The sequence below is a fragment of the Sapajus apella genome, unplaced genomic scaffold, assembly GCF_009761245.1.
Source record: "Sapajus apella isolate SASKATOON/1434 unplaced genomic scaffold, GSC_monkey_1.0 scaffold4, whole genome shotgun sequence".
In the NCBI taxonomy this organism is placed as follows: Eukaryota; Metazoa; Chordata; class Mammalia; order Primates; family Cebidae; genus Sapajus; species Sapajus apella.
This window is the reverse complement of record NW_022436944.1, coordinates 10,990,090-11,062,178: the sequence shown is the minus strand read 5'-3', so window position 1 is coordinate 11,062,178 and position 72,089 is coordinate 10,990,090. Positions and strand designations below refer to the sequence as shown.

Genomic DNA, 72,089 nt, shown 5'->3' with positions numbered 1-72,089 from the left:
ACATGTATGTTTCTTTTAAACCCTGCACCCTGTCCCCTAGCCTACCCTGAAAAGATACTGGTGAACTTTTAAATACTTTTATTTTGAACAACAACAAAAAAAAATTAGCTGGGTGTGATGGGTGCCTGTAATACCAGCTACTCAGGAGGCTGAGGCAGGAGAATAGCTTAAACTTGGGAGGTGGAGGTTATAGTGAGCTGAGAGAGTGCCATTGCACTCCAGCCTGGGTGTCAAGAGCAGAACTGTGTCTCAAAAACAAAACAAACCCCACCTTTCATTTTGAGATGATTCCAAATTTAAAGAAAATTACAAGATTGGTATAAGGAACTCCTATAAATCTTTTACATATCTTCACCAAGTGTTATCTTTTTGCTCCATTACATTATTCTCCCTCCCTCTTTATCTGCTCCCCACACACATACACACACTCTTCTATAATTGTTTTCCTTAACCATATGAAAGGAAGTTGTGTACAATTCTCCTTGTCCCCAAATACTTTAACGTATATGACTTGAAAAGAAGAATATTCTTTTACATGACCACAGTACTATAAATTCCATTTAACATTGACACAATACTACTATGTAAATTTAGCCCATATTCAAATTTTATTAACCCTACTGTTATGGACTGAATTGTGTCTGCTCAAAATTCATAAATTGAAGGCTTATCCCCCAGTGTAAGAGTATTTAGCAATGGCCTTTGAGAGGCCATGAGGATAGCAGGGTCCTGGTCTGACGGGCTTAGTGCCCTTATAAGAGGAGACACAAGAGAGCTTTCTCTGTCTCTTCCTGCCATGTGAAGACACAGCCAAAAGGTGCAAGTCAGAAAGAGAACCTTCACCAGACACGACCTGCTGGTACCCTGATCTTGGGTTTCCAGACTCCAGAACTGTGAGAAAATAAAATTTCTGTTGTTTAAGCAACCCAGACTATGGTATTTTATTCTGGCAGCCAAAGCTGACTAATACATGTTCCAATAATGTCCTTTATGATATTTTTTCCAGTCCTATCAAGATCCAGTCATGAATCATGCATTACATTTACTTGTCATGTCTCTTGAGTCTCCTTTAATCTGGAACAGGTCCTCAGTCTTTTACTATGTTGTCTTTTATGACATTGGCATCTTCGAAGACCTCAGGTCAGTTATTTTGTATATTATCCCTCAATTTGGGTTTGTCTGATGTTTCTCATGATTAGGTTTGGGTTGTACATTTTGAGCAGGAATTCTACACAAGTAGAATTATGTCCATCTCAATGCATCATATCAGGAGACACGTGATGTCAGTTTGTCTCATTTTCAGCAGTGAAAACACAGTGTCTCATTTTAGCAGTAAGCTAAGCTTTTGATAAAAGTTTCTAAACTCACTTTTTAAAAAGCTATCAGTATAGTTGGCTAGTATGCAGTGTTGAAGACCTTGAATACCAGCTCTGAGGATTAAAGAGTAATTAGCAACATGTGATTTTGGGTCTGACACTTGATATTGACCAAATATGCCTAAAAGTGATTTCCTCTGCTCCTAACAGCAGCACAAATCCAATAGCTCACAAATTAGAACATTTTGAGTGTGACTGATGGCTTAGGAACATTTCACTTTTCACTTTCTCTTTCACCTTTCTCTCCATTCACATGCACTGAGAATTATTGTTATTTTTAAACTTGATCTTTATCTTCCTTATCTGTAAAGCAAAGAGGTTGGTCTTGATGATTCATAAAGTTCTCCCCAGTATCTACTGTTCTTAATAATACAGGCAGAGCACCTGGAATTTGTGAAATATATAGCCGGGAATTTAGGAAATAGAAAAATATACTTGCAAAAAAAGAAATGCTGGGGAAGAGCTTTGCCTCAATGTTCAGCAGCGAGGAAGGGAAGATTTCAAATCAAATTTGTTGCCTCAATGCAGTTTAGAACCATTCTTACATGTTTCTCTGCTTTTTTGGCCACCAGAATATTTCATGAGAGATGGATCTTATGCTTAGGATGGCACAGAAGTTCTCACTTTATGAAATTTTTTTAACGTTGCTACTTCTGGAACATAAACAATTTTTTAAAATCTAAGTTATTTTTTACGTTCTTATTGGAGTTGACCTGAAATGCCCTCTATGTCTTCTACTTGGAGAAATATTTGATGTTTGATTTTTGCTTGTTCATTTGGTATGCTAATATTTCTCCTTGATATAAAACTTTGGTTTATTCATTTTAAATTGAACCTGAACCGCTACCCAACGTTCATGCCAGAGTTTCTAGGTGTTTGCTGGCAAATTGTGGGCTGTTTCCAAATGACTGCCTGGTTTGCAGATAAAGAAGAATCCTACTTAATTTTAGAATAGTCTCACTTCAGAGTCAAGAGGAGGGATAAGGAAGAACTACTTGAATCAGAAGACATTCTGAACAAACTTCAGTGTGTCACTGAAAATGGAGTAGAGAGACAATTTTGGGCATTTGTGCAAATGCATTGCCTCTGTAGGACTTTAAAAACAGACCTTCCATATAATCTCATTACAGATAAGTAAACTGAAGTCCAAGGAGTTGTCTTGCCCAATATCAAACAGCTAATAAGAATATTAGCTACCATTTTCTGTGCACCTACTATGTGCCTTGCACTTTACGTACATTCTCACAGCACCCTTTGATGAATTATGACTCTTATTTAGATGTTAAAAATCAGAATGAGCAAAGTTAATTAAGTTTCCCCTGCTTACTTGGCTAGCAGGTCGCAGACCCTGGTCTCAAACCCAGGCCTGTCAGATATTGAACTCCCTGCACGTTCTTGCACTGCATCATTGGCAAGGAGAGGCTAGCCAGAGTGCCTGTGCATTCTTCCCTCCTATCTCTTACTGTCCTCGGAGTGATACGTGGAACTTGTGTGGATGGATGCTATTAGAATTCTTCAAATGAATTTGCCCTGTCAGAGCACTTATTATGTATTGGTTTTATTTATTTAATTTCCTGTCTTCCCTCTTTCTGACTATAAGTCCCCCAAGGCAAGAGTCCTGGCTTTTGTCCACAGTTATACCTCATGCACCAGCACAGTGCCTAGAACATAGAAGGTTTTCAATAAGTGCTCATTGGGAAGAAAGAAAGAAGGAAAAGAGGGAGAGAAGGAGAATAACACAGAGAGAGAGAGAGAATGGGAGGAGGAAATAAAGGAAAAAAGCTGCAGACAAAACAAGCAGAGCTCTCACTTTATTAGATTATTAAGGCTTACCTGCTTGTTGCAAATCTCAGAGGAACCTAATTTAGTGATTTCTCAACACACACATACGCACACAAGGTATTACATTTTGGTTTTATCTGCAGCCAAGAAAATTGTAGACAACCAAATTATTCAGAAATTGGTGAATGAGTAAGTAAATTAGGTACATCTAGTCAATGAAAGAATATGCAAATGTTAAAAATAATTGTTACAAAGACAGAAGGAACACAGGAAAATGTATTGGTTAGGATAGGTTTACTGGTTTAAAAGGAAACAGAATACTAAAATGTAGAGATAGATGAATAAAGACAAAGATTGTATATATAGATAAGAGTTTTATCTTATACGTCTTCAAATCCATAGGGCCAAATATAATGTCAGGCACACCATTAAGGTAAAACATAAAAATAATCATGATTTATTGAGCATTTATGCTGATTTCCAACATGGAGTAAAAGGAACTAGATTTATCCTACTGCTTTAAACCACTAATGAAACAAACAAAATATATGGAAAAATGATTTTCAGAGAACAAGAAACAGGCTGCACGGTGTAACAATCCCTGAGAGCAGGGAAACAAACAAGGTGAACCCTGTAACTGCCCCAGGTTACTGCCTGGAGAGAGTTTTCAGGCCACTCTGCAGGGAGAGGGAATCTGAAAACAGAACCTTGAGGTCTCTCTGAGTTGAGGGGGTGAGTTGAGAATTAAGGAAGACCAAAGCAACTCTGATTGGACAGAGTTACTAAGAGGAGAAAGCTGCGCACACAAGGGACATCTAGAGGTCTGCAGGTATTCCCCTTTGAGTCTCCCAGTGAGTGCTGATCAGTGCATGCAAGTGAAGAAACTATCACAGGCAGGGAAAGAACAACTGGAAAGGAACAGACCAGGATTAATTCATGCTCTCACTAGCCACAGTGGAAAGACCTTGCAAGGATTTTATTTTATTTTTTGAAAAGCATAACAAATTTATTTAACAAATTTGGGAGGATTTGTTTGTTCGTTTTCAGTAGAGACAGGGCTTTGCCATTTTGGCCAGGGTGGTTATGAACACCTGGCCTCAAGCGATCTGCCTGCCTTGGCCTCCCAAAGTGCTGAGATTACAGGCATGAGCCACTGTGACCGGCCTATTTAATGAAGTTTTATGTGACATGGGAGGCTTCAGAAATGAAGACCCACAGACACCCAGGAAAAAAGTGTACTTTTATGCTAAGTTTGACAAAAGAAGTGGATTGCTGTGGAGAAATGTGATTGGACAAAAGGAGGATGGTCTAATAGTAATCAATTGAAGGGAACTGAGCAAGGCCTGTCTGTTCAGATTTTACTTGGCCTCTCTATGTAACATTCCTTCCCCTGGCTATGGGAAGAACCCTCTGGAATGAGGGTCTTGTGATTTACTTTTAGGAGAAGTAAGTCAGAGTGTGATCTTTCTAAGTTTTATGGCTTGCTCTGGAGGAGACGAGTTCTAGTTTCAGTGACCTACCTTGGGAGAGAGGAATTCTGGTTTCTATGAAATGCCTTGTGGGAGAAAGACAGTGGAAGACAAGAGGGCCAGAGAAGGTCAGAGAGACCTGAAACAGGGATTTTTAAACAATTATAACTAGAACCCCTAAGTTGAAAGAAATAGAGAAAAGCATAAGCAAGTTAAGTAGAGGAAAGTAATATATATATATATATATAATTTGAACAACTAGAGATGAAAATTGCAATGTCTTGTAGGGAAAATACACTTAACAGAATCAACATTGGACTAGACACTAGTAAGGTAAAGATTCGAGAACTTGAGGACATAGAAATAGAAACTCACCAAAATAAGACATAGAGAGATAAAAGACTAAACTAAAATTAATATAGCACTAGCAAACAGTGAGACAACTTCAAGGAAACTGGAAAACATGTAATTGGAGTTTTAGAAGATGGGGTAGAAGTAAAGAGTATTTGATAAAATAATGAATGAAAATTTTCTAAATTATAAACTATAAACTGGCAGATCCAAGAAGCTTAGTTAACTTTCAAACCCAAGATATTTGAAGAAGGCTTCACCAAGTCACCTAATAATCAAACTGCTTTAAAATAGTGATAAAGAGAGAATATTCAAAGCAGCCAGAGGAAAAAAAAAGACATATTTTAACTGTGTTTTTTTACACAGTAAAAAAACTGTGTTTTAAACACAGTATACAAGGCAATGAAGATAAGAATGACAGAAAATTTTCCATCAGAAATAATGCAGACCAGAAGACAGTGGATCGCATCAATCAGGACCAAGAGATAAAACAGTCTATCTAGAATCCTATGCCCTGAAATAATATCTTTTATAAATGAAGATGAAATAAAGGCTTTTTCAGACATACAGAAGCTGATGGAGTTCATTACGAGGCGATCTGCTCTATTAAAAATATCAAAGGTAATTTTTCAGGCAGAAGGAAATCAAACATATCAGATGAAAATTTACATGTACAAAAATGAATAAACAGCACAGAAATTCATTGATATGTGGGCAAAAAAGCATAAAGTGTTTTTTTTCTTTCTTTTTTCCTGAGAATTTACTGTGTACCAGACACTCTGGTAGTTGTTTTTCATACAAAACTCATCTTTACATTAACCCTGGAAAGTGAGACTAAATGAGCTGAAGGCTACACATCCTAATTAGTCTTAAAGTTAGGATTGGTAGCCAAGAATGATTCCAAAACACACGGCAGATTCAACAAACAGATGTTTGAGAATGTGAATGAACGCCTTAGCAAAAATCAAACTTGAAAGATTTGACTTTCAAATCCAAGACTATAGAATCTGAGAGCCTCCAAGAAAAGCTCTGAATATTTTTTTTAAGTTTCTGAATAGTATTTCTCAGGGAAGTAAGAGTATCCATAAAAGTAACTAAAATTAACACTCGTTTATTGTTTATAGAACAAGATGGTGGACTGAGCATTCACTGCAACACATGCCTTCCCCCTCCCACACACCTGGCCAAAAGCAGCTAAAGAGTATCAGTTGACCCTTATAGATAAACTAATAGTATATCTATGAAAAAATATAAAGGTTAGGTAGCAATGCAATGCAAGAAGCTGCCATATTGGTAAGAAATCTATTGCAAAAAAAATTGGTGCACAGCCAAGAAGCATCAGTATTTGAGGTAAGTCAGTGTCACGAAGAAAAGAGAGAGGACAGACGCAAAAATTAAGTAAAAAAAAAAAAACAACCACATAGAAAGAAACACAGTTAAAGCAGTCAGAAGAGAAATGTAAAATAATTAGATTAAAAGTCTCCAGTGAGATAAAGAAAGAATTGCATCTCTGAAACAAGAAGAAGAGATTATAAAACAAGAATAGGATGTTATGAGGAAGAATAAATTAGCTATCTTGGAAAGAAAACTCCTAATTTATGGGGAGGCAAAGCTGTTCAGGTGTCAAAGGGTCGTAATCTCAATTTTTCAATGGGCAAAACCGACCGCTGTAGTAGCTATGGAAAATCTTATGAAAGATATGAAAACTATAATGTAAAAACAGTAAAGTTTCATTAGATTTCTACAGAGGTTTCTTTGTTAACCATTTTTTTCCCCACTTTTATTCAGTGTAGGGGGAAAAGGCTGTCACATGTGTGACAGATTTTCCAGAGTGTAGCGTTCTCTTTAATAACTGACATTAAATATGGCAGGAGAGACACATGGACTGTTGGTCAATGGCATCACAGGCCCACATAGCTGATTTGTTCTGTGCAGCAGCAACGGTTAGGAGTGAAATGCTGTGTGAAATAGTTCCATGTTCTCCTTAACCCTCTTGTTAAGTTGGACCATGCAAATTACTGCCTGTGAAGGAACAAGCAAATGAAAGACTTCCTAGAATTTTAATGAAACCTCAAATGAAGGCTTTTGAAGAGGTCATTTTAACTCTTATAAATTAGCAAGAAGAAAAACAAACACTGGTGAAAAGCACTAAAGATTCAGATTAAGCAGCTGGATTTAAACACCCTGAGACATAAGACAGTCAGGACTTTGAATTGCTATTGGCTCTGAGGCAAGAGCTTTCTCTCATCTGTGCTGAACAAACAACACCCAGGACGTGGAGAGCTGGAGTCAGTTGTGTGATCGTGGAAATAAACTTAGAATGCTAATGGCAACCTGACAGTAAGGGTGGGCAATGAGGCATGTGTAACCCAGGATACAGCACTTCTGCACACTGACGTGGCCCAGAATCTCCAAGGTTTATTGAACCTCACTTCCTGCCTGCTGTTCTTGAAAGGATTTTGACGAAATTTCAGCAACTTGATAAAGTATTATCCAAAAACCTGGGAAAGCTTTCTTTATATTTAAGTCAGATTGGATCACTTTTTTAATTAAATAAAACAATTTTTTTAAATTGTACTTTAGGTTCTGGGGTACAGGATAAAACAAATGTTTTGAAGAACTATTGATAGATAATTTTAGAAATCTATAAACAAGTCTTGTCTATGTAGTCTTTCTTTTTTTTAATTTAATTTTATTTTTTTATTGCATTTTAGGTTTTGGGGTACATGTGAAGAACATGCAAGATTGTTGCATAGGCACACACATGGCAGTGTGATTTGCTGCCTTCCTCCCTGTCACCTACATCTGGCATTTCTAAGTGATGATATTTACAATGTCATCATGACTGCGTAACGATCATCATTCCAACTATTCTAAATAACAGGAGTAAGGAATAACAAGAAATGGGCAAAATTCATTTTGTTTAATATGACTTGCGAAAATACTGTTTCCTGTAAAATGCTCAAAGGACAAAAGAGTTTTGGAAACCAATAATTGGTCAATGCTATATGTCTTTCTTGGAAATTCAAAATTCACATTCAAATATTAAGAACGCTTCCTGAGAAGGCCTACAGTAAGTAAATTGTAAACTTTGTTAAGCCTAGAACTTCTGAAGCTTGTTTGTTCATGCATCTATTTGTCTGACTATGCATTCATCCATCCATCCATCCATCCATTCATATTTATACATGATTATATTTCATGGAACTAATGTTCCACAGAGTACACTTTGGACAACATGGCATGGTACTCTAGACATACTTTAAATCACTTTTTCTCATTTCTCTGAAACTGTCCTCAACCAGAATGACCCGCACAGTTCTCTGCATTCCAATAGGATTTTCCACAAATCACTTATAGGATGCATAATGAGATTAAATGAAAGTGTGAGGAATGACTTTGATGACGATAATAGCTAACAGAATATGTGGGCCTTCTCAGACTACACATTCCTCTAGGTATGAAATATTTTCTTATTCATTTTATATTCTGAGCACATAAATTGTTAAATATTTGATTGTTAAATATTTGTTCAATCATGTGGCCTTGTAGGTGAGCCAGGCATAGCTACCTACATATTGGAGATACCCTATTAACTTATCAGATAAGGAAATAAAAATACTTTTCTCATTTCTTTATAATAGTTTTGTAGAGAAACAGGTTGGTATGTTTTGCTTAAGCCCATCCTTACTTGTCTGAAACAGAGGATACAGGCGACAGGCAGAAGGAAGGCTGAGAAAGGTAAATGTTGAAACCCCAGTTAATTCTCTCACTGCAGCAGAGGTGACAGTATCTCTTCTCCACTAGACATTTTAACAAAGGTACTATGGTTACAAGCAACAGCAACTGGTTAAAGGGAGCTTCAGTTTTTAAAAAAGAGCTATGGAAATGATATAGTTTGAGAGGAATTGTACAGAGTTTAAGTTACAAGTTTAGCTGGACTGTTAAGTCTTTAGGTTACAGCTCTTGCTTCTTTCTTGGGCTACACAGTCTCTAATTTTCATCTTTTCCTGAAGAAGATCCATTCTCTTGCCGACTGTCTTTGTCTGCAGGGCTTATAATTTCTGCTTACTCTTGACTTCAGTTCACACTTAGGCTGGAGTCAACTTTGGCCCTGACTCTGTGACTTTTGAGATCCCAGGCACACCACTCTTGGATTACTGTATCTGTGTCTGTTCATTCAAATTGTAAGGAAAAATCTGGCTGAACCCAACTAATGTTTTGGTTGCCCTTAAGTTAGCCGCCTACCCTTGGTCTGATCAGCTGTGGCTTGGTCATGTAGTATGAAGGAGTGATTCTCGACATGTGTGAACAGAGAAGTCTGAGTGAGAAGTGAGGTCAAGCACGCCTGGGAAATTGACATGTCAACCCCATTTCACCAGCACACATGTGCTTTACCTGCCAGGCACACTCACTATAGAGATGCTCATGAGTATCAGCGTGGATTCATTTAGTCTCTTTTAAGATTTATACCCTTACTTCTCAGGAAGAAGTGAAATGGTGAAGTGTTATAGTACTTAAAAGGCAACAGCCAAGATAAGGTTTGAGGAAAGCAAGAACCATTGATATTCATCAAATGAAATAATTAGCCATTAAGTAACAAAAGTTAGCATGGTATAAGAAAGTACTATTTAACACAGATTTTTGTTTTTTCAACATCCACTCTAGTTGCTTAAGATGAGTTGACAAAAGAATTTTGGCTAAAACAGAATGCTTTTTCCACATACCTAGGATTCTCTGAGTGGTCTGTCTGAAACAATGCACAGTGAAGTTCAAGTTCCTAAAAAGTTACCTCCCATAATCCCATAAATTGGTTTTGAGCACTTTCAAAGTATACATATTGGTTAAAACAAAATTCTGTACTTTTTCTTTAATATTGATTCCTTTTTGACACTGACAAAAATTTTTAAAAGCCCTTTATGCTATGAGTTTTTAAATGACAGAATGTTTGTTTTTTAGTGTTATAAGTATCTTAGAACTATCTAATTCAGCAGTCCCAACCACCAGTTTCCATTACCTAATTTTAAAGCCAATCATGGAATCTACAAGCTATTTTTAGTGGTTTTTTTTTTTTTTTAAAGCTTAACAACAATCAACATTTATCCCTAATAAAACTCAGGAGTTAACACACCAGTTTTTCTTGGTTTAGGCTTAAACATTGTTTGTTCAATGATAACACTGGCAATTTTACATTAATCAGAGATTCTGATGGGTAAGGATTATCACAAGAGCCCATTCTTTTCCTTCTTCTTGCACTCTCCCAGTAGTCCTCAGAAAAAATTTCTGCTAATTTCAGCTCTCCTACAGAAAGCTGTGGAGGCAGCTTCCACCCCTCCTTCCATTCCTTACTTACCCCTCTTCACAGAAAGAGATGAGAGAGAGAAATCTGCTTGATGAGGGTGGCCTGATGTTCCCAGACCTCATCTCTTGGTCGAGCAGGGTTAGTGCATTAAATGTTGTCTCATTGAAGGCTGGATCTCTTGTCACAGCTTCCTTCTGGAGCTGCCTATGCTTATTCAAAGAGATACATTGAGCAGTCCCATTGTCCTTTGGCTTCCCTGACTGTCACTGGCTGAGGCTGGAGTGACAGTGGAGGTGGCAAGTGAGGATGGCCCCACCATTCCCAGCACCCAGTGAGCCTCTCAGCTGTGTTTTCCAAGACAGATAAAGGATAACATTTGACGCCCATTCAATAGTACTTTGCATTTACACAGGATTAGTCAAAATGTGGAGAAGAAAAGTAATCTGTAGAAGGATTTAAGCACCAGTTCCCTTCTTTAAACTTCTGACAGTATCTTCAGTTTATTTAATTGGAGGGGCAGATGTTAATTAACACAAATGAAATTTGTTAGATGCAGTTTTCTAAAAAACATTCATTTAGGAAGAAGGGTGTGTTAGGACATTACTGGATTGCCATAAAGAAATACTGGAGACTGGGTAAGTTATTAAAAAAAGAGATTTAATTGCCTCATGGTTCTGTAGACTATACAGAAAGCATAGCAGTATCTGCTTCTGCAAAGACCTCAGGAAGCTTACAATCATGTCAGAAGGCAAAGGGGGAGCAGGCACATCACATGGTGAAAACAAGAACAAGAGAGAGAGGGGAGGTGCCACACTTTTAAATACCCAGGTCTCATGAGAACTTGCTCACTATTGAGAGGACAGCACCAAGGGGATGATACTAAACCATTCATGAGAAATCCACCCCCATGATCTAATTACCCTCCACTAGGCCCTGCCTCTAACAACAGAGATTACAATTCAACATGAGGTTTGAGTGGGGACACACCTCCAAACTATATCAAGGGGGCTTAAAAGGTAGTCATTGATAATAAAAGTTTGGAAAACACTGATCTAGTCTAATTCCTTCATTTTTCAGGCCAGAAAGCTGAGATCCAGAGCATTTAAGTCTAAAGAAGTCGCATTTCTGGGGAGCAATAGAAGAGAGCCCTATCTGGAGCCCAGATCTCTTGACCATCTCTGTGAGGTCTCTTTCCACCCCACAACCCTGTATCAAATCCAACTGATGAATTAGGTCAGAAGGATCTTGGGATTTAACATTGTTTGAGCTGATGATTCTGATCACTACTTATAAGAGGAAATGTGGGGATGGGACTCTCTTGAATGCAGCAGTTTGTAACCTTGCCAGTATATAAGATCCCCTTGCCAAACTTTGAAAAATTCCAATGTCCAGGCCACATCCCAGACCAATTAAATGAGAACGCAGGAGGTGGCACTCAGGCACTATTATTTTTAAAAGCTCGCCAGGTGATTTTAATGTGCAGTCAAGTAGAGAATAACTGCCCTTACATTTTTCTCAGTAAAGACAGATGCAGAGGTTTTAATTAAGGATTATCTTAACCTCGGCCACAGAGAGGGCAATTAGGAAGCACTTAAAATTAACTCGGCCCCCGCTAGTACAATGCCTTATGCATAGAGGTGATCAATAAGTATTTGTTGCTGTAGGAAGATGTGACACTTAAGGATCAGCTTTGACTTAAATAAGCCACCCAAAATAAGAGAGACTCTTTACTGAAATTTTAAGAGAATTTGGGTTGGTGAGGCATACTGGAGCCTGTCCTCTTAAACATAACCTTTATGTAGAACAAAAAAACCTCATTCACTCTGTGGGAGCCCAGAATTTGTACCTGAAATCTACAAAGACCAGACAGGAACTAAATTTGGGTGATTCTCTCTTTCTGCTCTTTAAATGGTCTCTTTTCAAAACAGAGAAGACATTTTGGCTAACTGCCCCCCTTAATCCCAAAGAAAGAGGATGATGGGTGTCACTGTATCTCCCCCTAAGAGTGGTCATGGTGAGCAGATAAAAAGCTGACACCAAGACAGCTTTGTGTAAAGAGGAATAATTATTTTCTGTTTTCTCTAGGATTGGGTTCAAGCATAGGATGGAAAAGAACCCAGAACTGGGTACCAGAAAGTAAAAGCTTCCATTTTTTCTTTGCTACTAAATAGCTCTGTAATCTTATAAGTAAAATTCTCTCTGACGTCAATTCTCTCATTTACAAAACGGTGATCCTCCTTTATTTTACCTAGTTGTATGTGAAAATCAAATTAAGCAGTAAATGGGAAGGTTGCGTGAGAAGTATAATGTTCCACAAAGATGTAACCAATCTAGACCTGGCAAAAACTGTTATTCAATCTAGATTCAAGAAAGCAAAATCTACACATCTGTATTTCTATTAAACAAAACTAAGGAATGTCCAGTTCTGAGTTCTGATCTAGAAACTGTTGATACAAGGGTGAATTAGGTAGATGTGCTCTCTGACCTCAGGCTGTTTACTGTACCAAAGAATAAAAAAGATTACACAGGGCAGTCAGCCTTCACTGGGTTATTGGGTATCCTGCAGTAACAACCCCCAAATCTCAGGTGTCTTACGTCTGCAACTGCTTTTCATTCATTCATGTTTTACAGTGCTGGTTGTGACTTTGCCCACGTCTTTTCACTCTGAAATCCAGGCTGATGAAGAAATCTTTACATGGGATATACTGCTCCCATGGCCAAGGAGAAGCAAATGATCTGGTGAAAACGCACCAAGGCTTATAAGACTTCTATCAATTCTAAGGCATATTGCATTCCCTTCTATTGGCTGCAGTGTCATATGGCCAAGCCTATCATCACTGGGGCAGGCAAGGGTACTCCATGAAGCCTTGCAAGGTGCAAGACAACAGGCAGTGATATATAATCCTTACAGGGAATGAAGTGATTAACTGAGCAGGATTATAGAATCTGTTCCACAGCAGGTAATCTCAAGGTGGTGTGACAAGCTGAGGTAAGGACAATTTAGGGTACCAGGGAAGGCCAAAGAAGGAGGACCTGACCCTGATAGAATTGGGGATATAGGCAGATTTTCCAGAGTAGGTGATTTCTGGAGATGAGCAGGAATTAGCCAAGTGATTGGAGTTGGAGGAGGAAAAATGTTTTAGGCAGGAAAAAATTCATGCAGTGGTTCTCCAGCAAGAGAAAATACGGAAAATTCACAGATCTCAAAGTGGTTTGCATGGCTGGATTCTTGCCTGAGACCCATTGTACATGAATTTTTTCCTGTACTTCCGTAAGTAAGTACTTCCAGAAGTTGCTTACTCTGGGAAACCTTTCTCCATCCCCAATTCTATCAGGGTCAGGTCCTCGTTGTTTGGCCTTCCTTGGTACCCTAAACTTTCTTTACCGCAGCTTGTCACACCACCTTGAAATTGCCTGCTGTGGCACAGATGCTACTAATCTGGAGCACAGAATAGAAAGGTGAAGTAGGGAAAACTAAGGGTAGATAATTTGGGGCCTTATAAGTAGGTGCCCACAGAATTTATATTCTATCATATATAGCTTCCAAATCTAAACACTTCTGAGAGTGAAAGGATATGCTATTAATAAGTATACTGGGACGACAGGCATGAATCAGACTATTCTGATTCATGCCTGTCATATCCAGGCAAACCAGTGTTCAGGTCATCTGACTGACAAGTCCTAAAGCTTGGACTTTAGCCTGAGACAAGACTTTGAAGGGCGCTAAGCAAGGAAGAGGCAGGTACAAAGATTTACATTTTAGGACGCTTATTCTGACTACAGTGTGAAGGATAGATTTGCAGGGGAAGAACAGAGTCAAGGACACCCTAGACTATAGTGATAAGCCAGGTGAGAGAAGATGGACGGCTGGGCACTCACATACATGCACACATACTACTACACACAAGCACATACATATACACACACTCATGCTGCTATATATAAAAAAATGGGGTTCATTTCAGCCAAATTAAATATTCCTGGCCTACAAAAGTCTTATAAAGTCATATGTTTGTTCTCAAGGAGTGATCAGGAAAAAACTAACAAATTCAATTCATAATATACAGGGTAAGGAATATTTAATAATAACTGGAGTTCTTCCGTTGAACAAACATATAAAGAAGTCTCAAAAACATGTAAACCTTTATACATGACTCTCAGTTCCAAGAGAATGGCTTTCCTTGAGGATTTCTAATGTGAAATGCAATTGGCATGTACATCCAGCAGAAATACCCACTGTGCTTTGTGCCCAAGACAGCTCAGAAATTGGGTAGATTCTAATTGTCTGGATTGGTAGCAGTAGTGATTTGTGTCTGGGATCTTTTGAGTGTTTATGCTGAGAGCCCCAAAGTGAAAGGGGCCAGCGTTATTATCTGGATTCTTTCCCCTGGGGCAAGAGGCCTTTGCTGGACCATCTTTAAGATGAACACACTTGCTGCTCTGTGGTTGGAGGGGATAAGCTAAGATTGGAAAAGATCCATCTGTGGTGTTGCCTTGCATCCTGTGTGAGAACCTGGAGGTGAGGCAGCATCTCTCAGTGAGCAATTCCAATCAGGGAGCATTAACCCTAACTATTGCAGCACAGAACACCCACAAACAGTGATGCTCAGGCTCCAGGCGACCTTTCCATCCTGCTAATGCCAAGACTCATGCCTTTCATGTCACACTTGGCCTCCTTTCTCTCTTGGTCTGTGTCTTGTTTTTGTGTTTTTTTCTTTCCTGTTTTATTTTAGCACACATTTCATTCTAACAAAGAGGTACAGAGCTCTTTGATATAAAAGTATAGCAAAAATATTCATGAATTTGTCCCAAGTTCGGACTGAATAGACATAGACAATCACATTTGTCTATGATCCTATCCCCATCAAACCCTTAATCATAAGTGTATGCTGTCTTTTTCTTATTTTGCAGTTTTGTAGCACAGTCTAACATGCTCACAATGCAAATCCCTCTCTTGCCTTTACTATTCTGCTCCCTCATTTCCTCCCAGGGCCTTCCAAGTCAGATTTTATAGCTGTTCCAGTCTCATGGGGTTTTCTAATTCACATTTCCAGCCCCCTTGTCTTCTTGCCAACAGCAGTTCCATTGCTGACTTTTTTGTTCCTTTTCCTTTTTCCATCAGCCAGCCTTATACAATTCTCCAAATATTTTAAAAAACAAATGCTTTTGAATAATAGTGGTAGCTAACACTTCCTGACAGCTTCCAATGTGACAGGATGAGCAATGGCCCTTTGCATGGACTGCTTATTTCACCCTCACCTCCATCAGTGAGGCAGGTGTTTTTGTTAGCCATATTGGACAGAATTGGACACCAAAGTCAAGTACACAGTCACAAAGTGTAGAACTTGGTAAGAAAAAGCCCCAAGTGCCTGATACAGAGTATGCGTATGAGTTAGAATTGTGTTTGGCTGCAAGCAATAGAAAGAAAAAAAACCCAATTCCAATTTTTTTTAAAAAGTTTTATTTTATTTTTAATTACAAATAATTGTATATATTTATGGGGTACCAACTCCAATATTTTAAGTGGGGATATACTTTTATCACATTGCAAGAAATCCAGAGGGAGGCAGATTCCTGGATTGGCTCAGCAGCTCGACTGTGCTAGGACTGATATCTTCGGAGATGGCTGTACGACTCTAGTGCCATATCTGCCTTCACAGCCAGAAGAAATAGGACCTCCTTCTTAACAGTTTTGTTTATTAAGGAAGGAAACTACCCCCTACCCCACCACCACAAGAAAATTTCTCTTACTCCTCGTTGGCCAGAACTAGGCAACACCCTCCCCTCCCCCAGTAGATCAGTTATTATCCAGTGGTAAGGAGTTTCCCGTGACTGATTTACACCCCACCTGCTTCATTCCTTGGAGTTGTGATGGAGACCTCCAAGCATTAAGCTATCTTTAATTCAATAACGGAACAGACTGGGATTATGTTGCAGGGAAGAAGGAATGGAGATGGTTGTTGGAGAGGCAATTTATAGTATCTACCCACACTTATGGATGCCAGTCCCCATCCCTACTTCCTTTAGAATAGAGAATACTTTATTCCAGGTCATACTCTTTCAAGTTGAATTTTCACTATGGTAGCTAAATTCAGGTGGATAGTCCTTGTGGATGGCACAAGGTAACTATAGATCCTAGAGTCAGTCGAATTTTCAGAAAACAGCTAAAGTTTGCTGCCATTCCTGCAAATATCTGAAGTGTCTGTTTTAAAGAGCACTTATCAACATATTTGAAGAACTCTAAGTATTTTGTGGGACTCAGTGTAAATTGATTCCACAGTAATTTGAAGCACCAAAGACAGAATATTATTCTCCTAACTCATTTTAATCTCTGATCATCTGATGTTTATTTAAAAGTAATTGGTCATCTTGTCAGCTGATGGACAACCATCTTTCTTGGGAGGTAAAGTGCCCAACCATATAACTCAGTTTTCTAGCCTTCATTTGAGGCTGGCAGAATGTGTATGTGAATCCTGGAGATGCAGCAGCCATCTTGCAACCATGATATAGCAAGCATGAAGAAGCAGCCAGTACTGAGGCAGGCAGAGCAAAGTACTAGGAGACTGAGAGGTGTTGACATTACATAGCTATTGAACACACCTGCACCATCTACCCTCAGACTTCCTGATAGCTGAAAAAACAGTATTTAAAGCCCTGTATGTGGGTTTCTGTTACCAGCAGCCCAATAAAATTGCAACTGATGCCATTCCAATTGTGTTGCACTTAAGACAATTTCTATGTAGATGGAAGTAGGGTTTCAGAATATTTTGGGATAAAAGAAACCTTGATCCTCATCTGAATAAGTAATTTTCATTTAAAATTATTAACTAGCCCAGAGTAGAAGTGGCCAATCCTAAATGTCCTTTAGGCTCATTCCTCCTTCACTTGCCTCTCTTCCTAAATAGATAACCACTGAAAATCCCTTAGCTTGGTATCTGACCTGTAGTGAGTACCCCAAAAATATTATAGGTTATTACATTTTAAAGGCTACTTCAGTTTCACTTTCACCATCTTTGAAGTAATGGCAATAATATTCTGCTGAATTGTCAAGATTAACAGAAGTGATGCATGTGAAGCAGCCAGAACATTCAATCAACAAACATTAATTGAGCACCCACTGTGTGCCAGCCACTGTTCTAGGCACTGAGGATATAGAAGCAAGCAAGATAGAGAGCCTGCCCTCATCCTCTAGGGGCAGACAGATCTATAGACATATTAGCCAACTAGGTTTTCTGCTGGTGATTGTGCTGCTAAGAGACCAAAACAGGTGCTGGGATAGAGATGTGTGGCCAGGGCTTTATTTTAGTCTGGGTCAGGGAAGGCCTCAGTGAGGTGATCTCTAAGCTGAGAGTGAATGATGAGAGAGTGCAAAGGGAGACAACTCAAAAGATAGTCCCACTACTACTTATTTATATTGTTTTGTCACTTAAGCTTTGTAACAACTTTATTATATTAACCTCATTGCAAATATTGAAGTCTAGTAAGGTTAAGTAACTCACTTGAGATTACAACACAAATAAGGGCAGAGCCAACATCTGAACCACCATTTAGCCTGAAATGAGACCTGAACTCCAGTACTGTTTAAGGGATAGCCTCTCTGCCAAGACTTGTTTATGCTGCTCCAAGTATGAGCATAAGAGAGAGCCTCTCAACAGGTGGGCTTCAGCAAGAGTTTAGACCAAGCCTTGGAAATAACTGAGTTAGAGCTGCCAGAGCAGACAGTTCTTGCCTGCTCATCCAGGTGTCTTGTGCCTGGCTGCCTGATGAACAGAACTGGGAACTCAGTGTGACTTCAAAACATCACCAAGATGGCCTGCGTTTGAGAGTCTAGATAGTCTGGAAAGATAAGACGTTGGTTCTCTTCCAATAGCCAATGTCATTCCAGAGCCATCTTTGCCCTATCAACTGGTATAATACATTGGTGACTTAAGTCTCAATTTTGCCTGATAATAATAAGGAAGAAAAATTTTGAGAAGGAAATTTTCACTGCACTCCTTAAAACTCTAACATTGTTTTCTTCATATAAAAAGTAACTCTTAAGCACCTACTATGTGCCAAATACGTGAAAAGGACAGACAGCTTCACTGTTTTCATCAGGCTTTCATCAAGAGTAATGGAGGAAGACACACAAAAAGTAAAACAAACAAGAGTATCTCAGGAACACAGTGATGGGAGGAAAATAAAATTGTGGAAAGACAGGGACAGGGTAGGAAGGCTACTTCAGAGAGGCTGGCCAGGGAAGACAGGTGAACTGAGGCCTGGGATGGGATGACAAGGAAGAGCCAGCCCTGAGAACATCTGGGCATAGTGTTCCACGGTCCCACGCAGCAGCACCACCTGAGAAAGAAGAAACTTTGTTGCATTCAAGGAACAGAAAAAAAGGCCAGTGGAGCAGAACATGGCAAGGCAGTGGAGGAAGGAGTGGGATGAAATGGGAGAGACAGACAGGGGCCACATCACATGGGACCTTCCTGGCCACAATGAAAAACTGGAGTTGCCTATCAGTTCAGTGAAAGTCACCTGGGTGCCACTGTGGTGAGCAGACACGTGCTCTTTTATGCATGGAGAGCTTGGGGACCCAACCCCATCCCCACTCACCACTGAGGAGCCTCTATGAGAGCCTGGTGTCTACCTTTGCCTTCGTCCCTTCCTGAATTTCTGGAAAGAAAACTGGAATACGAATGCAGCTCTCTGGATGGTGTGGAGCACCATCTTCCTATCCTGTGCAAGCATCTTTAAATGACATCTATTAAAATGTAAATGATCTTAGGGAAGGGTAATGCTATTAACTACCTGATTATTAATGAAGAATTTAGGATGAGAGCAGACTCTCTATCTTGTTTGCTTCTAGAACAGTGGCTGGCACATAGTGGGTGCTCAATTACATCAGCATTCCTCAAATGCTGACAGATACTCCAGGAGGCTAGAAGCCAAGTGAAAAACATTCCTGTTTGTCTTTCTCCACTTTGGCATACACATATTTCAAGAAACAAGCCCTTTCCTCACCAACCTGTTCCACAACCACCATGAACTTCTCTGGTGTAAATGGAGATGGTCATTTCATGCTAAACTCTTGGAATACACTGACTACTAATGAAGCAGGTCCTGGGTCCAGCCCCGTGAAGTCATTTATTGGAAGTAATTTTGAGTAGAAAATGTCCTTCTCAGGATTTTTAGCTTTTACATGAAGTTATTCCAGTGCTACCCTCAAGAACCCAGAAAGGTCAGATATTTTAGTTCAAGCCCATCTCTAATTAATTGTAGTATTTATGTTTAAATAGATCAATAGCTGAGTTTGACCTCAATGTACAATCTGAGCTATTACAATATCATTGCAATATGAAGGAAGCTGTGATGTGTGGGCCAGGCAGACCACTTATATCGAACCCTGCAATATGGACAAGAAGCTTTTGTTCTAATGAACACTGTATTTCAATGTTAAAAATGGGAAAGCCACACGTGGGTTCCATCCACAGCTGAGCTCTGAACCTGAAAGGAACAGGAGGATCCTGGGGGAAAAAATTATAGTCTCCTTTTAGCAGTAAGACAAACCCAGCTGGCTGGAAACCACAGCCACAGCTCCAAGTCAGTTTGTCTTCTTGAAGAGGAAAAATAGAGAAAAATGAACAATTTCATCATAACTTACACACATTATTCTTTTTTATTCAACAATTATTTTAAGAATTATTCTTAAATGAGCCATACGTGGGGGAAAGTGAAATTGTGACAATAGGAGATGGGGCCAAATTTGATTGAGAAGATATGTTAACATCTTTTCAAGAATGTTCATTTAGTGAATATTTGCCTGATCTCCTGATTTTACAAATGAGAAAACTGAGGCTGGAGAACACATGTAATTTGCTCCAATCAGAAAATTCAATTATCTGGACGCCTAGTCCAGAGCTATTCAGGGCGTGCATATACACTACACTTGGACCCACACACCCATAGAGAGACATGTCCACAAACACCAACACCTGTAGACTCCTGCATATACATACGTGTGGTCCCAAGGACAAAAAAAAAAAAGCCTCCTCAATGAAGCAACTTGAAGGACATTGGGCCAGCACTCAATCTCTGACTCTCTGTCTGAAATTACACCATTAAAATTCTTTATTTTAGGCCTTCACTTTTATTTTCTGGAGACATCTATTAAAATGCAAATGTTCTTAGGGAAGGGTAGTGCTATTAACTACCTGATTATTAATGAAGAATTTAGGCAGAAAATATGGCTTCATATGAAAGTGGGGCACTTCATGTGTACATGCCCATGTATGTCTGTGTTTGTGCTTGTGTGTATCTTTGTGAGTGTGTGACTGTATGCAGGTGTGTACGCATGTGTGTGTATATGTGGGAGTCCATCCATGTCAGTGTGTGTCTCTATTGAGTGTGTCCATGTGTAGTATTTATGTATGTTCTGAATAGCTCTGGATTAGGAGTCCACATAACAGAATTTCCTAATTGGAGTAAATCACCTGCATTCTCTGACCTCAGTTTTCTTACCTATAAAGTCAAGAGATCAGATAGAATGTGTTTCAGGTTTCCTCATCCTCAAATAATTTTGCCCAGAACCAGCCCTTTCTGGCCTGTGTAGTAAATGTAATTGTCTGATTGTAAATTAGATAATTACTTTTACTTCTCACCAACAATAACTGTGAAAATAACTTATTCAATAACTGTGAAAAAAAAACCTGGAAAATACCAATTTTTTAAAAGGCAGGGACCAAAATGAGCAATGTTTCCCTATCATTTTAAATATCTCTGTTGTACTTTCTGGAAGATTTGTTGAGTATCTTTGGAAGAATAGATGCTAAGCTATCTCCCTGCCCATTCTGTGGTATCCTTCCAAGAAATAAATGGTGTGTCAGAGCTCAGAGTGGACCTCTGCTGGTGAAGGTGCTGAACAAGCAAAGAACTCAGCTTGTGCAAAATGGCCCTTTCTTGAGGAAAAGGGAAGGAGGAATGATTGGAAATAATCATAGCTCCCTTCCCTACATATTACAAAAACCAGGATATTAATAAATCACACTTATCCCAGGCTAGTCTATTCTTCACCTTTCATTTTATTTATCTTATTATCTATATGGTCCCCAGAGATGCCATTTATTAGCTGCATGAACTTGGGCAAGGTTGCTAACCTTTCTGCGCCTCAATTTCTTCAAATGTAAAGTGGGGATAATAATAGTAACTAACTCATAGGGTTGGTGTAAAGTCTAGATGGGTTATTGTATATAAAGCCTTTAGAATAGTTCCTGGCGCTTACTAAGCATTACATATGTATTAGTTATGGTGTTTACTTTTGTTATTCAAAATATGAGCATTTTCATGCTAGTGAAGTGCACTATTGAAAAGGGTAAACCTGAAAACCAGCAGCTAGAAAATTCCAGGGCTTCCTCCACTTGGCTTTTACATCAATAAATTCTAATCTCATATTTGCATTTCCACATGCTTAATACCAGTTGGGAGCCAAGTGCCAGTAAATCTGGCAACTGTATTGCTGTCTTGGTCAGCTCAGGCTGCTATAATAGAATAGCATACACTGACTGGGTGGTGTAAACAACAGGCATTTATTTCTTATATGTCTGGAGGTTGGGAAATTCAAGATGAAGGTGCTGGAAGACACGGCGTCTGGTAAGGGTCCATTTCCTGGTCCATAGATAGCCATATCACTGTGTCTCACATAGTGGAAAGAGGACAAGAGAGCTCTCTAGGGTCTTTTTAGAAGGTCACTAATTCCATTCATCAGGGCTCCACCCTCATGAACTAACTATCTCCCAAATTCCCCACTTACTAGTGCCATCACACTGGGGATTAGGATTAGGATTCCACATACAAATTTTGAGAAGACACACACATTCACACATTCAGTCCATTGCAATGGTGTTTTCTGGGATACTAAAAATAGATTTTCATGCCCTGACACTGAAAGCAGGGAAAGCTTAGAGCCTCCTGTTATCTTTACTGCCTCCCTTGTATCATAATAATGTGATATAACTTAAAATAACAGTTTGCTGCAGCTTTTGAGCAGATAATGCACTTAATTTTGTAGTGTGGAAACATGAATCTCTTTTTAATGCCATATATTTGATTTTCAGTAGCCAGAGAAAGCATTTTCCTCTAGGATGTATCTGTTCTATGTTGAACCAGGTTGTCTTGGGTGAAGGACCTCTCTCCCGCACCAGCTACAGTCCACTTTCTGAACTGTACTCACCCACCCTCTTTAACCAACAAAATTATTTCAGTAGCAGGCTAAAAAATACAGTCTTAACATAGATGTACCTAACAAAATAATCTTTGTTTCTCTATGAATTAATTCAGTGTAGCTCTTTTTTTTTTTTTTTTTTTTTTTTTAGACAGAATCTCGCTCTGTTGCCCAGGCTGGAGTGCAGTGGCACAATCTCAGCTCACTGCAACCTCTGCCTCCCAGTTCAAGCAATTCTCCTGTCTCAGCCTCCTAAGTAGCTGGGATTACAGGCACCTGCTATCATGCCTGGCTAATTTTCTTGTACTTTTTTAGTAGAGACGGGGTTTCACCATGTTGGCCAGGCTTGTCTTGAACTCCTGACGTCATGTGATCCTCCCAGCTTGGCCTTCCAAAGTGCCGGGATTACAGGCATGAGCCACTGCACCCAGTTTTAGTATAGCTCTTAAAGCCACATTTTTACATGCAGCTGAAAACTTTTTTTAAACACATTTATTTTAGCTTTGGGTATACATGCAAAGGTTTGTTACACAGGTAAACTCATGTCATGCATGTTTGTTGTACAGATTATTTCATCACCCAGGAATTAAGCCTAGTACCTAATAGTTATCTTTTCTGCTTCTATCCCTCCTTTTATCCTCCACCCTCAAGTAGAGCCCAGTGTCTGTTGTTTTCTTCTTTGTGTTCATAAGTTCTCATCATTTGGCTCCCACTTGTGAGAACATGTGGTATTTGTCCACATGCATTCATTTTGTCCATTCCTGCATTCATTTACTGAGGTTGATAGCCCCCAGCTCCATCCATGTTTCCACAAAAGACATGATTTCGTTCTTTTGTATGGTTGCATAGCATTCCATGGTGTATATGTACCACATTAAAACAACAACAACAACAACATTCTGTCAATGATGGGCATTCAAACTGATTTCATGTCTTTGCAATTGTGAATAGTGCGGCAGTGAACATTCATATACATGTGTCCTTATGGTAGAATGATTTATAATCCTCTGGGCATATATCCAGTAATGGAATTGCTGGGTCAAATGGTAGTTCTGCTTTTAGCTCTTTGAGGAATCACCACAGTGCTTTCCACAGTGGTTGAACTAATTTACACTCCCACAACCGCACCAGCATCTGTTATTTTTTGACTTTTTAGTAATAGCCATTCTGACTGGTGTGAGATGGTATCTTGTGATTTTGATTTGCATTTCTCTAATGATCATCGATATTGAGCTTTTTCTTGCATGCTTATTGGCTGCATGTATGTCTTCTTTTGAGAAATGTCTGTTTATGTCCTTTGCGCACTTTTTAATGGGGTTGTTTTTCTCCTGTAAATTTAAGTTCCTTATAAAGCCTGGATATTAGATCTTTGTTGGATGCATAGTTTGCAAGTATTTTCGCCCATTCTGTAGGTTGTCTGTTTACTCTGTTGATAATGTATTTTGCTGTTCAGAAGCTCCTAAGTTTAATTAGATCCCACTTGTCAATTTTTGTTTTTGTTGCAATTGCTTTTGGTGTTTTTGTCATGAAATCTTTGCCCATTCCTTTGTCTAGGATGGTATTGCCTAGGTTGTCTTCCAGGCTTTTTATAGTTTTGGGTTTTACATATAATTCTTGATTCTATCTTGAGTTGATTCTCAAGATAGATAATCAACTCAAGACATGGTGTATATGGTGTAAGGGAAAAGTCCAGCTTCAGTCTGTTGCATATGGCTAGCCAGTTATCCCAGAACCATTTATTGAATATGGAGAAAACTCTTAATTATCAAATAATTCAGTTCCTTCTAATTGCACCCTTGGGAGTAGATAATAGATCTAACTCAAATTTCCTCCCCAACCCATTTAGAGGATGAATGCCAAACTGCAAATCGTTGCTCTGACTTTGGAGTGAGACATTTTATCCTTAAGCCCTCCTCAGTCACCTCCACTGCCACTGAGGTAGGGATTATGTCTCTTGTTCCATCTTGTTTTCAAGGCCAGTCTTAACTTCTGGAGCAGATGTTTCTAGCTGATCTAACTTGGGACCTGCTGTCACAGAACTGTCAACATAGGAAGATTTTTCTGTCACTGAATTGTCACAGGCAGAAAGAGGGATACCCAGGCGGATCAGTGCCATGAAACCCACCCTGCCTTCTATCTGCCTCCCATATCTTTGATGTGGCCCTTTGGAGCTGCCAGTCTTCCGAGGCTCAGCCAAGCCTAGCGTTAGGTCTGTCGCACATGGGGAACATGCAGAGCCTAGGACACAGCAATATCAACCTTGGCTCGCCCCCATCAGAGTTGAGCATATGGCTCTCAACCTCAACTGCCTTCCGAGACTGTCTCCAGTGGTTCTAGGAACTTTTTGGATGTTCTCAAGAGCTACAGAATTTGGAAAGTCTTGAGGGGATAGAAGGGTGTAGGCACATCACTATCTCAGGAATTGAAAAACAATACTGTACAGACAAAATAAATTGAACAGAGTTATTTGAGCAATAAAGGAATCAGGTAGCACTCAAAACCAGAAGAGGTTCAGGGAGTTCTGCTTTAACAGCCTGAGCAATGGGCTTTGGTAGGCTAAACACTGTAGTAAAATAATTACAGTCAGCCATTTGTATGCATGGGCTTCACATAGCAGATTCAATCAACTACTGATATCCAGGAAAAGAAAATTGCACAAAGTTCCAAAAAGTGAAGCTTGAATTTGTTATGCATTGAGTATTACATTGAATCTAATCAAATGAAGTGATGTGTATATATTGTATTAGGTATTTAAGTAATCTACTGATAATTTGAATATATGGGAGGATATGCATAAGTCATGTGCAAATAAATTATGCAAGGTAATTGGGCATCCTTAGATTTTTATATTAGTGGGGGTCCTAACACCAATCTCCCACAAATAAGGAGAGACTGTAGTACTTAATCAGCTACAACTAGGCATTTGACTAATTTGGGTATAATCTGGTGGAAAGTCCCTAGTTAGCTGTCAGTTTCTGATTGGTAAAGTCTCTAGTTGGAGGTTTCTGACTGGTTAAGATCAAATTTATTTTGCTATTTCTGTTGAGATGAGTTTTGGTTTGCTTATGTAGGAACCCAAGGCACTGGAGTTGTCTCAGCCTATTGGCTAATTCTTTTAACACAGACTACATCACAGCCTCTTTATCCAAACACACCAAGCACCCATTTTTGTTTTAAGGTATGTGCGGAACAAGCTGTGCTCTGTCAGGTAAAACTGAAAGCAACTTTATTCTTTCCTCATAACTGCCTTACCTATCCAGTGTGTAGGATAGTTATTTGCCCTGTCACCTTCTTAGATGAAAATCAAGTAGGTTCATGCCTTTTCTGCTCACTCTTGACTAACACATCTCTGGTCACTTTAGTCCTCAAAAAGTCTCAGGCCAATAATAAATGTCTAGCCCTATCTAATAATCAAAACTCTAAACTTCGTTTCAGGTTATGTCTTCTGTCTTCATGTAGATGGATCTTGTAAGCCTGTGATGGGACTGGGGGCTGTGGTCCAATTCTCTATTTCCCCCTAGGCTTGGTCTGGTGACCTAGCAGGAAAGGGGTTACTTGACTGACTTCTATAATGGTACTGGTTCATTCTGCTAGGACAGATGGTTGAAGCCATCCTCCATCTTCCATTTCCCTGCATTGTCTGTGACGGGTCACTTACAATGCTTTCTGCAGTCCCTGGACACTGGTGGTACACCTCCAGGATCTTTCAGTCAAGATCCTCTAACTTCTGTGGAGGGTCTTGTTGGATAGTGTTATGGGTGGAAGCGTGTCTGCTCTGAAAAAAGATATATTGAATTCTTAACCTTCAATACCCCAGTATGTGACCTTGTTTGGAAATAGGGTATTTGCAGATACAATGAATTTGAGAAAAAGTCATACTACATTAGGGTGGTTCCTAAATACAATGATCAGTGTCCTCATAAGAAGAGGAAAATTTGGATGCAAACACATGCAGTGAAGAAGGCTATGTGATGACAGAGGCAGAGACTGGGGTTGTACTGCTACAAGCCAAGATATGCAAGGACTGTCAGCAACCATCAGGATCTAGAAGAATACATTTTCCTGTGAGCCCCCAAGAATAAACCAGGCCTACTCACACCTTGATTTAGGACTTCTAGCCTCCAGAACTGTGTGTGAATACATTTCTATTTTTTGAGCCACAAAATTTATGCTGTTTTCTTACAGTAGCACTAGGAAACTAATATACATAAACTCTCTAGACCAAGCCCTTGAGGTTCAAGGATTATACATAACTCATTGTGTATCTCCTCACCCCTATGCAGCATAATGTCTAGTATAGAAGTCATTTCATTAAATGTTGAGTGAGTGAATGAGATCCACATGTTTGGAGAAAACACTCAGAAGTTTGGTAGTGATTGGATGGCTGATTTAACAGTTTGCTTTTCATTTTTCAATTTGGTCTTATACAAAAAAGCCATTCATTTATAAAACTTTTTTAAAGATAAAAAGATGCGTCATCATATATAATTAAAATGTACTCTTGTTAACTAACTTTATTAATTAACCTATACAATAATTCAATCATATTTTGTTTCTTATATGTTGCCATGTGTAAAGAAATTTCCCTTTAAAAGCTGTAATACATTAAAGCATGGTTTACTGAATTTCAAATGCCTTTTTAAAAAAGAGAAACATCATGGATGCCACTAGTAGCTAGAAAAGCAGTGTTATTCACAGAAATGTTACTTCCTTGCTTGCCTTCTTTTGTTTGTTTTTTTTTAAATTGTTTTCAAATTAAAGCCATCGTGTAAATTTTAAGCAGTATCAAAGCCCTGCCCTGCCTGACTCTTCTGAAAAATCCACACATCTCTGCAAAATGATCATTACTATTGCAAGGACAGACTCGGCAGGGTGTCTTCTTCTTTTCTTGTTCCTTTGACCTCTTTTCTTGCTTCTCTCCAGCTTAAATACCTTAATGTTATCAGATGCAAGAACATTGAAATCATGTGGGCACAGCTATCCAGATAGCATCATAAAAGGAGGGGTAACTGAGGTCTGCCTTTTTTTTTCTGAATTAGTCACCACCCAGCTTAGTAGGCTGAAATGAGTAGGACAGACAAATCGGGCAGGCATACCTTCAGTGCTTTCCTCACCCAAACTCCTCAAATAGTGTGATTAAAAAGTAATAACCCCAAAGGCAAAAGCTTCAATTACCCAGAGATGTTCAAGACCCTGGGCAATCTGTTCTTTAACTTGACAGCATGGAATGCAGAAGTAAATCATCCTTGTGATACCCCAGAGCTAATAGGATAGAAGATGCAAACAGAGAAAGTGATCTAATTGGTAGGGGAGAAAGAGGCTGGGTGGATTTCAGTTTCTCCACCAGGAAGGTGGGTCATCAATGTAACATACTTTTAATTAAGGGAGTTTGAGAGGCTTCTTTATCACATGGGTAAACAATTCTTAGAGTAATAGAGAGGTTGTCGATGATTCTTTTATGTTCAAAAAACCCTATATTGTGCTGTAGGTCAATGAGAAGCTGTGGAAGGTGAGATCTGTTCAATACTCATGGCCTAAGGTCTGCAGAAATTTCCATAATATAAGGAAGGATCCTACAGGGACAAGAATGCTAAACTGCAGAGTTTTTTTTTTTTTTTTTTCTCTTGGCTATCTCAGCTTCTTTGCCTCATCTTCCATAAATATCCAGAACAACTGTCTTATGAAACTGCCTTCTTTTAAATAAACCTGAGAATTAAAATTAAAACTTTGACCATAAATCTATCTTATTAAAATAAAAATCATATCAACAAAAGCATGCATCAGACAGTAGGGGGAAAATTTGTGTGCATAGAATGAGATTTTAAAATGCAATTGTGGAAGAGGCAGCTGTTTTTTTTATTATGTCCTATCTTGGAATCTTGGACTTGAGCTCTATAAATGCCTGGTAAGCTATCTGGTCCTTTTACCCATTGCTCGTATTTTTCTTTACCCTGTGCTGATTTTTTATCCCACTGTTGTTCCAAACCAATTGTTGTTGGGGTTCTTATGGTCAAATGAATATTCCAAAAGGAATCACAGTTTCAGTTTCTTTCAAACCATGGCTGCAAATCCAAGTCTTTAGTCTTCTGGGCCCATCAAAAAGAACATGTTGTTCTCAGTAAGTGAAGACAGAAACACAAAATAGGACATTTCACTCAACTTAAAATCTAATCAAGGCCAGCTTAAAAAAAAAAAAGAATTCAACATGAGAGCAACATATTTTATGCAGCTAAGTTTGCCGCAGTATTGGGGGAAAGCATAGTACTGGGGGAAAAGATGTCTTCTTGCATTCACTCTTACCAGTGGTAATTCATTCTTTTCTCCAAGGAAGGCCAGGATGCTGGGTTACCTGTTTAGCTCAAGGGAAGGGCCTGACATGCTTCTGTAGGTGTGATTGGGAGGTTGAGGGTATTGGAGGTCCCATTCCTGGCAATGCTGATTTGAGGGAGCTTTTGTCTTTTTATAAAAATTCTGTACCTATGCAACAATCTTGCATGTTCTTCACATGTACCCCAAAACCTAAAATGCAATAAAATAAGTACATGGGAAAAAAAATTCTGTGCAGTGCTTCATGCACTTGGGGACTTCCATGCCTTTGAATTTCAGAAACAGGTAGAGCCCACCCCAACTACAAAAGTGGAAACTGCCATATTTTTGGTTTCCCAGCTTCTCTGGTGGAGATGCCATGATCTCATGACCTGGTCTTCAAGAATCAAACTCAACCACGGCAGGCAGAATCAGAAGCCAAAGAAGCAGAGAAGCAGACATTATGTAGGCGCTTTCTCAGGGTCTGATATTACTTGATAGTCGCAGGTGACCAAGTTCCAAATGCTGCAGTGGTTGCGGCTTAAGTGGCATCATCTCCTGATTTGGTGAATGTAGTGAGGGTTTTTCTCATCAGACCTGCTCTTGTCATGATTGTGACTATTGTCTCTGGCTGCTGAGCCTGAAGTCTCTTTCTCCAGCCCTCATTGTAATCTGTAAAATATCCAATATTCTTTTCATACATGATGCTTCTCTGCTGAAATCAGCCAGAGTTCTGCTGCTTACAACTATGAGCACTGATGTTCATAAATAAATATCAGCACCTCCTTTGCTCTAACTGCTATGTAGAGTGTGGAAAATTTTTCTTTTATATTCTCTAAGGGAATGTTGTTACTGAATGTTGATTGCTCTTCTTTAGTCTAAATTAATTAAATGACACAGTATCTATTGTAGAAAACAAACAAAGATCATTTTACACAGTATACTGTGAATAGTGACTATAATATGTGATCTTTCCAGAGAAATAAAATGAAACAATGTGTTCATTGAGACAGCTTCTGTTGGAAATTACAAGGCTGTCCTATATATTGTAATCCATTTCCTCCTTAGCTCTAATGTAGCAAACTCCACAGTGATTTAATAATGAAGTGACAGCAGTAAAATCCAGTATGGGGATAGAGATGGAAATAAAGTAAGTGGCTAAATTTTGCTATATGGAAAACATGTGGAAGACACAAGAATTTCTCTAGGAAAGATAGAAAACCAAGGAACCAAGCTGTCGTCTCTAATTTGTGGAACACGAAAGACTGTTCTTGAAGTTTGATTCCATCTTCTTGGGACTGTCTAGAAGCCAGAGACCCAGGATGCAGAGTGAACCTGTTTTTAAAGCAATACCATGCACTGAGACTTTGCTTTTCTTTAAAGCTGACCTGGCAAGAGAGACTCTTCATAAGTTTATCCAGTGGAACAGAAGCCTCCTGAACACTGCCATAGAGAGCACCTCGTCCCATCTCAGTCAGCATCATCTGTGTTTAACTCACTTTGGATGTGTGCTCAAATGCTATTCAGCATCTATAGGCTCCCCCACTGTGGCCCTGTCTCATAAATAAATGCATATCAAGGGCAAACTTCGTTCTCAGCGAAGACAAAGAATTGGCCCTCAATATGCAAAGTTAAGGGCCCTTAATATGCATTTATTTATTAACAAATCAGAAGAGGTCATGGATATGTATTCAGATTGTTTCTGAACTTTTGAGAAACAGACATAATAAATAAATCTCCCACCCACGTGAAGGAGATTTGGATGTAGAGCCATGCAAAAGAAGAAGCCACCAGTGATAAGAGTGTTGGGTGTGTGGGCACAAATACAGGCTCTGGGAGAAGCGGGCAAAAGCCAGGTTTTTAAGCAGTTAGCTAGTTAGCTGGACGGTTAGTTTCTTTGCCTGTTGTTTTGGTTTGCTCTCTCACACAAAGTACCCGAGCTGACAGTTCAAGTACAGGATATCATTATTGTCATCAGCATTTTCCATCAATGGGCAGGGCATAAGACCTGACTTATCAACGTTATTATACATTTATTGAGTGCCTATTAAGCTCAATGCACTTCAGTTTATGTTAATTTATGTAATCGTCATGACCTCATATGGGGAGATAAGAAACTAGATAAGAAAACTGAGGCTCAGGATGTCAACCACTGCCTGACCGTCCATGGCTAGAAGATAGCAGTGAAGGGATCCAAGTCCTAGGCCTTTGAAAACCATTCTGAGGTTTTGTTCAATAACTCATCAAATTCCTTTTTGAACACAAAAATGTGTTATATCAAAGAGTGATGAGAGCTTTTATTCACATGTATATTGGTAATACACTTCCCATACGGGAATATCCAGGCTTTAATGCCTGGGAAATGTGTGACATAGTAGGCAACTCAAAATGGAAGATGGTGAATTGAGCTACTTAATTGTGAAAATCCCAGGGGTAGATTTAGTTCTCTGCCTCTTTCCCAGAACATGTTCATCCTCCAAGAAGGTAATACCTCTCTCATGGCTTCATCCTAACCTAGATGATTTCTGAATGACCATCTCCAGGCCAGCTCTTGTGTCCCCTAGATTTTGGTCCAGCTAGTGCCATGGGCATAGCCTTCCTAGGGAGAAAGCACTGAATGGTTTTACAGCCCCTCCGCCCCCCATCCCCACCCCCGAGAACTGGATCCTATCCTGGACACACACCTCCACCCAGATGCTCTCAGGGGTTTCATTATTTTGGTTTTATCTGCACCCACATTTTGGAAGCTGCTGATAACTTTTAATATCATTCTAAAAGACAATTGAGTTTCCCTGTACTCAGCTTGCCCTGAAATACAGAAAATATCAAAATGAGTTCTAAGCAGGTTGTAGCAATAGTGGTCCAGGTAGTAGCTGAGAAACCCAGTTGGAAAACTAGTTGGGCAAATTTTCTGTGTGCGTAGTAACTTAGTTAATCCTGAAACCTAAAAGAACAGAAACAATGTTTATTATTTATTCAAAAATAGTTATGCACTAGGCAATTTACATGAACTATCTTGTTTGAGCCTCATAGTGTCCCTGGGTTATTATGATGTTATTATTATTCCCATACTTAAGGATGAAGAAAATCAGGCTCATAGGAATTATGTGCTCCAGAGCACTTAGTTAGTGAGCAGTGGTTTCAGGATTAGACCCAGGTATGGCCAGCATGGAGCCATGCACACTTCTCCTCCCCCTATTCCTCCATGCCATGGCCATGGTCCGCGTAATCTGTTCAATCAGAAATGAGCATTTACATTTGCTTTTCAAAAGTCAATGTCGATATCTGCCAATGATTTATCACCCGAAATTTAATTATTAAACACATTCATGTTTTCCTACTTGATATCATGTAGGTATGAGCTACACTTAAGGTTATTGTAGCAAACCTCTTCTCACTGAACTACGTGTTCCAGTGCTCAAGCTCCAGCAGCTCTATGTAAGTGAGGAAGAATGAAGGACTGACACAGAACAGGTTACAGGATGTCTTGGCAGAGGGTCACATTGAATTATTGGCTTTAACTGGTATTTCTACATTTGCACCGTAAATAGGGATTTGATTTGCGTTAATCTGGCTACTAAGGGGGCACTGGATGTTTCAATTATGTATACTGTCCAAATGTTTGAGTTAGGAGGTCAGGCTACACATGGTCTTTAAAAGAAACCAGTAAGATTCTAAAACACACAAAAAATCCAAAAATGAAAAACCAAAAACCCCAGCAGCATCTCCTTATAGAAGGAAAGCAAATACATTAAACTTAACAAACACTATTTTTTCTTTGGAAATGAGAAAACAATAAAACCAATATCCACATCTCTGAGTTACGTGTTGGAGGGATTGCTAGTACAACCCTAAGCAATTTAATGAAGTGCAAAACTTGCTGGAGACAGATGATAAAACTGCAGTATAGATCTCTCACCTCCTCCCTCCCCAAACGAGTAAATGTGGTTACATTTAAGAAATCAAGAAGTATCTCTTAAGTAACATTAAAATCATTTTTCTGCTTTCCTTTTGTGTTCCCTACATCCCATCACCTATTTTCTAAAATTCTAAACTTTATGCATATGGTAATAATTATTATTCTACAAAGCAGATATGCCTGATGTTGACAAAAATCAACATGTAGTAATAAGGAAAATGTACTAAATAATAAATACTATCAAATTTATTGGGTTTCCAGGGACCATGACTACATGTTGAATCCTGTGTCAAAGTTTAATCAATGTCCATTTCAACTTTTCCATTTATTCTCTCTTCCAAATCATCTTTTCTGTAATCTGTTCTCAGTGTGCAAGAACCCTTTACAAAGATCTCGGCGGGGCACAATGGCTCACGCCTGTAATCCCAACACTTTGGGAGGCCGAAGTGGGATCGCCTGAGGTCAGGAGTTCAAGACCAGCTTGGCCAACATGGTGAAACCCTGTCTTTACTAAATATACAAAAATTAGCCAGGCATATTGGTGCATGCCTGTAGTTCCAGCTACTTGGGGGGTTGAGGCAGGAGAATCATTTGAACCCGGGAAGCGGAGGTTGCAGTGAGCCGAGATTGTGCCACTGTGCTCTAGCCTACGCAACAGAGTGAGACTCCCTCTCAAAAAACAAAAACAAAGATCTCAAGCATCTTTTTCTCCATTGTTTCATAAGGAGGGTGGGGGGATGTATTAAAAGCAAAATACATGCCATATTTTCTTTTTCTCAAATCAGTGAGAATAGGATATGTCTATATTTGAGCAAAGTACAAGCATTACATGTGCAGCTTATACACATATGCTATGTCCATGTGGTCGCATTTCTTTCTGTGTTTCATCTCCTTTCATTGCATTTATAAAATATCTCCATAAAACAATGTGTCTTTATTTTACAGTTTTATAATTATAAATACACATGGTTTCCAACTTACAATAATTCAACTTATGATTTTTTTCCCATAGCATTCTGTATGCTCCTTGACTTATGATGAGACAATGTCTGGATAAGCCCATCATGTGTTGAACATGTCCTAAGTCAAAAGTGCATTTTTGACTTAGGATATTTTCAGCATCAGATGAAGTAGCCCTATCTTATGTTGAGGAGTATCTGTAATGCATAGACAATTGTAACAATAACAGACATTTCCAAATAAGAAAATCCTGTAACATCACTCATAATTCTACTTCTCAAAAGTGCATGTATAATATTTTACATAGCTATAATTCTTTTCTCTGATAAATGTTGCCAATTCACATATTACCTAATATTAAGTGATATCTTTTCAAAGACAGTATGAGGCTGACCATATTCAAATAAACCTTGCCTATCCCAACTCTGACACTTTAAGAGACAATTGTTTAATTATTCTCAAAACGCTGCCATTGTTCAACAACTTTTGAGCTCCCACTTGGTGCATTGCTTATGATGGTTAATTTCATGTGTCAACTTGACTAGGCCATGGGGTATCCAGATTAAACGTTATTTCTGAGTGTGTCTATGAAGGTGTTTCTGGATGAGACCAGCATTTGAATCAGTGGACTCTGTGAAACAGATTGGCCTTCCAAAGAGTGTGTATGTGTGGTGTGTGTGTATGTGTAAGAGGGGAGCATTGTCCAATCTGTGGAGGGCCTAAACAGAATAAAAAGATGGAGGAAGGAAGAATTTGCTCCTTTTTTTTCCCCACCACTTGAGCTGGAACATCTCCTCTCATCTTCCCTTGCCTTCTGACTGGGATTTACACCATCAGCTCCCCAGGTCTCAGACCTTAGAACTTGGACTAAATTATATCACCAACTTTTCTGAATCTGTAGTGTGCAGACAGCAGATTGCGGTACCTCTCAGCCTCTGTAATCACATAAGCCAATTTCTCACTTTATATCTCATATTGGTTCTGTTTTCTGGAGAACTGTAACTAATATACTACTTTTGAGCTTGCTGTTATGTTTTTGATACATTTCAAGTGTGATAAATCTTTGTATTCTGAGAGTGGTTTTGATATTTGGACTCTATCATATTTTGTATCAAGTCAAGTTTGATAAACGATATAAAAGTTGGCTAGAAAATCAAGCAAAAGTAAAAACAATACAGCTGATGAGTAACCTCTTGAGACACTGAGTTTTTTCTGACACATAGATTGGCTCCAAAGATCATCTCTAAGGAGAAGTTCAAAAGTGACCTGAGCAATAGCGGAATCAGTTGGTCTCCCATACAGCCACACAGAAAGAAGGGCACAATGCTTGTTTGGAGATCGCAATCCTGGTGGGTGGTTTGTAAAGACAGTTTCATTCATCTATAACTTGACACGTACACCCACATGCTGCTGACAGCCACCATGTGCTTGGCTCTGCTGGGTCAGCTGCTGTAGAGGCTCTGGGGTCTGAGGAGCTCACACCCCACAGTCCTCTCAACCCTGAGCTTCAAACATCTGCCGTTAGAGAAGCCAGGCTTTTCCCAGATTTGCTACATTCAGGAAGAGCTTCCCAAAGGAGAGTATCTGATATTTTTTGAAACTCATTTTTAGTCTTGGAAAGCCTGGTGATTAAAATGTAAAAAGCTTCCATGTTTGAGAATCCAAAGGCCAGATCCCAGTCCTAGCCCTACACCAATTAGCCTTTGGGAATCATTTCTCGTCTCTGGCTGCAGCTTCTGCGCTGGTGATTCTCTGTTGATCTTTCACCAGCTTTATTCTCCTCCCTGCTCTGCCCTGCTCTGAACCTAGGAACTGATCTTTGTGGTACCTTCCTTATTCTTTTGCTTCTCCTTGGGTTTGGTGGAAGGGAGTTCACCAACAAGAGATCAGAGGGTTTGAGGAAGAAAGTTGGGGAGATACCACCCCCTTACATTTGCATATACATACACAGACACACGTGCACGTGTGCGGGTGCGTGCAACTGCGCGCGTGCACACACACACATGCACATACCGTACTCCCTCTCTGCAGGACTGTGGAGTGGCAGTGGCTTGTTCCTCTATGTCTGCACTTCTGTTAGGTGACTCCTGCCCACAGCTTCAGCTCTTGCCAGGTTCTAGCTCCCTGTTTTTCTCCTTCAGCTGAGGGGTGGTAAGAACTTTCTACTGTGGCTGGTCCCAGAGAGCTTCAACATCCCTAACTCTGCCCAGATCTCAGTAAATAGTCCCTTCAAAAGACTCTATTTAATTAAACTTTTCAAATGTACCTTTTATTTCCTGATGGGACCCCAGCTGATGGGATTGTCTAATATGTATAATAAAGAGTTCAGACAAGTTGAAGCTTAAGATCCCTTTTGGCCCTACCATTCTCTGTATCTCTGACCACATTATGTTTGCTGATGGAAGCAAAGTAATTTTATAACCACGGACTTGCTCAAAGGATAGTAACCTACTTTTCTTAGGAGGCTTTGGCTTTCAAGTGTATTATTTTAAAAGTCAACCTAAGATGACTTTAATAGTCAATAGTCATCATCCATTACAGAAAACTGCTTATTCAAAATGCTTGGCTTGGAGTTGGCAAATAGACCTCAAAGCTAGTCCTTTTTCTCTAAATTTTATTTAAGAACCTCAGGATTAAAAAGCCTACAATTAATTAGGGCAACTTTTCTTTTGCCTGATTCATGAAGTCCACCTTGCCCCAGTCATGTCCCTGCTGACCTGTCTGCAGGTTTGTCAGCTTGTCTCACTGGACTCCATCCATCTGGCCTATCTAATTGTAACCACTGGGATGTAACTAGACACCAATGGCATTCTTCTTTTTGAGTAATCACATAAATGAGTTATATTAGCTGTCATATTAAAGTAGCTCTTTGCTAACCTCTGGTAATATGAGATCGTATTCCCCATTAGCTTTCCTTTCAGTTGGGTAACACCATCTCCCTAATGTTTTTGCCTACTTAATCCAAAGGGATAAAATGCAAGGGAAGAAACAGAAAAGTAAGGAGGTTGGAGAGTGGTTCAATATTTTATTTTGTGTAGCATTTTTTTTCCCAAAATATAAAAGCAAACATGTTAAAAGTAGAGGTCTTGTGAAGCCTCAGAATGTTGACCTCGTGAAAGAGGGATTCTGCCTTTTCTTAGGAAGTGAGGAAAAATGATAAGGGCTTTGGGAACATCCAACTTTCCTCAGAAGTAACTGGGAGAAGGTGGTAAGGTACATAAACCTTCTGTCAATTTTTACCATCTTTGTTTTGTACCCGACAATATTAGACCAGAATTAAAATAAATATCAGCAGCTTACTTAACTGCCATATTTTATTACTCATCTAAGATGAAAAAGTAGCTTTCAGTTTTTTCATCTCAAGACATGGGTTCAAAGCATTTTACCAAATTTGAAAGGAATGTTTACAAAAATGCCTGGATTGCATTTTTTTCCTATTTTAAATGGATCAAATATACTTTTTTCAATGTCTTGTGATACTAATATCTTTCTTGATGAGTGTGATTTGAAAATAACAAACACAGATTTTATAAGCTGATGTCACCTGTCATAAATTCACATGTTAAACTGGGACTCTTGTTATTTGGCATTGCCAATGGTCCCAACCATCTTTCTGCACTTGCCCTGAAGGCAGGAAGATGGGAAACAGGAAAGTCAAACTGAGAGCATAGTGAGAAGAAGGTCATCTCACTGTCCCTTCAAGTTCCCTCAACAAGTGAGAATAACTTGAGGGGACCACTTTTGTCTACAAAATTCAAGGTAGCAGTCCTCTGTTTAGATGCACACCCACTTTTATTTCCTGTGTGATTCTAGCTATGGAGGAAGGTTTTTAATTAACAGTTTTAAGGAAGATAAACAAAAGTATTCACTTCAGTAAAAATGCATCATATGAAAAAGCCAAGTTACACGTTTTGGTAGTTCTTCTGTCCTTCCTTTTTCTTTTCTCCTTTCTTATTTCCTTCCTTACTTTCTTGTTTTGTTTTTTCTTCCATAGGGGCCAAAAGAAAACTTCCCCTCCCCATTCTGAAGTCTTACTGAAAACTGACAAAGGCAGATAATTAGAAGAAAAAGATAAACATACAAATGTATTTTACCCTCTATGGTCCAGGAAAATCACAGGAATAGGATGACCCAATAACCCAATCAGGTACAGATGCTTATACACCCTTCTTCACAGGGGAAGTGTAGATGGGGAAAATGTGGCAATCAGAGGGATAATAAATGATTTTTAGAGGGAATTGAATGGGCCTAATGCCCAGACAATGGTTAGTAAATAACTTTCTTTGGATATTAGATAGGACCAATAGCAGACGATGGTTTAGGATAAAGTTTGTCTGGGCTTCAAGTGTAGTGTTTAGTTTTCAATCTCTTCCTCTGTGATATGAATTTTAATCTTCTCTGGTTAATGACATTTCAGGGAGGGGAATAAAGGCCATTGTGTTTCTTTTTGGCAATTCCAGCTTGGAGATTGATAAGGAAACTTCAGAGAACAGCTTCATCCTATACTTTGGGAGAAACAGAGGATTGAGAGACAGGCGGGGTCGGGGGAGAAGATCAGAGACACCTTGGAGCTGCTTCATATCAAAGAACTATGTTTTGGGGTAACATTATAACATTTTCTCATTCCTGACCCACCTTTTCTCCCTCCCTCCCTCCCTCCCTCCCTCCCTCCCTCCCTTCCTTCCTTCCTTCCTTCCTTTCATTTTTATTCAGTGAAGAGAACAATGCCAGAACAATTAAAAACAACTGAATTGAATAAATAGGAACACCGGGATAGAATTGGACTCCTTAAAAACATATTAATTAGATACCAATCATGGCATCTGTGTATCACACCCTATTTTGAACAATGGGAAAAGTGTGGCTCTATGTTTGGCACAGCCCTGCTTATGTCCCACTAGTATAAATATAGAGATTGAATTTCCACCTTTCAGCAGACTGTTTCTGCTGCTTTGAGAGCAGCTGCTGCTTCTACCAGTGCGACAGTTTGCTTTTACCACCTCTGCTCTGCGTTTCTTGGTGGAAAGTCAGTTTGGTACATTGCCAACTCCAGAGATGATTTCTACAGTAACGGGATGCCCAGGGCCATGGAATTACACACAGGATCATCAACTTCTGTCTAAATCGAATAACTGTGATAACTATAGTAAAATAAAGCCTTTATAATCAAATGCTTGAAAACAGAGACAAGCAGAGAAAGCGAGAAGGCAGAAAAGCTCCCCAATGAATGAAATTCTACACATATAATGTAGTTTTCTTACTTTCAGAAATCTATTTGTTATAAATAAGATAAGAAATAATACCCATTTTAGTCTTTTTCTATTTGAAAATATATCTAATCATGTGCTTGAACACAGTAAGCCCTGGTTTAAATTCCTGGTTTAAACCCAAGTGACGTTTAGTCCCATTGCAGATGCAGAACAGCACCATTTATCCCAATAAAATCCCTGCATTCCTAGTATCATAGAACTGGAATTGGTCTGAAGCAGTTATCTGATCCAGGAAAATGGGAAATCCTCTAGAATTGATACTTTTCCAATTTCTTAAAAACATCCAGGATTTAAGATTTCATGACCTCCCTCAGTGATATATTTTGTATCGCATGATCCTGGGACATATTTTTTTAAATTCTAGTTTAAAGAGAGATCTATTTCCTGTCCCTTGTTCTTTTGAGAAATAAAATATGGTAATTTTATTATTATATCAGACCTCATTTTCATTTTAAGGAGGTGGTCTGACTAGATAATCTGCAAACCCCTCTGACTCAAACATTCTGATCTTTATTGATATTTTGGCTTCAGTTAAAAAGGAAAAAACTCCACTTGAAGACAGAAAGGGAGACATGTAGGAACCGTTAATGTTTCCTGAATGAATGAATAAACGAATGCATGCATATGCTTCCTAAATCCTGTTTTCTTCACCAAACAATTAAGTTTTTCTCAATTTCTTTTTCTATTTGGCTAATTTTTCATTAAAAATAACTAAGGAGAAGAAACTATCATCAGAGTGAACATTTAACCTACAGTATGGGAGGAAATTTTTTGCAATCTATTCATCTGACAAAGGGCTAATATCCAGAATCTACAAGGAACTTAAACACATTCTCAAGGAAAAAAAAAGAAAACAAAACAAAACAAAACAAAAAAAAAAACGCCATCAAAAAGTGGGTGAAGGATATGAACAGACACTTCTCAAAAGAAGACATTTACCTGGCCAACAAACAGATGAGAAAACGCTCATCATCACTGGTCATTAGAGAAATACAAATCAAAACCACAGTGAGATACCATCTCATGCCAGTTAGAATGGTAATCATTAAAAACTCAGGAAACAACAGATGCTGGAGAGGATGTAGAGAAATAGGAACACTTTTACACTGTTGGTGAGAGTGTAAATTAGTTCAGTGATTGTGGAAGACAGTGTGGAGTTTCCTCAAGGATCTAGAACTAGAAATACCATTTGACCCAACAATCCAGTACTGGGTATATAGCCAAAGGATTATAAATAATTCTACGATAAAGACACATACATACATATGTTTATTGCAGCACTATTCACAATAGCAAAGACTTGGAACCAACCCAAATGCTCATCAATGAGAGACTGGATAAAGAAACATATACACCATGGAATACTATGTAGCCATAAAAAAGGATGAGTTCATGTTCTTTGCAGGGACAAGGATGAAGCTGGAAACCATCATTTTCAGCAAACTAACACAGGAACAGAAAACCAAACAGTGCATGTTCTCACTCATAAATGGTGGCTGAACAATGAGAACACATGGACACAAGGAGGGGAACATCACACACAGGGGCCTGTTGGGGGATGGGGGGGCTAGGGGAGCGATAGCATTAGGAAAAATACCTAATGTAGATGATGGGTTGATGGGTGCAGCAAAAAAAAAAAATGGTATATGTGGCACATGTATACCTATGTAACAAGCCTGCACATGTATCCCAGAACTTAAAGTACAATTTAAAAATAAATAGAGAGATAAAGATGCATAGTGGAAAGAAAATGGGCTTCTACACCACGTTTACTAATTATAGAAATAGGAACAAGGTGTTTAGCTTGCTTGTGGTTTACTTTTTTTTACTTTGTCATATGGACTAATGAAAGTGACCTCAAGGATTGATGCATAATGCATATCAAGTGGCTGACACAGTAGAAAAAACAACAAAATTCTGTATCTTTTCTCTAAAACAGATTTTGTGTTTTTTTTTAATAAGGTGATTGCGGCAGAGATTGCTACTTGTCTATTCTAGTCTGCAAATAGCAATCCCTTTCTTATAGTCTTCAGAGCCCCTTCCTTCTAGCAACAAGACTCTAATTTGAGTTGACCCAGCTAAAGACATCTTCTAGCCTCTCTTGCAGCTATATTCAGCCACGTGAAAAAGTTCTGCCAGCAAATATAAGCCAAAAGATCATGTGTCACCTTCTAAGAGGTCTCCTCAAGAGGAGGCACTTTTCTTTCTTCTTCTTTCTTGTCTCTTGTATCATAGATGTTATAGCTGTAGCTATGTTTACCACCTTGAACTCCTGGAATGTGGAACATATTATTAGGGATGGCAGAATAGAAAGTTGAAGGGGATTTGGTGACCCTTTAAGGTTCTATGCAGGCCTTAGCTGCCTACATATAGACTTCCTTTGTTGGAGAAACAAATTTCAATCTGGTTTAAGCCATTGTTATGTGGATGTTTTCCACCTATGCTGCCATACCCAGGAGATAACATCAGTGGACAAAATATACTTCAATTAATTATAACTAAGAAATAATTAGTTTCTTTCTGTCTTTTTCTCTCTTTCTTTCTTTCTTTTTCTCTTTCTTTCTTTTCTTTCTTTTTTTCTTTCCTTCCTTCCTTCCTTTTTTTTTTTTTTTTTTTCTTTTTTTTTTGAGCAAGGTTTTACTCTGTTGCACAGGCTGGAGTACCACTGCATGATCTCGGCTTACTGCAGCCTTGACTTCCCAGGCTCCCAGACTAGGTCCCAGCTACTCTTACCTCAGCCTCCCAAGTAGTGGTTGGGATCACAGGTGTGCTCTAGCACAGCCAGCTAATTTTTGTTTTTGTTTTTGTTTTGTAGAGATGAGGTATCACCATGCTGCCCAAGCTGGTCTCAAACTCCTGGGCTCAAGCAGTCCACCCATCTTGGCCTACCAAAGTGCTAGGATTACAGACATGAGCCACTGCATCTAGCCTACTGTATATTTATTAACCACTTATATGTTAAGCTTCTTTTCATCCCTTTCGACTTCGATTATACTAAAACCACAAGGGTAGTTAACATTTAACTGTAATACCTATAGTTTTCCTTTAGTATTTGTAACTAACCTGCAATAAGGTTCATGCTTGTTTTGGCCTCTTCTCCAATAGGTCAAGGACATTTTCATTTTTTTTCACAGTTATTAATAACATTACTACTTTATAACAAGTTAGAAGACAATATGGTTAAGTTGCCTAGGACTTGGAGTTCAAAGGTCTAGACCAACCCTGGTAGTAGTAATTATTGGCTATGTCACTTTGCACAAGTCCTTTAATCTCTCTGAGCCTTAGTTTTATTCAAAAGAAACAGGTAATAATAATCATGCATTACTGACTTATTGGTATATAGTGAAAATTTGGTAGGAGAATATATTTGAAAGTATTTTGTAAAAGATGAAGCACCATACAAATGTTAGTTGTTATGAATACTATTAGAAACTTCAAACATAAGAGGTACATACTAAGTTTCTTTAACCATACGTACATTGAATAGAAGTATGAGAGGATACCTTTAAAGATTACAAAATACATGGCAGTTTACAATATCTTCTATTACTTTTCTGAGGGTAAAATGAATCCTCGATTAGGGATCTTCCTGCAAAATATTAACAAAGCAGAATAATGGTCATGGACGATGAATATTTTTGCTTTAGAGTTGTTTAGTTGTTTAGAGAGGATAAATATTTAAGATCTTGATATTGAACAATGACCCTTAGGATCTTTGTACTCTTGGTTGTCTCCATCTTCCTTCTCCACATCATGCTAGTATGGAACAGGGCAATCTGAGGACACTGTCCTTGAAGAAGATGACAAAAAGTTCAAAGCAATTCTTTTATAGCTTGCCAATCTTTTGGGACACAAGTAAAAGTGTCAGTAATAAGATAACTTATATTCGTTACTTTCTTATTGTCCAGGTGGGCAATCACAGCAAGAATTATTCAAGCTGAATTTTTTCTTCAAAAGCTGTAATGATTACTGCATAATATTTTCTGATGGTCCAAAGATTTTCTGTTAACTCCCCATATGAACTGGAAATATCCATTTGTATCCTAACAGTTATGCTAAAATTCCATTACAAGGATTCTGAAGATGAATATGCTTTAGTAGAAGAACTGAACTTAAAGCCATGTGTATTTATCTTTCATATTATGATTTTATTGAATCTGGTACACTGATGTACCCTTTTAGGGTAAATATACATCTTGGTTTGCCTTAACACTCCTAGTTTATACTTGCTGTTTCAGCATAATTATTAATAGTGCCCCCTTTACTTTCTAAAGTAATGATAAATTATATGCTTACTCTATTTGAGAAGCATTTTATTGTACTGGTTGAGTAAAATGGAATGTCTTTGTAAATTCTAGGCAGAGATCATTCTTTTGTACACAATCTGCCCTGTTGTGATAAGTTTAAAACAACAACTCTTATAATTTGTGTATCCTTGAGACTCATGAACAAGGCTGACTGACTGATTCATTTTCTTTTTAGGAAAGAAAGGCTTAAAAATATCACCACCTCTGAATATCTGTATCAGAGGTTGACAAACTGTAATAGACCAGATGGTAAATATTTCAGTCTGCTCAATTCTGCTGCTATAGCATGAAAGCAGCCAGACAGTATGTAAACAAGTGGATGCCCTGTGTTCCAACAAAACTGTACTGACAAAAGCAGAAGGAAGGCCTGGTCTGGTCTCTGGGCTTCAATGTGCTGACCCCGATCTAGTGTTATAATATTCTCTCTTGATAACTCAATGGAATTTATATTGCCCATATTTCTTTCAAAATATTAAGAGGAGCAAAAGGCAAACAGCTGGACTTAGATTATAATTAATATCCTGGAAAGACATTCCCATTTCTTACCAATAAAGCTCCTAATCTTCTGTCATTGACACATCCTGTTCAATCCAGTGAATTACAGTCCACACTCAACCTACAGAAGTACAGTGATGATGTTCCCTTTTTTAAAAAGCCAACACAAATGTGTGTCCTTCACGTTCTGCGGGATTGATAGGAAGCTAGTTTTTATTGCTTAGTTGTTTAAAAATTGTTTGGTGTCTAACATGTATTAAAAACAAGTTTTTAGAAATTATCATTTTATTCTGCAACTCCATGTGTTATCATAAGGATGGGGAGAAGGGTACAAATCTACCTTTGGGAAATACACTGAAATGCAGAAATAAACATGTTTGGATATATGAAAGAAGAACTGGAGAGAGGGGAGAATTGAAAACATGCCAGTAGTTAGAACACCAGAGGAAAGTCCACTGCCCTTTAAGTAGAAACAGAAGGAAAGACATGAAGGAAAGCCTTGAATGAAATGGAATAAATGCTGAAACTATACTCAGATATACGTTAAAACCCTGGGTTGTTTTCTTGCTATGTTGAGAACTGTGATAATATGGTATGGTGCATAGTGGGTGTGAGTAATGTGTGTGTGTGTGTGTGTGTGTGTGTGAACAGGAATTAAAATTAGACAGCAACAAAATGTCAAGACCAAGATATCAGACATATTAAACAAAGAAATTAATTCAGAAAAGTAAATAGACAAAGTATGACGTGCTCTAAATGATAAGGTGATGAATTCTTTGCTGTCTGACCTGTAATATTAAGCCCCAATCAGGAATGAGTGGACTGTCTCTCCTGGAGAGGTAGACACTAGTTGCAGCCTGGGGAAAGAGGAAACATAAAAGCAGATCTAGATTTGCCTTGCAATGAGGGCTGCATATTAATCTAAAGAATTTCTAAAAAATCAAAAAGACATTTTTCAGCAAAATACACCCCTAGAGCCTCAATCATAAAGCAAGGGAATAAACTTGAAACAGGATTGATTTCATCTTAAAGGGAATATTTCTTTGAAATGCTACCAACTGTAGTTGTCTTATTTGGTTTTCAATTCTATAACAAAATTGTGCCATATTGTGTCAAATAAGAAGATAATATAACGGCTTTAAACAAATTTTGTAATTATGGGATCAATCAAAAGTGCATTAAATTTGTGTGTGTTTGGAAAGTTACACCACTGAATACTAAGTAGCTCTAAATATCATCCTTCATTTTTCATTTCAGTTTTAAGACCTTGACTCTAAAAGGATGAGATTTCCCTAATAGAAGTTACAACTAGCTGAGATCCTATGAAGTTTAGTTGTTTGGTATTCTCTTTAGAAAATGCCAGGCACCTCCCTGGCAGAGATTGAAGATATTTGGGCATGACAGAGATTTTGGGGTCTAATGTTTCTTTTATCATATCCTAAGTATGATTCTAAGCTTTGGGCATACTCAGGTTTCACTGGCACATAAACCAGACTCATGAACTGGGTTGCTTGTCCTAAGGGAGCATTGACAACTGAGTCCTATTTGGTTCAATTTTTACAAAATTATCTTTTCAGCATTTGATGTCCCTTGATTAGAGAGGAAAGGAGATGAATAGGTTAGGAAGGCCTTGTGGATGTTCAAAAAGCCAAGCAGGCCTGAAATTGAAGCCCTGCTCCAATAATTAGGAATTTGGGCGAGTCATTTCCTTCTCCAGACTTCGGTTTTGTTATCTATGAATTGAGGGAAATTTTAGTGCCCTTTTTACTAAGTTGTGAGAATTATGTAAGGCAATGAATGCAAACATAGCCCAAAGTCTGGCACATAATAAGGGCTCAAAAAATGTAGCTCTTTGATAAAGACCCCAAAATTGTGATTAACTAAAATCACCACAGTTTCTTAGTAAGCTTGGTAGGAAGTAGTTATGAGAGGTGTTCTTTTTTAGGTGATTTTATTTTATTAGCACTAAAAGCAGAACTAATAACCTTCAGTAGGATTTGAGAAGGCAGAGGATATGAGCATAGAAAATTGAGATTGCAAACAATGTCCCTGGCAAAGTAAGGGGTTTTTTCTCTCTTTTTTTTTTTTTTAGCTGTTAATCTTTAACCTCATATTCTTTTACACTTCTTTCCAGAAATTTCTTCTATCATTGGCTCTTTTTAAAATTTATTATTTATTTATTTATTTATTTATTTATTTATTTATTTATTTTGAGACAGAGTCTCACTCTGTGGCCCAGGCTGGAGTGCAGTGGTAAGATCTCGACTCATTGCAATCTCTGCCTCCTTGGTTGAAGCAAACCTCCTGCCTCAGACTCACAAGTAGCTGGGACTATAGGCACCTGCCACCATGCCCAGCTAATTTTTGTATTTTTAGTAGATATAGAGTTTCACCATGTTGGCCAGGCTGGTCTCAAACTCCTGACTTAAAGTGATCCTCTGGCCTTGGCTTCCCAAAGTGCTGAGATTACAGTCGTGAGCTACTGTGCCTGGCCATGGGCTCTTTCATTTAAAATAGATTTACTATAGACTTTTGGTACAAACTGACTGTATGTTCAAGCTTTTGATGCACAAATGTAAAAAGTAGTGCTATGTCAACATATTTTTGCCTCCCTGTGCTAACACTTTTCCATAGAAGAAAGTACATTTTGGAACTTTCTATTTTCTTTTTCTGTTTATTAAAATGTTACCTACATGTAAAGTGCATAGAAAAGTTATAATTTATCCTTTATATCTTAAGACATGATTTACATTAAGCAAATCTTTTTAACAAGTGCACTGTAGTATAAAGTAAACTGTGCCTGACATTCATCACACCAAGCGTTACATGAGCTCTGAGGAATAAGGAAGTCACTCAAAACCATCCAGGGATCTGGGAGAAGAGGTAAGTGGAAGAGACCAGAATGGGCCTATCCTTCACTTAGCAATAAGGGCATGTCATGCCCTACACTAGATACTCTATATAGCCTCATAGAAGTCTAGCAAAGCCCATATCCCTATTCCATGAATGAGAACACTGAGAATCAGAGAATTTGAACTCAAAGTTTACAATCCTTGCACCTGAATCAAGTGTCCTTTGGCACTTACTCCATTTCGCAAAATAACATCATGTCTAAGGCTGATTCTCTCCCTTGGCCTCACTAGAAAAGTGATGTTTTTGCTGTCTTAAGGAGCAGCGGAACCAGGAAAATAAAAACATTTCTCTATAGCAGTTTTCTGAAAGACCAGCAACATCAGCATCACCTGGGACCTTGGAAGTGCAACTTCTCAGCTGGGTGGGGTGGCTCACACCTGTAATCCCATCACTTTTGGAGGCTGAGGCAGGCGGATCACGAGGTCAGGAGATAGAGATCATCCTGGCTAACACGGTGAAACCCATCTCTACTAAAACTACAAAAATTAGCCAGCGTGGTTGCACTCACCTGTGGTCCCAGCTAGCTACTCAGGAGGCTGAGGCAGGAGAATTGCTAAAACCAGGGAGGTGGAGGTTGCAGGGAGCCGAGATCTCACCACTGCTCTCCAGCCGGGGCGACAGAGAAAGACTCTGCCTCAAAAAGAAAAAAAACCAAAAAGTGCAACTTCTCAGGCCCCTTCCCAGACACACTGAATCAGAAACTCTGGAATGTGGCCAGCAGGCAGTGATTTAACAGAGCACCCAGGGTATTACAATGGGGGCTAAAGTTTGAGAACCACTGTTCTATTGCTTTAGATGTCCTCTCTTCAAAATAATAAATTTGAGTTGCAGGCCTACTGTTTGTCCTGCCTTATCAGTCAACGGCCAACAATGGAGCCTGCCCTGGAAGGGCAGAAGTGAGAAGAATCCTATACACAATGCTGAAAATATTTCCATGTAGAACCCAAAGATAGTTTTCAGCTTTTCCAAAAAGTATACAAAACCCACTCTGTCCTTTCTTGGCAATAGCACGGAAGCCTTTTAATTAGTCCAGCCTGAAGGAAATAGAGATGTACTCATTAAGTAATTGCTCTGATTACCAATGGGCAGGAGTGTGCATTGTTGTCAGATGCATTTGTTAGGAGTCAGCAATGCTATCAAGCTGAAGGCTTCTTACAGAGAGTGTTAACATAAAAGGACTCCAACAAGCCATGTGGGTAAGAGGGAGGTGGCATTGATGGCAAGAACAGTCACAGAGCGAAACACACAAAGATCCATGTGCACACACACACATATTCACTCACTCATAAATATTAGTTCACACTGTGCAGACTGATGAATGGCCTGTATTCCAGGGAAGTAAGCATTTATATTCCTGATACTCCCTGACAGGCCCATGAAAATATCAAGGCCTGGTACATTCCTCCAAGTTCCCACTGCATGGGGTTGAATGTTTTACTGAAGGTAAGTCATTCCAGGCATAAGACATATAGACCCAAGTTACAGGAATATAAGAAACTGAGATGCCTGCCATTTATAAGAATGGCCCATGTTAGTATAACTGTGGATTCTAATGCTAGCACACATGCAATTCCGGTAATGAGTCTGAATAGTGGTATTAGAAAGGAATTATGAAACTGTGCCCTCCACCTGCCTCCCCAACTAAAGGACGTTTCATATAATAGCTCTGTTTCAGTATCATCTTTCTCATGCCACACAAACTGGATCAAGTGCCTGCTAGATGGGTCCAGGCTGTTGGAGTCCTAGACCCAAGCCACAGAGACCAGTTCCTGGGATTGAGGTTACCAACAGCACTGGATTGGAAAAGAGGAATTAGGCCCGTAACTAAATAGGTGGCCTTTCTGGCTAAAGCCAAGGGCAATCTGCTTTGTCCAATCAAATCACCTTGGATGATGTGTCTACTTCTGGTCCAATCAGTGGTGGCCAAAGGCAATCTCTTCTAGGGACCAAGGAAAGAGCAGATTCTCTAGGTGGCACAGGGTGATGGGGCTGACAGTGAGACAGCAGCTACAACATTGACCTGAAGTCAGCGGTGGACATCCCTGTCCCCTCCACAATATTATGAGCATCATTACAAAATCTTACTAATCTTGAGGTTTTATTGTTTGTTTTGTTTTGTTTTTTTCTGGAGACGGAGTATTGCTCTGTCTCCCAGGCTGGAGCGCAATGGCACAATCTCAGCTCACTGCAACTCCCACCTCCTGGGTTCAAACAATTCTCCTGCCTCAGCCTCCCAAGTAGATGTAATTACAGGTGTCTGCCACCACGCCCAGCTTTTTTTTTTTTTTTTTTTTTTGCATTTTTAGTAAACATAGGGCTTCACCATGTTGGCCAGGCTGGTCTCTAACTCCTGACCTCATGATCTGCCCATCCCAAAGTACTAAGACTACAGGCATGAGCCACTGCACACTGCCTATTTTATTAATCTTAATAAAGCCACTCTCTAGAACACCAACATTTTAGCATATAAACATAAATTAGTTTTATTTTTCCAAAAAAAGTAGCTATAGACTTTAAAGCTAAAAACAAATGTTTCAATTTCCTTCCCGGCTCATAAGGATTTCACCCCCTCACTTTCATGAAGAGTTCCCATATGACTTTCTTTGTCCAGCAAAATGTGAACAAAAGTAAAGGCCATATTCGAGCCTTTAAGTGGCAGTGTGTGTTGTGAGTGGATAAGCCGGCTCTACTCAGAGGTCTTACTGCAAGGCAGTCCGTTCCTTTCCTGGATAGTTTATCATTTGGGGAAAGACATACTATGTGCACGGCATTCATTTTTTCATTTAATCCCCTAACAATCCTATGAAGTAGGTTGTCTAATCTCCAGGTTACAAACAAGGCAAATGTGACTGACAGAGAGTAGCTGCCCAGAGTCACATAGCAGAGGCAGGATTGAAATGAGGTCTTGCTGTTGGCACTACACTCATCCACTTGGTTAGAAAACATTTCTTTCTTTAGAACCCAGTGTTAGTTTGCTTGGGCTTCCATGATAAAATACCATATACTGGGTGGCTTCATAGAACTTTTCTCAATGTTTTGGAGGCTGGGAAGCCCAAGATCAGGGTGTCTGCAGGTTTGGTTTCTTCTGAGGCCTCCCTGGCTTGCAAATGGCCATCTTCTCACCATGTCTTCCCATGGTTTTTCTTCTGTGTGCACAAGTCTGTGTAGTCTCTTAGCAAGTCCAAATCTCCTCTTTTTGTGAAGACACCAGTCAGATTGGAAGCCTCATTTTAACCTCATCTCACCTGTTTATAGGTCCCCTCTCTAAATATAGTCACCCTGAGGTACTAGGGGTTAGGGCTTCAACATATGAATTTTGGGGGGGACATAATTAAGTCCATTACATGCCCCAATATGTCTCTCTTCCATTTTCCCACATTGGAACTAGCTCTCCTTGTCTAGTTCCCAGATATGTGAAATGCTTTTTCCCTTGCAACAGTCATCCAAAGGCAGGGTCTTCTTCCCGTGTGGTCTAACCAATGCTGAGGATCATACAATGCTTGCTTCTCTTGTTTCAAATACTATTCTTCCCTTGGTCTTAGCTTTTTTAACATCTTAATCATTCAGCTGTCCCTTCATGAACTTTTGTTCAATATAAATCCCAGAATTTCTTTGGGGTGACTTTGCTGTCAGGTTAAATTTCCCACTTTCTATTATCATTCAATTGATTTTTTGAACCCGATGTAGTCATTTACATTCACATTTGGTTTTGTTTATAATTTTGAACTACATGTTTATTACCATTCTCATTGCATTTCCTCTTGTTATTTTTGACTTCTTACTTGTGGCTTTGAAGAGCTATTGTACATAATGCTGTTTTTCTTACATACTTAGTCCTGTCAGCTATACGTCCATTGCTTCATGAGTATATCTTCTCTACCTTTATCTAAGTTGTTGGGAGACATGTTTAACTTAAAAGGTCTGACAGAGCTCTAGGTCACCCTTGAACTGTCCACTGTAGTTTGACATTCAGGTACATAAAAGAACACTGGTGAACTCACCCAGCATCCAGCCAACATTTGTCATCAGAGATTCCTTTCTCCTCTGAGTCAAAGAAGCTGACAGCCCCCATTCATTCCGTCTTTTTCTTGGGCTATCATGCAGATTGATAAGCTTACTAGGACTCAAACCACATCTTTTTGGCTGCTGGAGGTTTGATTTCCCTGCTGGCTCTGACTTAGGAGCCCTTAGGTATGCTTCTGGATCCTGCAGGCTCAGCAGTCACTCAGCTGGATCTGCTCAAGCAGAGCTTGCCCAAGGGGAACCCTAAGAGGACTCTCATGGGCTGGGAAGAGGCTTAGTTCTGACAAGCTAAGTGTTCCAAAGGGATTTCCCTTCACTAGGGGTGCTTGGCACTGTATTGTGGCTATTCTCAAATTCAAATAATGGAATAGAAAACAGTCCCTGATTTAATCTGCTGCTCCAGCCCCTGCGAGGACACAGCTGGTGAGGGTGTGCTGCTCTATTCACAAGCTAGTCCCTTCTCTCCAGCCTTGCAATAATTTTGTTGTCTTTGTTATTCTATATCCTGCGGTGACTTCCCTGAGTGCAGTGAGTGATTAATTTAGCTGGTGTCACAGGCTACAACATGTTGATATAAAGGGGAAAAGAAAGAGAAAAAGGGAAGTGTGGAAAGGGTGGAAGGCTACTGAGGCAAACACACACAGAACCCAAGCTCCAGCCTTCACACAAAACACTCCATTGGCCAAAGTGACCCTGTGACATTGTTTTGTGAACATGAGTATGAACCTCTGAATGGTTGAGTTCCGAAATTCAAAGCCTGAAACTCTCCCAGGGCTTTCTCACTTCCCCCATTGCCTCTGAAACATCAATAGCTTCAGGAAATAATGAAAAACAAATCAGAAATAAAATCAGCCCTTGAAAACCTATGGTTCTCTATAAAAAGGGCATCTACCATTCAAGTGCCAGTTCACAACAGAGCAAGACTCAGGACCTCGTGTGAAAACAAACTCCAGGGACTTTTAATTGTTGTTGTTGTTGTTGTTGCTGTTGTTGCACTTTTAATGTCCAGCTTAACCCTTTATTCTTCTTGGCTCATGAAGCTGAGAAGGGCTCATGCGGCTATGGATTTGTGAGACATCCTACTGTTCACGAATCCAAGGTGGAAGTTTGTGCACATGTTTGTTAATATTGGTGAGGGAGGTAGTTGATTCGAGGGATAATTCTCTTTATACTTCACATAAGGTAGTTAGTTGTTTTTTCAATGCCTTGCAAAGAGCTTGATTTCATAATGGTGAAACCACTGTAGTGGGACTGTAAAACATCAAGAGTCTTTATGTAATACAGTTTCCACCATCTGTAATCCAATGACCCCCTCGCCATTTTATAACCTTGCTTTTAAATATCGGGTTATGAAGTAAATTAAGAGGGAATGATTTTCTTTGTATTCACACTAAGCCCAGATTTTGACAATTTTATCTTAATATTATTTTTAGAGAGAGCTACAATAATTTTCATTTAAAAGTGATACAACATCATTGAAGAAAACATAGAAAATGTCTTCTAAAATGTTACCCAAAATGTCATTACATAGAGATTACCACTGTTAATATATTTGGGCTATTTTTTTTCTAATTGCAAATGTATGTATGTGGATATATGTTTCTATACTTTATTCCAAAAATGAGATAAACGCTGTACTTATTTTGTAACCTGTATTTCTCCACTTAATAAATTGTAAACATAATTTCATGGCATTTTATTTGTTCTACGTTATTTTTAATGTTTGCATAGATTTCATTTAATTGGAGCATGGGGGGTAAAATGATACACGCTCTGATTTCATTTAAAAAGTGTAAGAAGGTAAAAATTATTTACATTCCTTCCACTCAATAAAAACCACTGTAAATGTTTATACGAGCCAACTTCCAGAGAGCTTCCTTTCTTTAAAATTCTTTGTGCTTCAAGTGGCCTTTTGTAATCTGTTTTTAAGCACTTCACTTGACAATTGGTCAAGAAACTTGCATGTCCCTTCATTTTTTAAAAGACAATATTGTATTCCATTGAATGTGTCTTATTTATACAACAAATGTCCCATTGATGAACATATAGATGGTTACCAATTTTTTTGGTGGGGCTCTATTCTAAACAACAGTGTAATGAACATCATTGAACTTTTATCAATTTGAACTTGAATGATTCTCTTTTCAGAGTAAATTACTAGATGAAGGATTGCTGGGGCAAATAATACACACATTCTGCATTTTAACTACCAAAGTGACATTCAAAAAAGTATCAACTTGTATCTCAACCAAATGGCACTTGAGAGAACTCACGCTCAACAACACTGAGTTTTATTAACTTAAATGTTCTTGCCAATCTTCTAGGTGAAAAATGAACATTGTCATATTTTTATTTACAATTCATTGATTATTGGTATGGTTGAAATCTTCTCGTGTGTTGAATGTTTTATTTCTGTGAGTTGGCTGAACATTTAGATGATTTCCAATCTTTTAGCAAGAAGCTATTCTGAACAACACTGTAATGAACATCACTGAGATTTTATCAGTTTGAACTTGAAGATTCTCTTTTCAGAGTAAATTCTTCAAAGTAAATAATTCATGTCCTATGCTCACTTAAATATTTTTCTTGATTTTAAAAGAATATTTAGTTAATAATATTGACTTGTGATCTATCATTTGTCTTTACAAACATCTTTCCCATTTTGCTTCTTTTGACTTTATGTTTTTAATAAAGTCAAAGTTTATATTTTTATAGTCAAATTGCTCAATTTCTCTGAGTTTTCATTACATGATTAGCAAGTTATTTCCCAATCCAAGGTTATAAAAAATTATAACTCTCTTCTTTGAGAATGCTCACGGTTTTATATTTTATTATATTTAAAACTTTGACCAATTTAGAATTTATTTTGGTGCATTCAATTTTGCTTTATTCCAGATGGTTAGCCAGCATGTCAACGATTATTTAATAATTCATTTTCCCCTATCAGTTTGAAATGTTACATTTACAATTTCTAATTCCCATGTTTAAGCATTTAAAAAAATAACTTGTTTCATTGCAAAAATAATAAATGCCCACAGTAAGAAAGGACACAAACATCAGAAAGTGTATACTATGTCTACCTCTTGTCACCAATTCTTCCCCTCCTCATAGTTCTTCATTTCCCCTTCCAGAGGGAGAAACAGTTTCTAGAAGTGCTCTAGGCATACAAGCATAAGGGGTGTGTGTGTGTGTGTGTGTGTGTGTGTGTGTGTGTGAGACATACATCATACTTGTATAATACACATGTATCATATTTCATGTTTACATAAATTAGAACAAACTACACATATTACTTGGAACTTAGCTTTTTCTTGACTAAATGATATATCTTGGAACACATTATAAGATCAACAGAACTACTTCATTCTTTTCTACAACTTTATAGCATTCCATTGTATATATGTATCATAATTTATTTAAACAAATGGGCTGTTTGTTGTCAATTCTTTTAGTCTTTGCCTATGACCAACAATGCTACAATGAACACCTCACCTCATCCTTCTTCTTGCACATGGGTGCATATAATATGGCAGGCTGCAGTGAGCCAAGATCACCCCATTGCACTCCAGCCTGGGCAACAAAAGTTAAACTCTACCTCAAAAAAAAGAAAAGGAAAGAAAAGAAAGAAAGAAAGAGAGAGAGAGAGAGAAAGAAGAAAGAGAGAAAGAGGAAGGAAAGAAAGAAAGAAAGAAAGAAAGAAAGAAAGAAAGAAAGAAAGAAAAAGAAAGAAAGAAAGAAAGAAAGAGAAAAAGCAAGCAAGCTTTTTTCACCATTTCAACAGTATAGACAAACTTCACGTTTGCTTTGAGTTCTCGTTTGGCTTTCTTTTCCTATGTTTAAACTTTTGATTCATCTGGAATCTATCTTGCTGTTAGGAGGAAGATTGAGTAATTTCAATTTTATTCTTTTCCCAGGGGCCTAGTGAGTTTTCCTAAAACCATTTATTCAGCAATCAATTTTCTCATTGATTTTAACTGGTGACTTTATCACATATGAAATTTTCATATAAAGTTAGGTCTATTTCTAGACTCAATTCTGTTCCATCAGTCTAATCTTTCTAGTCTGTGCTGATACTGCACAGTTTTAATTATTATAGTTTTATAAAAACTTTTAATATATGGCAGGGCAAGTCTTCCTTAATAGTATTTGTTCACTGTTTTTTGTTTGTTTGCTTGCTTGCTTGTTTTTGAGACAGTCTTGCTCTGTTACCCAGGCTGGAGTGCGGTGGCACAATCTCGGTTCACTGTGACCTCTGTCTGCCAGGCTCAAGTGATTCTTGTGCCTCAGCCTTCAGAGTAGCTGGGACTGCAGGCGCACACCACGACTCCCACTAATTTTTGTAATTTTAGTAGAGACAAGGGTTTTGCCATGTTGGCCAGGCTGGTCTCGAACTCCTGGCCTCAAGTGATCTTCCCAGTTTTGCCCCCAAAGTGCTGGGATTATAGGCATGAGCCACTGTGCCTGGCCTCAATAGTCTTTTTCTACTTTTTCTCATTATTTTTGACAGGTTCAAAAATAAACAAACAATTCACAAATAAAACAAAATAAACCCCAGTGGGATTTTTATTGAGGTTGCGTCACATTTATGGATTAATTTAGGTATAACATGCATCTTTGCATTATTGAGACTTCCTGCCTATTTATTCTCTTTTTATCTCCTTTATTAGTTTTAGAATTTTCTTCATACATTTTCTACATATTTCTTATTGAGTTTAATTTGATATATGTAATGGTTTTTGCAGCTATTGTGAATGGGATAATTTCATCCGTTAAAGTATCTTTCAGATATTGTTTCTCTATTTACAGCAAACTTAAGTGAGACTTTTTTCTTGTTTCACTTCAATACTGATGTTCTTACTTTTATAGAGCATTCAGGTACATAACCACCACATTATCAAATAGAACCACGTATAAGACCCACTCCAAACCCCAACCGGGTGTGAAGTGATGAAGAAATGGTAGGAAACACTTACCAAGTAGACTGTTAAAATACAGATAATGGACAATCAATTTAATCTTCAGGTAATTGTGCACTGTTAGAGTGTTTTTATAATTTAAAATAAAAGTGGAGGACAGTGTCATTCTTAGCAGAGGACAATAATTTAATATGAATCAATGCTGGTGACCAACACACTATGAACATTTTGTCACCAATTCCTGCCCCCTCTTCCCTTTCTTCCTGTCTGTTCAGAGATGCTTTCTCCTAATGCATTCAAAAGGGCTATTTTGGGATTTGAGTCACCTTTCTCTCCTTGTGTCTCTGCAACAGACACAATCCATCAACCTCCTATCATACACAAAAGAAAAAAATCCACTCTGCAAGATAGTGGGGCAGTCGCTTGGTGTAGTGTATTATCATAAGGGCTGAGCCCAGGTTCTCTGATGTTTCTGAGTGGGAATTCTCAGCCACCTCAGATGCCCACTTTTGGTGCCCTGACCTGCTCACTCAGTTTAGAACAGAACACTTTTCCTGACAAGTGGTTGGGTGCTAATTATATTTTAATTAGAAGTATGGCCAAAACCCTGCAGAAGTAAGAAGTCATATAAACCTATGCATAATTATTGAATCATGCGACAAAGAGGAAATACCCTGTGCCTAACATATGTCACATTATATGTCAACAACTGAATTAATAGACACTAAGTTGGCTTGAGGTCAGAAGCAGACTCCCCTAGTCATGACAGACACTACAGAAAAAGAGACTCTTATGATTATGCAACTGGGTGAGGGTAGCCAACTATGAAGATGAATCCTAAGAAAAGCATCCTGTGTAATAATTGTTTTTTATGAAGAGAAAACTCAACCTTTAACCAAGGGTTCGACCATCTCTCTTTGAAGATACAGTTGCCACTTACCAACTTATAACAGCTCTATTGTCCAATACATAGGAGGGTTGAAAAAGCCTGGTAGTAAACATACTGTCCCCTGAATTGCAGACTCAAATGCCAACTGCCTTTTTGATATCACCACTCAATTTCAGCAGTACCCTAAATGAACTTCTCTCTCCCCCTAAAAGTGCTCCTCCCAGTCTCCTAATCAAAAAAACGTTCTTCAGTCTTGATGTTTCTGATTGTCTTATAGCTCATATCTGATTCATCAGCCAAATCTGGGTGGTGTCACTGTCAAACTCTCTCTAAAATCCAAGCACTCCTCAGGTCCACACTGCTACCGCCCAAGTCCAAGCCACCATCATCCCTGTCCTAGTCTGCATGGACCTCCTAACTGGCCTATTCTCAACAAGTGGCTGGAGTGATCCCATTAAGAACTAAATTGTATCAGTCACTAATTTGCTGAAACTCGCCAATGGCTCCCCATCACACTCAGAGAGGGAGCCAAGACACTTACAACACCCCACATTTCTGGCCTTTAGTCGCCTTTCCACCACGACACTCCTCCATTTCACCTCACCATATCCACTGTAGTCACCTTGCCTTACTGATGTTCCTTGAACACACGTGCATGCTCCCCACTCAGAGTCTTTGCATTCTCTGCCTCAAACGCTCTTCCCCTGGATGTCACATGGCTCAGTCTCACCTCCTTAAGGTCTTTACTTACATGTCATGTTATCAGTGAGTCCTTCCCTGGACATATTGTTTAAAATTGCAACCCCTCTCTACCACTTATTCTCCCTCTTTTCTTCATTATTCTCCTCAGGTTTCAGCACTAACATATTTCACATTTTACTTACTCATTTATTGCCCTCTGGAGTATGAGTTCCTGAAAGAAAAGGAATTTTATTTGATTTGTTCGTTTGTACTCAAAACAGTGCCTGGCACGTAATAGGCTTTATAACTGTTTGCTGAATAGACAAATAAGTGAATGAATGAGTATTTGAGGGTAAGGGATGATAAAATAAAAACGCAAAAGTTTAATAAGATACTTACATTTTTACTTCTTAAATTAGATACTTGAAAGGCTTGTTGATAAAGTCAGATGCTAGCATCTTTTTTGTCCTTTGTAAAATAATACCATTAACCTATCAAAGTTTCACAGTTTTAATTATTACCTCTTACCCCTTCCAGGGGTTTTAGTTTTCCTTGAAAACTCTGGGAAGGTAGGTCCGTGTGGTTCTCAATGACATCATCCTTATAATAAAAACTGTGAAGTCTTCAGTTTAAACTGAAAACTACAATGTTCAATGTCATTCTTTTTCAATAAAAGAGGGAACTGGAGAAAACTTTCATCGGGCCAGTTCAACCACAAATATAATTCTGCTAATCCTAAAAGCAAAGTCCTAAATATTGAAGGTTAACTGGATCCATGTGAAGTCAGCCTAAAGAGATTTTAGCACAGCCAAAAGCATGCAGTGTCAGTGGTTTTGCATTCAATATAAAAAGATATTAGAATGATCTAACTTAAGCGTTTGCCTGGTGGTGCATTGTAGTGACCAGAGTCTATGATGATGTATGTCACAAGATTCTCGGGGGCTCTGCTCATCATATCATGTGGTCTGATCATATCAGTCACTTGAAATTTTACCTCTTGCTTTTTCTATTGATACAAGTCATCTACTCATTAAGTACATTCCTAAAGTGAATTTCATTAAACAGATGGTAATTTATATTTTTTATACACACAGCTGCCATTAATATATAGCCAATTAGGTTTTTGTTTTATGTTGTTCCTCACCTATAAATTCATTTTGTAATTTGGCTTATAAAGATTAGAAAACCAGAATTCCATATATAAAAGTTCAGGTTACTGGTTTTTTAAAGCCAGGTTACTTTAATATTCAGAACAGGAAACTATAGCCACACTATGGAAAATAAAATTCATGCTAAGACTAATTGATGGAGCCAGGAGAGAGGAGAGAGGGTTTGAAGAGCATATTCTCAGATCAAAAGCTATACAACTCAAAAATTATGATTTGGAGATAAGAATGTGACTTCATACCTCCTAGAACTTCTATGCATAGAGTGATAACATACATATGAAGGCTTTCATTATGCCTGATTTGCTCTTCCTTTAACAATAAGGCTCTCTACCTCAATTGCCAGGTGAAAATTCAGTGCCACAGTGATACCAAACAAGTTCTGTGTAATGAACTGTGGAGGACTATATATTCATGCTGCAGTATAAATATCAAAATATGAAAAATGCATATCTATGGTTCATCCTACAGGATTGATAAGGTTAGGCTTTGTGTCCCTACCCAAATCTCATCTTGAATTGTAATCCCCAGGTGCTTAGGGAGAGATCTGATGGAAGTGACTGGATTATGCAGGTGGTTTCCCCCATGCTGTTCTTGTGATACTGAATGAATTCTCAGGATATCTGATGGTTTTATAAAGGGTAGGTTTTCCTGTGCTGTCACATGCTCTCTCTCACCTACTGCCATGTAAAATGTGCCTGCTTTCCCATTTGCTATAATTGTAAGTTTCTTGAGGTCTCCCAGCCATGTGAAACTGTGAGCCAATTAAACCTCTTTCCTTTATAAATTACCCAGTCTTGGGTATTTCTTTATAGCAGTGTGAAAATGGACTAAAACAAAGAGCAATTTTCGAGTTTCACTGGTCGATGGGTCACTTTATTAAAATAGTGGTATCTGAAGTATGAGATACCAATTTCTTACTTGGATGGGAGCAGGGAGATATGAGTATGAAGTACAGCTAATGAGATGACATTCTGTTTCACAACTTGTAAATGTTGGAGGATGTGAAGAGGAAAGTTTACCCAAGCATCAGAGATCTATGTTTAGTTTTGTTCTACTTTTATTTTTAACTACTTTTCAAGGTGGTTGTGTTGAAAGAAAAATGTTTGAATACTGGGTCTTATTCCAGATGGAGCCCTACACTACACAGGTGGTGTCACTGAGTTCTGCCATCTCTGGACCCATCTATCAGGTGTTTTCATCACAAGGACTCCCAGCAGATGCTCTCAGGCACCACAGATTCTGACCATTGCAGGCAGGGGCCTCATATTCTACGTCTAGTAATAATAAGTGGGATAATAGCTTCAGGCTTATAATGTAGAATAGCATTTTTCACTCTGCCAGATTGTGGAGTTAATTGTGGCACAACCAGTACTTTTAAATGAAATTAAATAGAATAGAAAATATTCATTGGTGTCACACGTAAAAAGAACAAGTATTCTTTACAAGTCCTGGAGGTGTGTAGGGATATGGGCTACTGGGTATTGACATGAAATTGATTGTGTACTAGAGTAAATCCAAAAGGTTTGAAAATCATTTATAGCAAATTGCAATTGTTTGGCAATGTTTATATTTCTCCCTCCTTTCTGATAACACAGCTGGAACATCTCAAGCCTTTCCTACAGTTAGTTAGGTGTGCCCATATGACTGAGATCTGGCCAAAGGAAGGTGAACGAAAGTGCTGTGCATTCCTTCCGGACCTTGTCCATGAAAATTTTCCAAACATGATCCTTAATTTTTCCCTGTTTGCAACTGAACTGAGAGGATCCAGGGGAAGGTAGAGCCACAAAAATGGGAGGAGCCTGGGCCCCTAAATGTGTATGCGGAACGCTGCACGCCCATCAACTCACACTAAACTGTGAAGGGGCTAAAAATCATTTTATATTAAGCCCTTAATAATAGGAGTTTGTTTTGTTGTAATACCTAGCTTTAATGAACTCTTACACAGCACTGATACAAGAGTGAACTCCAAAGGGAAATGCCCTACTCTCCAGCCTCTGGCCTTATTACAACTCCTTTAAAACATAGCTCCCAACAAGCACTAAGCTCCACAGGTCCAGAACATTTATGAGGCTTATCTTTCCTCACAGCCAAGCTGCACTTCAGGTATTGGGCTAATGCTTTATCTACATTTTCCATAATTCTCACAACAATCTAATAAAATAGGTATTATTATATTCATTAAAAGATGAAGAACTTGAAGCTCAGAGAGGTGAGAGAATTGGTCTCAGATCACATAGAATGTCCTAAAGCCAGGACTTGAACTCACATTTGTCGATGGCCAACCCCACACTCTCTAAATAACGCTCCATCCTGATGACAAAACAAAAACAAAACAAAAAAACAAACATCCAATAGTGAGAAGCTTAGATTTCTGGAAGCTGGAGAATCTTCTTGGGAGCCCTCAAATTACCCTACAGAAGAGGGTACCTGTTCAGGGAGGTCCCACTATTCACTGAGCCATCCTGACCATTTAATTCACTTCCTGGGAGACTAGGGAGATCAGAACAAAACTGAACAGCTGAATAGAGGTGACAGCTGCTCCTTGTGGTACACATGGAAAGAAAATCCCAAGCCTCCCGCTAAGTCAAGTGTTAGCACAGTTCTCTGCAGCTTGGTCAAGGAGCTGGGAACTGAGAAGAATAAATTAGATCATTAGAGGCTTATTCCAGTTTAAGTAGATCTGGCCAGATTGTGTCTTCAGACATAAGATCTAGACCTATAGTCCTTGAGGGGGGTGTTCTAGGCAATCCACTGCTGAGTGGGAATAAAATATTAGAATTTCTCTCATTGGAATAACTTTAAAATAAGAGAAAAATTAAGCATTTCTAATATCTAATAACTAGGCTAACGTTGGTGCCCTCCCTTCTATTTCTCACTTGACAAACGCACACCGGACATGTCTTGAAGGAGGAGGGCATTCTATCACACAGCAGGGTTCAGAACTTGTTCATTTTCACTTCGTTGTTTTACAACTCATTTCAGTTTACATGGCCCTATTTGTGTGGATTTATATATTATGTTATCTGGTTTTAACAAAAGCAATCTTTGAAATTAAAAGAAAATGGTTCTGTTGCTTAAAATATTCCTGCAAAAAATCTGAATGCTACAGATAATATTAATAAGGCCAGCACTGGTGAGCAAGAAAGTTGTTTAGCTCAAAAGAATTGACCTTTGTCCTACTTATGGTACCCTTATATTTGTTTTATCCCAGCCACAGCATGAGGTTAAAACCATGAGGATTTACTCAAATATGACAAAAATCATCATAATTTTTCAAAATGTGAACTTATCGGCTGCCATCAATGCTGGACTTCAGTTCAAGTGTATGTTACACTTTGAGACACTAACAATTGAACTTCATGTAGCCAATCTATAAATAAATGGGGGAGTGCAGCTCAATAGTTTTTTACCGATAATACCTGACAAAAAAGTTTGATGTAAAAGACCTTGACCCAGCTCATCCTAGAGCACTTTCCATAATTCAGAAGACACTGGCAGGTATTGAATGGCTAAATCCAGATAATCCTTGGGAAATGTTTGAGCCTCTAAAGCTACATCTTCCTGCCCGTGTTTGAGCCTCCAAAGCTGCTCTAGCACAGCCATAATTGCCTTTGTAAACACAGGCAAAATCATTTTCAGCTGCCTGGGACTCTGCCGGAAAGATTTTGCTTTTCATCAGATTCACTGTTCTCCATCAGGCAAGGCTGGAATGATTTGGTCTTGATTTGGATTCAGAAGCTTCACTCACTAACTGCTCTAAGCAAAGTTTAATACAAATATTTACTTCAATAAATTTGGTCCAAAACTTTTCTCAAATTAACTAAGGCAAACTGTTCGGCAAGGATACTGTGGAGAGTCCTAGAGCAGCGCAGAGCTGTGAAAAGAAAGGGTGCATTCAAGAGGGGAAGCCACATGCTGACGAGATGCAGTCAAAAGTATATACAACATTTATTAGCTTAAGTACCACAGAAAGCATTCTAATCAGTTGGTTTCCTCTCATTAAATGTTAATTAGTTCATATAAGCTTCCTGCATAGGAAAGTATCAGGTACTTAGCAAGCATTAGGAAAGAGACAAGTCACACAGGGAGTCTTGGCAGCAACAGACACAGAGCAAGGACATTGTCACTTTACTGGGTGACATTTGTGTTTGAAGGCATATGTGAGCTCCTGAGGAGGAGCCAGAAGACCTGCCAGAGACAAACACAGGCTAAAATTTTCATTCTGGTAATGAGTGTCTGAAATAACATTTATTGAGTTTTAAAAACACACTTAATGGGATTAGCTCCTGAACCAAATACCATGATTATATTTAGATACATTTGCTCACACCGTTTAAAACCACAGACCAGGATAATCATATAATATTAAATGGCTTTTTATTGAGATTGTTTTAGCATGCTGGCTTATAAACCAACTTGGTAAAAAGTTATGAAAGTAAGGGGAATAAAACTCAAGGGCTTTGTGGACTATGAAATCATTAAGTGATTTGGAATATGTCATGGGAACTTAGACATTTGAGGGTAGAGGAACTGTGAAGATAACTTCTTGAAGCTGACATGCAGCCAGCCCATAGCAGCATGGCCATGCCACAGCTCACAGCAGCTTGTGTGCTAACTGGCCAGTGCCTGATCCCAGGTAGTTGCTAAATATCATTAATATCAACCCTGGTAAGGTCTGAAGCACTCATTTCACAGATAAAGATATAGCCACCCAGAGGGATGAAGTGACTTGCCCCACTACACATCAAGTTAAGAGAACAACAGAACTTAAACTCAAGCCTCATTCTACAGTGTTCTTTCAAGGGTCCACAGCACTCTCTTGCCCTGAACTTTGTTGCCATATCTATGTATAAACTGGTGATACAACAACCACCTTTTAACATGGAGTGACAGGTGCCATTAAATACATGAGGCCAATACTTTGATAGCAGGGAAAAGAGCTATAAACTGAGATAAAATAATATCAAACAATTATTGAGTGCTTACTATGTGACAGGCATACTTTATATAAATATTAACTTGTTTAATTTTTTTTTTTTTTTGAGACGGAGTTTCGCTCTTGTTACCCAGGCTGGAGTGCAATGGCGCGATCTCGGCTCACCGCAACCTCCGCCTCCTGGGTTCAGGCAATTCTCCTGCCTCGGCCTCCGGAGTAGCTGGGACTACAGGCACGCGCCACCATGCCCAGCTAATTTTTTGTAGTTTTAGTAGAGACGGTGTTTCACCATGTTGACCAGGATGGTCTTGATCTCTTGACCTCGTGATTCACCCGCCTCGGCCTCCCAAAGTGCTGGGATTACAGGCTTGAGCCACCGTGCCCGGTCAACTTGTTTAATTTTTACAATAGCCCTCGTAAATAGGTACTGTCATTAATTTTATTTAATGGGTGCAATAACTGTTGTATAGAGAGGTTAAGTAACTTGCTATGGAGGCAGACTTCCAAGATGACTTCCAAAAATCCCCCTCCTTTTCTGGCATTCACACCCTGTGTAATTCCCTCTCTTTGACTATGGGCTGGATCTAGTGACCTACATCAAGCGAATAGAATACAGCAAAAGTGATGGGATATCATTTCCATGATTAGGTTACAAAAGACTGTGGCATCTGTCTTACTAGTAAACTGTTTTTCTGCTGGTTTAGATGAAGCAAGTTACTATGTCAAAAACACCCATGGGTCAAATAACTGAGGGCAGCCTCCAACCAACAGTTTGCAAAGAATTTAGAATTTCAGTCCAACAGGCCTACAGAAACAGAATCTTGCCAACAATTACATGGCAGAGCTTGGATGTGGATCCCTCCCCAGTCTAACCTTCAAATGGAACCACAAACCTTGGGCCAAGTCCTTATTTGTAGCCCTTTAAGAGATTGAGAAGCAGAGGACACAACTAAGTCATGACTAGATTCCTGAAGCTCCAAAACTGTGAAATAATAAATATGAGTTGTTTTAAGCCACTTAGTTTTGGAATAATTTGTTATGAAGCAAAATATAACTAATACCCTTGCCTAAGACCATATAGCTAGTGAGTGCCAGGTATAAGATTTGAACCCAAGTAGTCCTGATTCTATTATCTTAACCACTGATACCATACTGACCCCCACAAAAGTATACCATGATCCTCATTATCATCATTATTACCATAATAATCATGGCTTCACCATCATTGTCATTATTACTGATCATCATGCATATTATGTGCCAGGTGCTTCCCATAAATGATTTCATTTAATCCTCAAAATGAGACTGTAACCTCAATTTTACATTTTTTAAAAAAATTAAAACTCAGATAACATAACTCATTTATGTTAGAGTGTCTTTTCCAAGACACATAGAAAACTTGGCCCAGCTGACTCCAAAGCCCATGCCTTCCCCACCAAACTGCTGCTTCTCTGTAGCCCAATTGTTGTACTCAATCAGTTAATGGTGCCCTGAGAAATCATTCTTTCCAGCATTGGGAAAAAACTTATAACAATTTATTAGTGAATCATTGATAACAAAAGTTCACTTGCTGTAGACTTTTCTAACTCTAGCACAGTTGACAATTCCGTGGAGAGTTTCAGGATGTGGGATGTGGGAATACCATAGAAACTTGGAGGCAGAAAAGAATGCTTTATTATGCCATATGTAGCACTTCTTGTTAGCAAATATAACAGAGCACGAACTGAAACAGCACCAATTGTATGATACTAGGTTTCTTCCAAGAAAGAAAGTCATAAAATATAATGAAATAACTTATATTGCATATAAAATCTTGAAAGATTCCCTATTGCACTTTCAGTGAGAAAGTTCACACTCTTCAGCATAGCTTTAAGATCTGGCTTTAGCCCAGCCTAGCTTTTGGCTTTATCCTCTATATAGTCAAAACCAATGAAACTCAAGTCTGATCATGTCATATCAGGGATTTGAATCTGAAACCTAGGTTTTTGCTTTCAGACTGCACATGTTGCTTAGCTCAAGCTCAAAAATAATTTTTTAGGGGGTGTGAGAGAGGATGAGAATAAGGATGGAAGGAAGAAAGGTAGGGAGGGAGGGAGGATTTTGCTCTAGCAATAAAGTCCCAAATTCATTAAATATTCTAATTATAGCATAAGTGAATCACAAAGTACTCTGTCTCACTTTGGTTTATGATCCTTGTCTCTGCAAATTAAACAGAAAGAAAGCAGGAATATTGGGTTCATAATACATTAAGTATTCAACCATAAGCTTCGGGCTCTACTGTTCACATCTTTTTTCCACAGTCATAAGACCCCTTCCCATTCTGACCCATGGATTTTTAGTTTCTGAACCATAATTAAACAAAAAGTGCCATGTGTAATTTTTAGGGCAACTAAGAACTCTAGTAAGTCTGATGTATTTCTGCTGGTAAAAGCAATAGAATAATTAACTCTAATAAATTATAATGGTTTTAATTATGTTCTTTAGACTATTTGCAGGGTGAGCTGGGAAGACATGGCATGCACAATACCATCAAAATAATGGATGAACCAATAAGCATCATTTAAAAATAGTACTTGAGTTCACATTGTAGATGGGACTATTGGCATGGTCCCATACATGAACTGTCACTTCATTGAGTGGATGTTGGGAGAGTCCTTCTATTTCTGTATGAAGTCTCTCATCTGCATTTTGGTAGGGTGGCATCATTGCTATTGTCTTGACAGGGTCCTTAAGGCTTCAACTGTCACCTTCATTTTCTAAGCTCACACCCTCTTGTACCTGATTGCCTTGGGTAAGGGGGTGGGGGAAAATCACCTCAGTGGTGTTTATGTGGCTCGGCAGGATGGAGACTTGGCTAGAAGAAGAAGCGATGAAGCCACTGCCCATAATTCCAAAGGGAAACCTGGTAAAGACGGTATAAAACCTGCCACACTCATATATCCTAGGTCTAATGTCAGGCAGAAACAGTTATACTTCAGCTTTGCCACTTTTCAGTGTACACTTGGATTTCTTTTCATTTTCTTTATAACTGTTTAAAACAAAGCACCTAGAGCTGTGTAACATTAAAGAACGCAAACTGTCATCCATTTCTTGTTCCCTTTCCCCCTCAAAATCTCTGGGTTTTTAAATCCCAAAACATTTCTCTACTCCCAATCAACCTTCTATTCACTCCTAAAAGGCCACATTTTCTCTTTTAGGCACAAACACTATTTAAGGGCATCTTTTAAAACTTCTTTGGATGGGAAGCTTTATAAAACAGATTATGCCCTTCGACCTAAGGATGCCCCAGGGACTGCTGAGGTGTGTAGAACTGTCTGCCTCTTCACTAAATGATCCCAGATGGCTGTGCTTTTCTAGCTCTTGTCTGTTTTCTATTACTTTTTGCCTCCTCTCTGCTGCCAATTTATTGTGCCTACTACATTTCCCACAAATTATGACTTACAAAATGTGTCTCCTAAGAATCTATTTTTGTTTTTGGAAATCAGAAATAGCTAGGATTTTAGCCATCACTATTCACTTTCTGACCCAGAAGTTTAAAGTTCAAATTCAATGAGATTCTTTAGAAATTATTCCAAGGGACTGAAGAAACACAGTTGTATAAAACATAAAAGATTGTCACTATAGGAATAAAAACAAAAATAAACAGTATTTATAAAGATGGTAACAATCTATATTTAGCATGTTTATTTCAGAAATTGATTTCTGTTTTACTCAAACTCCTGGAAACAGCCAGATTCATCAGACACAGTTTTTCCTATACTCATATCTACCTGATTTATTGAATTTCCTTTTCTTAATGAATCATGAGGGTTGAGTTAAATGTTAAATATCAATGTTTATATAAGAAACATGCATGTTTGCTTTTTCTTCAATTAAGGAAAAGCTAGTTGACCTTTGTGCCACTGAGGCTTGTGCTTGCTAATGGCATGGCTTTCCTACTTAACAAGCCATGTGGTAAAACCTACTATTCCATTTCATAAGCATAAAGAAAGCATGTGACAGTTGGCTACCTATTGAGTGGCATCTGAAAAAGGAATACATGTTCCAGAAAGTGGAAGGTGGAAAACTAGGAAACATCTCATTGTGATGCTGAGGGTTGCTGGGTTGCTTCTGTCTTTATGCAAATATGCACATTAGGATCCTAAGGATAAAAAAGATTAACAAGATCCCTAGGTGATTAATGTGGACATTAAAATTTGAGAAGCACTGTTCATCTACAGACTAGGCTGTTTCGATGTTTGAGACTTCATGACCACTATTTCTTCTTCCTGAGATATTCTTCTTGGTCTCATACCTCAAAATCTTTTCAGGCTAATACTTTCAGGTGTCTGCTTTGAAACCATTTTCTAGAGAAAATCTCCTGTATGTCTTATGAAGGAGTTAAATGACCCTTCAAACGTACTTCCCTTGTATCTTCCACATTGTTCCATAGTCAAGTTTGCATAATTGGTTCCTTAAGAGACATCTTATCTACTATCAAATCCCTAGTGTCTAAAATTAAAATTAAGATGCCTCGAATCTAAGACCTAAAACCATAAAAATTTTAGAAGAAAATTTAGGAAAAACTTTTCTGGATATTGGCCTAGATAAAGAATTTCTGACTAAGGCCCCAAAAGCAAAGGCAACAAAAACAAAAATAAATAAATTGGGCCTAATTAAACTAAGAAGCTTCTGCACAGCAACAGAAATAATCAACAGAATAAACAAATAACCCACAGAATGGAAGAAAATATTTGCAGACTACACATCCAACAAAGATCTAATATCCAGAATATATGAGGAACTCAAACAAATCATCAAGAAAAAGAATTCCATTAAAAAATGGACAAAGCACATGAACAGAAATTTCTCCAAAGGAAATATACAATTGTCCAACAAGCATACACAAAAAATGCTCAACATCACTAATTATCAGGTAAATGCAAATTAAAACCACAATGAAGTACCACCTTACCCTTGCCATAATGACCATTATTAAAATGTCAAAAACCAATAAATGTTGTCACAGATATGGTGAAAGGGGCTGGAGGGAATGTAAATTGGTACAGCCTCTATGACAAAGAGTATTGAGACTTCTTTTAAAGCAGAGCTACCATTCAATACAGAAATCCCACTCCCAAGTATCTCCAAAGTACAAGAAGTTATTATATTAAAAAGACACCTGCACGTGTATATTTATTGCAGCACAATTCACAATTGCAAATATATGAAATCAACCTAAGTGCCCATCACCCGATGAGTGGATAAAGAAAATGAAATATATATTCCATGGTGTGATAGTATTCTACTATGGAATACTACTCAGCCATAAACAGAATGAAATAATGTCTTCTTCAGCCACTTGGATGGAACTGGAGGCCATTATCCTAAGTGAAACAATTCAAGAATGGAAAACCCAAACACTTTATGTTCTTACTTGAAAGTGAGAGCTAATCTAGGGGTAAACAAAAACATACAGAGTGGTAAAATGGAGCCTGAAGACTTAGAAGAGGTGAGGGTGGAAGGGGGATGAGGGATAAAAAATTACCTAGTGGGTACAAAGTACACAGTTCAGGTGGTGGGTAGACTAAAAGCCCAGGCTTCACCACAATACAATTTATCCATGTAGCCAAAATTCACTTGTACCTCTAAAGATATTGAGGCAGAAAACATTTTAGAAACTATGAAAAAATGAAATACAACATAGCAGGTGCTCAAAAGTGTCTATTGAATGAATGTCAAATGAATAGTAGGTGCTTATTAAATATAATTTCCAAATCTCTTCCCAAAATCCAGATGTGCTATGATCCTAGCCTTTCCCTCACAAGATGTGAGGTTAGGCAGGTGTTACTTGTTTTCCATAAGCTATTGCTAAACACAGTGATCATCTTTCTCAATGTTCAAACACTCATTTTTGGATAATCTTACAGATTTATAGATTGTTAGAACACAAAGGGACCATGAAATTCATAGGATCCAATCTCCTAGTCTATAGATAAGAAACCTAGTACCCAGAGCTTGACTATTGCAAAGGGGCATATCAAGTTTGTGTGGGATTTCATGGGTCTTTCTTCATTCCATAATCAGGACATAATTGCTTCTTCCACGTATTAGTCTCTCCATACCCCTGTTGCCAATCACAATTTCTCCCACATATTCTAGAATTTCTCAATTCTCTAAAACATGTTTCATCCAGAAAGAGATATTTTAATGTATTGTTAGCACTCAGAATGATCTCTCCATATTTTATTACATACTATGAATTAAAGTGAGGTCTAACCGCATCTAGTGGGCGATAAGTTTACATGAAGAAAAAGGATGGAAATTTTAAAATAGTTGAGAAATACTAACATCAAGTCATCCTCTCATATCAACAGACTTGTATCCGCTTTCCTACTGTTTTTCTCTGGATGTGACTTTGAAGATTTATTTTTGTCATTCATGACATTTTTACAACTATATTCTGTACATTTGCTGTCTGGTATGGTAGTCACTAGCCACGTGTGTCTGTTAGGCACTTGAAATGTGGCTAGTCCAAACTAAAATATGCTATAGTCTAAAATACACATTTGGTTTTAAAGACTTAATAAAGAAACTACCTCACAATTTTTCATACTGGCTACAGGTAGAAAGGATAACATTTTTTACATGTTGTCTTAAATAAAATACATTATTAAAGTTAATTTTATTGTTTCATTTTATTTCTTAATGTGACTACTACAAAATTCAAAATTGCATGTAGGACTTGCATTGCATTTCTATTGGACAGTCTTGTTATAGGCTTTAGTCAGAATGTTCTCTCTGTTTTATATTTCTTTATTTTTTAAACTTGTTTTGTAATATGTTTTTTCATGTTTTGTATACATCCTACTAAAATATGATTCAGCCAGGTGCTTTTACTGCTGCCACACTAAACCCTGTGCATCTTTCCTCATTTAATTTTTACTAGCATCCTTGGCTTGAAGTTTGTCAGAAATTTATTTTTAAAAGCTTCCTAAAATTCTCAAGTCATTTTCCCCTGACTTGCTAATATAATGCCATTACTGAAAATGATGCAATAATGCCAATAATAATAGTGACCGTTTATTGATGAATCACTATGTGTCAGGCACTGTGATAAGTACTTTACATGTTATCTTATTTAATCTTTACAATAGCTAAATAAAGTATTACAGTGTCATCCTAAAAATGAAAAAAACAATATTCAATGAGGTTATAGCAAAACTGGCTAGCTCTTTCCCAATCCATTTCTTTTTTGTTCTCTGCTCATAACAAGGCTCTTTTCCTTTTAGTTGTGGCAACTAAAAGTATTTTCAAATATTGCCAAATGTCCCTTGGAAGGCAAAATTACTACCTCTTTCCCCAATTGAGAACCACCAGCATAGAGTAACAATTACCTGTGTTGCTTTTTTTTTTAATTCGAGAATGAAATTTTTGGCAACTTGTGTCAAGGATTTTTCAGCTACATCCTTTAGGCAAATGAGACTTCCAGCATATCCCTAATAGTTACGATATGCCCTCTTTGTCTTGGTGCCACTTCAGGTTCTATCTTAGATTATTCTGTCCACTTAGTTTTTCTGGCTGGGGAGTCTGGATAAATAATCTCTCATAGCCCCCACACCACTCTTGTTCCTCTTCATCCAAACACTCTCCAAAGTTAGTATTAGTCCAAAAGTCATAATTGTGAATGGCTTTCCTGTCATATATGTAGGTACCTCCATGCCAGGACCAAGAACCAGCCCAGAGAATTTTTTGGTGGATAAAAGTATTGGGTTTCTGATGGGCACTACCAAGAAGAAAAAAAAAATGTCAAGAGAGACCTTTATCAAAAAACTCTCAACAGAGATGGAAATTTGTTCATTTTGCAGGCATACCTCATATTATGCCTTGCAGGTAGTGTTTTTTGTTTTTGCTTTGTTTTTTGTGTTTTTGTTTTCTTACGAATTGAAGGTGTGTGGCAACCCTTCCTCAGGTAAGATTATCAGCACATTTTTCCAACAGCATGTGCTCACTTCATGTCTCTGGGTCACAATTTGGTAATTCTCATAACATTTCAAATTTTCATTACTATCTGTCATGGTGATTTGTGATTAACATCTTTGATGTTACTATTGTAATTGTTTGGGGGTGCCATGAACGATACCCATATAAGATAGTGAACTCAATCAATAAATGTTGTATGTACTCTAACTGCTCCACTGACCGCCCAGTTCTGGTCTCTCTCTCACTCTTCAGGTCTCACTATTTCCTGAGACACAACAATATTAAAATTGAGCCAGTTAATAACTCTACAATGATCTCTAAGTGTTCAACTGAAAAAAGTGGCAAGTCTCTCATTTGAAATCAAAAGCTTAAAATGATTAAGCTTAGTGAGGAAGGCAGGTTGAATGCTAAGATAGGTCAAGTTGTGAATGCAAAGAAAATGTTCCTGAAAGAAGTTAAAAGTGCTACTCACTTTTAATGAATACAAAAATGATAAAAAAAAAAGTAAAGCAGCCCCTCTGCTGTTAAGAAGAAAATTTTAGTGATCTGGATAGAAGGTCAAACCAGCCACAACATTCCTTTAAGCCAAAGCCTAATCCAGAGCAAGGCCTTAACTCTTCAGTGTTATGAAGCTAAGAGAGGTGAGAAAGTTGCAGAAGAAAAGTTTAAAGCTAGCAGAAGTTGGTTCATGAGGGTTAAGGAAAGAAGCTATCCCATAACATAAAAGTACAAAGCTGGAAGTGAAGCAGGAAGTGCTAATATAGAAACTGCAGCAAATTATCCAGAAGATCTGGCTAAGATAACTGATGAAGGTGGCTGCTCTAAACAACAGATTTTCAGCATAGATGAAACAGCCTTATA

The 72,089-nt window shown here is 38.5% G+C and overlaps 1 long non-coding RNA gene across 1 annotated transcript; it reads left to right on the top strand.

Annotated features, from left to right (window-relative positions):
• The first annotated feature begins 23,630 nt into the window (after positions 1-23,630).
• LOC116539461 lies at positions 23,631-39,263 on the top strand. The gene is made up of 3 exons (XR_004264057.1): positions 23,631-23,764; positions 34,600-34,604; positions 39,252-39,263. It is a non-coding gene; the product is annotated as an uncharacterized LOC116539461 (long non-coding RNA).
• The last annotated feature ends 32,826 nt before the right edge of the window (positions 39,264-72,089 follow it).